This window comes from Oncorhynchus masou, unplaced genomic scaffold (genome assembly GCF_036934945.1).
Source record: "Oncorhynchus masou masou isolate Uvic2021 unplaced genomic scaffold, UVic_Omas_1.1 unplaced_scaffold_2074, whole genome shotgun sequence".
Lineage (NCBI taxonomy): Eukaryota > Metazoa > Chordata > Actinopteri > Salmoniformes > Salmonidae > Oncorhynchus > Oncorhynchus masou.
In genome coordinates, this window is record NW_027008560.1 from 106 (window position 1) to 72,194 (window position 72,089).

Sequence of the window (72,089 nt, forward strand, 5' to 3'; positions counted from 1 at the left end):
ACGTCACCCGGAATCGACAAGAGCACACAGAACACTAGGGCAGGGTGCTAACATACAAACACAGAGCACAGAACTGAGGGAAACAAAGGGTTTAAATACAATCAGGGGAAACGAGACACAGGTGCAAACAATAATGGGGATCAAGGGAAAAACACAGGGACAAAAAGCACAATGGGGACATCTACTGACAAAAACCCGGAACAACCCTGGCCAAATCCTGACAGAATCCCCCCTAGGAACGGCTCCTGACGTTCCTACCAGCTCTCTCAGGGTGGAGGACCCTGAACTGACGAATGAGGTCAGGGTCCAGGATGTCTTTGGCAGGAACCCAGGAGCGCTCCTCAGGACCGTAGCCTTCCCAGTCCACCAGATACTGCCAGGACCGCTGCACCCGGCGGGAATCCAGTATCCGGTGGACGGTATAAGCGGCTGGCCTCCAATGACATGAGGCGGAGGGGGAGGTCTGTCTGCCGGGACAAGGGGAGAAAAAACAACAGGTTTTAACAATGACACATGAAATGTGGGATTAATCTTAAGGGATCTGGGTAAGTGTAGGCGATAAGAAACTGGGTTAACTCTCCTGGCAACCTTGAAGGGACCGATGTATTTTTGGGACAGCTTGCGAGACTCCACCCGTAGAGGTAAGTCTCTTGTGGAAAGCCAGACTCTGGCCGGGGCGCAGGGTAGGCCCGGGACGGCGACGTCTGTTGGCTTGTTGTTGATACCTCTGTGAGGAACGCATCAGATTAAGACGGGTCTTCCTCCACATAAGCCGACAGCGTCTGACGAACCTCAAGGCTGAAGGCACTCTGACTTCTGCCTCCTGGTCCGGGAACAATGGAGGAGCATAGCCAAACTGACACTCGTGCGGGGACATACCAGTGGAGGAGGAGCGCAAGGTGTTGTGCGCGTATTCGGCCCAAACAATAAAGGATGACCATGTGGACGGGTTGTCACGAGTCATACATCGGAGGGTGGTTTCCAGCTCTTGATTCATCCTCTCTGTTTGGCCGTTGGACTCCCGGATGATAGACTGGCAGAAGCCCCCATGAGTTGGCAGAAGGCCTTCCAAAACCTTGAGGCGAACTGGGGACCTCTGTCAGAAACCACATCTTGAGGAATGCCGAAGACTCGGAACACATGATTAATTACCAACTCAGCCGTTTCCTTGGCAGAAGGTAACTTAGTCAGAGGGACGAACCTGGCCGCCTTTGAAAACCTGTCGATTATGACTAGGATAGTAGTATTGCCATGGGATGGAGGAAGTCCAGTAATAAAGTCCAATGAGATATGGGACCAGGGTCTGTGGGGAACAGGTAAAGGATGAAGGAGTCCTTGAGGGCGGAGGTGAGAAGATTTGCCCTGGCAGCACACGGGGCAGGCATTGACGAAAGTGGCAACGTCTTCTCTTATGGTAGGCCACCAGAACTTACGCTGGATGAACTCCAAGGTGCGACCTACGCCCGGAAGACAGGTGAGGCGAGAGGAGTGCCCCCACAGAAGGACCTGAGTCCTCACTGCCTTGGGGACAAACAACCGATTGGCAGGGCCTCCTTTAGGGTCCGGTTCGCTAGCTTGAGCACGTCTCACGGTATCCTCAACTTGCCACGAGATCGGAGCCACAATCTTAGCAGCAGGAAGGACAGGCATGTCCGTGTCATCTCGAATGGCAGGAGCGTAGACTCGGGACAGGGCATCCGGTTTGAGATTCTTCGACCCGGGCCGATAGGTGAGGATAAACTGGAATCGATTGAAGAAAAGAGACCATCTAGCTTGTCTAGAGTTCAATCGCTTCGCCTGCTGGATATACTCCAGATTTTTGTGGTCCGTAAGCACTTGAAACGGGTGAGAAGCCCCCTCGAGCCAGTGTCTCCATTCCTTCAATGCCATCTTAACCGCTAGGAGTTCACGATCCCCACATCGTAGTTCCTCTCAGTCGGGGTAAGCCGGTGTGAGAAGAAAGCGCACGGATGAAGCTTCTTGTCTTCACCCCTCTGAGACAGGACAGCTCCAACACCAACCTCTGATGCGTCTACCTCCACCACAAATGGTTCATCCGTAGTCGGTAGTATCAGGATGGGAGCAGAGAGGATGCGCTGCTTGAGTCCTTGGAAGGCCGTCTCAGCTTCTCTTCCCAAAAAACCTTGCATTGCCACCTTTGGTTAAAGCTGAGAGAGGAGCTGCCACCAAACTGAAGTTCTTGATGAACTTGCGGTAAAAGTTTGTGAAGCCCAGGAAACGCTGAACATCCTTAACGGATTTGGGGGTGGGCCAATCCGCTACCGCCCCTACCTTCCTAGGGTCCATTTGGATTCGACCGGGTTCCACTACAAATCCCAGGAATTGTACTCGGGATGAATGGAATTCACATTTTTCCGGCTTAACGTACAGATGGCTGTCCAGGAGGCGTTTGAGTACTTGTCTGACATGCTTAGTGTGTTCTTGAAGGGAGCTCAAAAGATGAGGATGTCATCCAAGTAAACGAACACAAATATGTTAAGCATATCCCTAAGCACATCGTTTATGAGCGCTTGGAACACCGCTGGGGCGTTGGTCAGGCCGAAGGGCATCACCAAGTATTCATAGTGACCAGTAGGCGTGTTGAAAGCGGTCTTCCACTCGTCACCAGGTCTGATCCGCACAAGATGGTATGCGTTCCGCAGGTCAAGCTTAGTGAAAACAACTGCTTCCTGGAGCAGCTCGAAGGCTGTGGCCATAAGGGGTAGCGGGTAACGGTTACGGACGGTTATGTCATTGAGTCCCCGGTAGTCGATGCAAGGACGTAACCCACCATCTTTCTTGGCCACAAAGAAAAACCCTGCTCCCGCCGGGGAGGTGGATGGACGCATGAGGCCTGCTTCCAGAGAGTCCTTGATGTAGGTATCCATAGCAGCTCGTTCGGGTGGAGATAGGGAAAAGATCCGACCCCTGGGGGGGCAAGTGCCCGGAAACAGGTCGATGGGGCAATCGTAAGATCTATGGGGTGGTAGCATGGTGGCCCTCTGTTTGCTAAACACCAGTTTGAGGTCATGGTAACACTCGGGAACTCGGGTCAGGTCGATGGATTCTAAAGACTCGGGAGTAGAACTCGGGGAATTCTGGAAAATACAAGGAGCTTGGCACGTAGGACCCCACTGCTTGATAGTGCCCACAGACCAGTCGATGTGAGGGTTATGGCTGTGAAGCCAGGGGTATCCAAGGACGAGAGGGAACTCGGAACAGGAGATCAAATGAAAGTTCATCAATTCCTGGTGTTGTGAAACTGAAAGTCTCAAGGAGGTAGTGACATGAGTGACAAGTCCAGATCCCAAAGGGCTTCCATCCAATGTAGTAACCCTCATGGGGTCACTTAGAAGTTCAGAGGGAACGCCATTCTCCTTCGCCCAGACACCATCCATGAAGTTACCTGCGGCTCCAGAGTCTACCAAGGCTTGAAGGTGAAGCTTGTGGTTGTCCCAGGAGAGGGTGACTGGAATGAGCAGACGGGAGTTGGACGGATGGGAGGAGGTTATGTTTCCCGTTACAGTTCCCCCGGTCTGTACGGGACAGAGCGTTTCCCTGGAGCCCGGGACACGTGGAACGGAAATGGCCCGGTTTGCCGCAATATAGACAGCGTCGCTCCTCATCCGGCGGTCTCTCTCAGCCTGGGAGATGCGTCCAATCTGCATGGGTTCCGGTGGAGCCAGTGATGATAAAGGTGGGGACTCGGAGCTGGGACTGATAGGAGCTAGAGGTCTACGGTTGAGTTCTCTCTCTCTCAGACGCTGGTCAATGCGTGAGGCCAACTTGATCAGGGACTCGAGATTGTCCGGTGGTTCCCGAGTGGCCAGTTCATCTTGGATAGTGTCGGAAAGGCCTTTCAGAAAGCACACCGTGAGCGCCTCGTTGTTCCAGCCACTCGCTGCTGCCACCGTGCGGAACTGGATGGCATAGTCCGTCACGCTGCGCCAACCTTGATGGAGAGTCAGGAGCTGTTTGGCTGAGTCAGAACCACTGCTTGGGCCTTGAAACACTCGTTTGAATTCCTCAGCAAAGGCAGAGTAGCTGGCACAGCAGGAACTATGGGCATCCCACACAGCAGTAGCCCAGGCCAGGGCTTTTTCCGACAGCAGGGTGATGATATATGCGATCTTAGACCGGTCGGTGGGAAACGACGAGGGTTGCAGCTCAAAGGAGAGAGAACATTGAGTGAGAAACCCTTTACAAGCACTTGGATCACCTGAGAACCGTTGGGGAGGTGGAAGACGAGGTTCAGCCAGGGGGTTAACTGCCATGGGTACGTGAACTTGAGGTACTGGGACGGGAACTGTTGCCGGGGTAAGTCGATCAGATATTTGCTTAATGGAAGTCAGCATCTCCGACAGAAGATGAGAATGTCTAGCCATTAAGGCCTCTTGCTGAACCAGGGCGGCTTCGTGGCGTTGGACAGTCTCCTGGTGGTGGGACAGCGTGGCAAAAGGTCCTGGGAACTGGCTGCCTCTGGGTTCATTTTTGGCTCTGTGTTTCTGTCAGGACCCGGTTTCGAACCTGGGTCTCCGGAGTGAGAAACAGTCACTTAACCAACTGAGCCACGAATAGACAGCAGAACCCAGAAGATGAGGCAGACACAGCAGTACTTAAGACGGTGAATTTAATAAAGAAAAAATCCTAAAATACAAAAATGGCAAATCCAAAAGGTGGTAGGTAAAACACAAAAGAACTCAAAAGAAACTCACCAAAAATAAACAAAAACAAAAAACAGAATACCACAAGAACGTCACCCGGAATCGACAAGAGCACACAGAACACTAGGGCAGGGTGCTAACATACAAACACAGAGCACAGAACTGAGGGAAACAAAGGGTTTAAATACAATCAGGGGAAACGAGACACAGGTGCAAACAATAATGGGGATCAAGGGAAAAACACAGGGACAAAAAGCACAATGGGGACATCTACTGACAAAAACCCGGAACAACCCTGGCCAAATCCTGACAAGTACTACGTGGTGTCGTAAAATAAATGTGCTTGTTAATAAGATTAATTACATATTTACATACAAGACCAGGGTCATGTTCATTAGGCCACGCAACAGAAAAGGAAAATAAGCGTTTCTTATTGGACACATCCAGGGTAGTCCCTCCCTACATCAGTCAATTTTCTTTAACTTGGTGCTGAAAACAGCTCAAAGAAAGGACATTGTCAGGATTGCTGGGCCCTTCCTGCCAAGGTAGAGGATTTGGAGCATTTGGGTGTCCTTGGTCCTAATACGGGGGACGATCTAGAGTGGTGGTGCATTGCGCTGGTGGTCCGGCGTAGCGTACGGACAGAGGTGGCAGGGGAAAGACTCGCCTTTGAGGTGGCTCCGTGCGTGGACGTCCAAGCTCTTTTTCTGGATGCTACAGAAAGAGAGAGAGAGAGTGAGAGAGATGGAGAGAGAGATATGGAGAGGGAGAGGGAGAGAGAGATGGAGAGAGAGAGAGATGGAGAGGGGAAGAGAGAGAGAGATGGAGAGGGGAAGAGAGAGAGAGATTGAGAGGGAGAGAGAGATGGAGAGGGAGAGAGAGAGAGATGGAGAGGGAGAGAGAGCTGGAGGGAGAGAGAGAGAGCTTTCTTACAGTGAGCTAGTGTGTGAGAGACTGGTGAGGTAGACAGAGGCTACCATTGAGGAGTAGAGAGACTTTGCAAACGATTAACATGAACTCTAAAGAGCTATTTGTGTGTGTGTGTGTGTGTGTGTGTGTGTGTGTGTGTGTGTGTGTGTGTGTGTGTGTGTGTGTGTGTGTTTACCTATGTGTAGTTTACCTGTTGTAGTACATGGCCAAGATGTTGAAAAGTTCATAAATGACCAACAGGGTCAAATAATAATAATCACTGTGGTTGTCGAGGGTGCAACAGAGGGTGCAACAGGGGGTGCAACAGGTCAGCACCTCAAGAGTAAATGTCAGTTGGCTTTTCATAGCCGAGCATTCAGAGTTCGAGACAACAGGTCCGGTAGAGAGAGAGAGAGAGAGAGGGAGAGATTCAAAAAACAGCAAGTCCGGGACGAGGTACAGCAGCACGTCCGGTGAACAGGTCAGGTTTCCATAGCCGCAAGCAGAACAGTTGAACGTATTTGTTTTTTTTACTAAGTCTCTACCCAAAGCTAACCCAAAGCTAACCAAAAAATCACTTTTTTATTTGGCCAGAGTAGGTAGCTACTTAATAATGGGGTTTCAATGGCAGACTTGGTTGCTCCCGAGTGGTGCAGCAGTCTAAAGCACTGCATATCAGTGCTTGAGACATCACTACAGACACCCTGGTTTGAATCCAGGCTGTATCACAACTAGCTGTGATTGGGAGTCCCATAGGGTGGCACACAAAAGCATCTATTATGGGGTTCAGTAGCTTTCCAACAATCAACGACAAACATTTTTGTTCAGAAACAAAACCGCGTATCTCATATTACTTGCTCTGTTGCCCATTGCATCCCAATTCCTAAAAGAAATGTCAACAATATATTGTAAACATTGGTGTCTGCTTTCCTGCAAGTTTCTCGAAGGGGTCTGGCCCCACTTGAGGGAAAATATCTAGGAAAAACAATGCATTCTACTAAATATAGTGACTTTTGATGTTCATATCATGTCAGTGGAAAGGAACATTGGCCTATATGGGATAAACATTCCAGTCTTCAACCCCATGGCATATTATGTAACCTCACTACTGTTACCATGGCCACACAGCCCTCAAAGCACTTGCTGAGACAGAATGTGTGGGAAAGGTTCTGTAATAAAATTGGGCCACAGTGACATCCCCCCCCCCCTGGTAGGAACCAGCGAACAACAGGAAAGTGAGGGTCCAGTCACCCCTCTGACCGTGTTCACTGGCTTTTGCATCTCCAGCTTTTCTGTAAAAAAAAATAAAAAGTAAAATAAAACTACATTAAACGTCTAACACATCATTTCTTAAACAGACACGTCTGATATCTACAAGTGCCTTACTACTACACATGTCATGAATAACACTAGTACGAGTGTGTGTGTGCGTGCGTGCGTGTGTGTGTGTGCGTGCGTGTGTATCACTCAGGATAAGAGCATCTGCTAAATGACACAACATGTATTAAAATGTGTATGTGTACGTGTATGTCTCCTTGTACTGCCTACAGTACCCGTTACTGTAGGACGATTGGCCATGGTATAAAAACATGATCTGTGTGAACACGGAGGTGCTGTACCAGTGAGGCCTGGGGCCGGGTGCTTGAAGTGGCAATGGGGACACTCAACATGGCTTGTCGCCTGCTGCATGTCGGGGAGGCAGGGTAGCCTAGTGGTTAGAGTGTTGGATTAGTAACCGGAAGGTTGCAAGTTCATATCCCCGAGCTGACAAGGTACAAATCTGTTGTTTTGCCCCTGAACAGGCAGTTAACCCACTGTTCCTAGGCCGTCATTGAAAATAAGAAGTTGTTCTTAACTGACTTGCCTAGTTAAATAAAATGCCCATGTGGTGGTGAACTTTCTGTCATGGAGATGAATTCATAACATGGTCATACTTTAAAATGAACTCCAAACTATGAAGTTTAAAAAAAAAAAATTAAGCACTACTGTATACATCAATGTTTCATCAATTGTGTATAGATTAGGCCTAAAGGGTTGTAGTTTGTATACCATGGGCTTTTCTCTATTGTATGCCTCTCTCAACACACACTGTGGCATTTAATTGTTATGTGCTCCCATTATAATCACCAGATGGTCCTACAGTGTGTTACGCGTCATTCCGGTTGAGTTGTACAGGATTTTTTGTGACAAGTTTTATTGTTGAAAGTGTATACTGTATGGTCTGGAAAAAAAATGAAAAAACGAGTCAACAGTCAAAGCATCTGTAATAGGCTTGAGGTTAAAGGTCATAAAAGTCCTGTGTGTCTCAGTTGGTAGAGCATGGCACTTGCAATTCCAGGGTTGTGGGTTTGATTCCCACAGGGGACCAGTACAAATGAAAAACACAAAATGTATGCACTCATTACTGTAAGTTTCTTTTGTAATGATCTTCCACTGAACTCTGACCCCTTGTGGTAAAAGGGGTTACTGACACCTCTGAGTGACTTCCTGTTGCAAAGGGAACAGCAGAACTCTTTTCTGACCCTCCTCTACGTTCCTTCTTCTTGTCTGCTTCAGCCCCTTGTTCTTAACTGACTTGCCTAGTTAAATAAAGGTCAAATTAAAAAAATAAAATAAAAAGGTCTTGTGTGTAATTGCTTTCGTGGGTGAACTTCCTTGAAGCGCGCATGTGAGTTGGAGAGGAGAATGTTAAATTGGCAATCTGCAGATCAAACAACAAATCGGATACCATGCCATTGTTTTGGTAAACAGCTGAGGGATGAATGGGTGAAATATAACCAATCTCAAATTCATGAGCAGAGCCGTTAATGCAAGGTATATAGTCATTATATTAAATATATGGTTGAAAAATAATTTGGCTATAAAATATTTGTTTACAATTACATTGTCTACAAATAAAATGGGGGAAAAATGGTGCAGGGAGGGGCTATGATGCAGGGAGGGGCTATGATGCAGGGAGGGTCTATGGTGCAGGGAGGGAACAGGTAAGCCACCTAGACAACATCGGTACTCAGTCCACCCGCATCTGTCAGTCAGTCTGTCCCCAAAGGCTTTAAGTTCTGAAAGAATATGTTTGTGCAGCAGATCTGGAAGAGAGACATGGGAACAAGGGAGTAAAACTTAAACATTTATAGAATCTATATTAGTGTAAATGTCACGACTTCTGCCGAAGTCGTTGCCCTCCTTGTTTGGGGCGGTGCTCGGCGTTCGACGTCACCGGTCTTCTAGCCATCATTGATCCATTTTTCATTGATCCATTTTTGTCTTGTCTTCCCACACACCTGTTTTCAATCCCATTCATTACCTGTTGTGTATTTAACCCTCGGTTTCCCCTCATGTCTTTGTCAGAGATTGTTCAAATGTCAGTGTTGTTATTTTGTTGTGTTGGTGCGCGACGGGTCCTCGTACCCATGTTTTTTCATGTCTGTACGTTTTAGTGTTATGGAGCATGTTCTGTTGACATTTATTAAAAGACTCCATTTACACTTCATTTTGACTCTCCTGTGCCTGACTTCCCTGCCACCTATACACACGACGCTGACAGTAAATGTATATGTGTTCCTCTGAACAATGTCAGGTGGAATATAGACAGTGGGGTAAAATTGTGATAAAACTGGTGCAGGCTCTCAGCAATGTAGTGACAGTTGAACTGATCCAAAATGGCTCCCCAGGCTAAAACCTGGAGGATGACCTCCATTCTGGCTCAAAGGATTCTGATGATGACCAGATAGATCATATGGGCTTGGAGCACATGTCCTTCCTGCTGTCCATGTATGGCATACTGCCCAATATCAATCCCGGGTCATGTGACATGGCTCTGAGCTCCAACGCGGATGTGAGCCTACACGTTGCATAGACCTGTGAGGTAAGATAAAAAAAAATAGGGGGGGGGACTCGTGTTTCAGATACAGTGAAAATTAAGGTCAAGAGGATAGAATGGTGGACTAGTAAGGAGAGCGTGTTCCTATTGGACGCTGCCGGCTCCATCAACCTGTCCTGTCAGGTATGTATGCCATACATGGACAGCAGGAAGGACATGTGCTCCAAGCCCATATGATCTATCTGGTCATCATCAGAATCCTTTGAGCCAGAATGGAGGTCATCCTCCAGGTTTTAGCCTGGGGAGCCATTTTGGATCAGTTCAACTCCAACCCCTACATCCACCTCTAGGCCATGGGCCTTCTCAAGACAGGGTCTCCTAAGTCGTGCCTCGCCAGTACGTGTGTGTGGATGCTGGTAAACTGGCACACGCTGCAGCTGTACACTTCGTGATGTGGAACAGGAGACAGGAGCCAGAGTCAGGGCGGCAAAACTGCAGTGAGATGATAAACAGCGTCAAGCAGGGAAACAGGTACAGCAGGGTAACAGGATCTTGAATAATAATAATGGCTAGAAGCATAAACTGACTGAGCAGAGATTACGATCTGGTGGAAGTGGCAGAACTGAGTATTTGTAGAGGCCTTGATAATGGAACTTGTTGCAGCTCACATGTCTCCAACCACACAATCACACACAACAGAAGGGGAGAGGAGAGGAGAGGAGAGGAGAGAGAGTTAATTTTTATTGTTTATTTCACTTTATATATTCACTTTATATATTATCTACCTCACTTGCTTTGGCAATGTTAACACATGTTTCCCATGCCAATAAAGCCCCTTGAATTTAATTGAATTGAGTGAGTGAGTGAGTGAGTACTGGAGGAATGGCTGCAGGTCAAGCAGACACTGGATGACCACTAGGGGGTGTGGCAGGAGCAGATGTGACACTTCAAAATGGAGATTGTCTCGATGACACTGCCCAGGCGCTCACAGACGCCATAATAGGATCTACATAGGGATGCTTTCTCTATCATTCTCTATGGACAGTCTAGACAGCGTTGCCCATGCGGTCACAGATGTCATAATGGTAACTACATAGGGATGCTTTCTCTATCATTCTCTATGGACAGTCTAGACAGCGTTGCCCATGCGGTCACAGATGTCATAATGGTAACTACATAGGGATGCTTTCTCTATCATTCTCTATGGACAGTCTAGACAGCGTTGCCCATGCGGTCACAGATGTCATAATGGTAACGACATAGGGATGCTTTCTCTATCATTCTCTATGGACAGTCTAGACAGCGTTGCCCATGCGGTCACAGATGTCATAATGGTAACTACATAGGGATGCTTTCTCTATCATTCTCTATGGACAGTCGAGACAGCGCAGGTGAGTTCAGGTAGGGTAGACAGAGCAAGTGAGTTCAGGTAGGGTAGACAGTGCAGGTGAGTTCAGGTAGGGTAGACAGAGCAAGTGAGTTCAGGTAGGGTAGACAGTGCAGGTGAGTTCAGGTAGGGTAGACAGTGCAGGTGAGTTCAGGTAGGGTAGACAGTGCAGGTGAGTTCAGGTAGGGTAGACAGTGCAGGTGAGTTCAGGTAGGGTAGACAGAGCAAGTGAGTTCAGGTAGGGTAGACAGTGCAGGTGAATTCAGGTAGGGTAGACAGAGAAAGTGAGTTCAGGTAGGGTAGACAGAGAAAGTGAGTTCAGGTAGGGTAGACAGTGCAGGTGAATTCAGGTGCGGTAGACAGAGCAAGTGTTTGGTGGTTGCAGCCTTGTTCCACTTTATGTTAATATATTAAGGTTTGCAAATACACCCAGTGTATTTATGCAAAAGAGGAGCATATAATTGTCTTTATTTTAACAAAGAAAAAAAGGAAATTCCTGATAAAAGAAGAACATTTATATATTTTTTTGTGCACAAAAAATAGTGACGTTTGACAATAAATGTAATACCTGAATTCACATCAAAATCCATGAACTCATTATTTCTGAAGTTGGAGACTTTTATCTCCCTCACCAACTTTAAACATCTGCCATCTGAGCAGCTAACCGATCGCTGCCCATCGGTATATAGCCCACCCAATTTACCTACCTCATCCCCATACTGTTTTTATTTTATTTACTTTTCTGCTCTTTTGCTCACCAGTATCTCTACTTGCACATGTTCATCTGATCATTTATCACTCCAGTGTTAATCTGCTAAATACCTAGGATAGGATGAAGTAATCCTTCTCACCCCCCCCTTAAATGATTTAGATGCACTATTGTAAAGTGGCTGTTCCACTGATGTCAGAAGGTGAATTCACCAATTTGTAAGTCGCTCTGGATAAGAGCGTCTGCTAAATGACTTAAATGTAAATGTAAATTGTAATTCATTGTAATTGTAATTGTAATTCACTCCTATGGCCTATTTATTGCATACCTCCTCATGCCTTTTGCACACAATGTATATAGACTTTCTTTTTTTTGTACTATGTTATTGACTTGTTTATTGTTTACTCCATGTATAACTCTGTGTTGTTGTCTGTTCACACTGCTATGCTTTATCTTGGCCAGGTCGCAGTTGCAAATGAGAACTTGTTCTCAACTAGCCTACCTGGTTAAATAAAAGTGAAATAAAATACAAATTTGTCTGTGGCAGTAAAATGTTTTATGTGCTATAACTCACACAAACTGGGTGGTTCAAGTCCTTAATGCTGATTGGCTGAAATATTTAAGCAATAAGGCCCGAGGGTGTGTTGTATATGGCCAATATACCACAGCTAAGGGCTGCTCTTAAGCACGACGCAGCACGGAGTGCCTGGATACAGCCCTTAGCTGTGGTATACTGAACAGGCAGTTAACCCACTGTTCCTAGGCCGTCATTGAAAATAAGAATTTGTTCTTAACTGACTTGCCTAGTAAAATAAAGGTTAAAAAAAATATTTATATATATATATATACCACAAACCCCGGAGGTGCCTTATCGCTATTATAAACTGGTTACCAACGTAATTAGAGCTGTAAAAATAATTATTTTGTCATACTCGTGGTATACAGTCTGATATACCACATACTTCAGCCAATCAGCCTTCACGGCTCGAACCACCCAATTTATAACAGATCATATACCAGGGGTATCCTCTAATTATGTTATAACCAGTTTATAATAAGCAATAATGCACCTTTGGGGTTTGTGATATACTGTATGGCCAATATACCACGGCTAAGGGCTGTAAACAATGAATGTGCAACCACTAACTTTACACTTGTTAAAACATCTTGTCAGTCATCACCAGAAGTTTCAGGTAGCTAGCTAGCCAGCAAATGTTAACATAGACCTACAGTCCATAGCTAGTTAGATTATCCGACAATGATGTCCCCGTTATGTCAGCCATGATTATATGCTTACAGTATGAAATGTAAACATTCCCGATTCCGAAACAAACTGGATCCAAGATTGCAAAATAGCCAAACCCATGCTGACCTTTTAGGGACCACTGTCAATGGTATGCTTAGTTTATGTGCAGTAAATTACTTATTGTCTTCTTGAAACATTTGATGTAATAAGTCATTGTATAATAGCTTGTAAAGATCAAAGTATACGCAAAAGGAAGATGAATTATTTCGAAATCTCTCATATAGAGGATACAGACGAAAAATAATTTAAAGACAACGCTTTGGTTTGTCTCGCTTTCCTATCCATTGCGCATGTCCAAAGTAAACGATATGCCTATTCGATTACGCTGAACTCCGGGGCACTGGGTAGGAGCTCCATTTCAACTCGAACAGTAATCTGTGTCGCTCGCTCATTTTGTCAACAAGGTAACATGGTGCATCGTCCAGAAACATCTATTTTCCATACATTTTGGGGGGAATTTCCCATGCAATCACATCTGCATGGGAAATCACAGAGTCCTCCTACTAATTACAACACGTGCTAAATTACAACATATTTGTTTTTAGCCAACTTCGTCACGGGCTTTGAACGGGGCAACTGGCTCACGCCCGGGAGGCAGACTGTCCCACATTGAATGCCATCAACTTTTAGCTAATGCGAAACACGCTGAAACGGGCGCCTGGACGAGATTAATCGAATCCCCTCACTGAAAATGGCTGCCATTGACTTTATAATGTTAACTGGTGACAGCGAGAAAAAACAAGCGTAAGATATTTTTTAAATTGTGTTTTAGGTAGCTAAAATGTATAGTTTTCCATATAGGTTATTCTGCGTGTGGTCATAACCAGTTATTGTTTCGAAAAAAATCGTCTTATATACGCGTTGTTAGGTGCTAGCCAGAGTCTGTTTCGCTTCTAGCTAGCTAGCTTACAAACCTATGTTATGGTAAAGAAACTAGGATAAATACTGGACAAGGTTAGCCGAGACCCCCAGCCGTTTGCTATAATCAATAGCTCGACCATCTGATTCAACTTGCCAATCATCAAGCCCCTGACTAGCTAATTGAATCAGGTGGGCTTGTTCAAACTGCAACAAAATTGTGTAACGACTGGGGGTCCCCAGTGAAAGGTCTGAGAAACACTCAAGTTGCACAACTAGTTGTATATTAAACCAGCAATAGTTGTCAAATGAACCGATTACCATGGAGCATTCTAGTTGATTAATCATTACATTACTCCTTCCCATGTCCTGTCATGTGCAGGGGAGAGAAAGCAGAGAGTGGCAATGAAGAGGAAAACCAGGACCTGTCAGAGGAGGAAGGAGTCGCAGGGAAGGCAGAGGCCAGTTCGTCGACGCTCATGGTCGCCGCGACCTCCGCTAAGACCAAGAAAAAGAAGCACAGGCACCGCAGCAAACACAAGAGACACAAGCAGTCTTCACCTGATGACAAGGCGCGACGCCACAAGCACCGGCACAAGCACAAAAAGCACAAGCGTAAAGACGGCCCCTTGACTGACGGCTTCCCCACCGGTGGCGACGACAACGCTTTCCCATACTCTTCCTCCGCCAAGCCGCATAGACTGGAAGACGATGAGATGGCGCTTCTGGAGGAGCTGGAGAAACAGAGGGCCTTGATCCAAGCCGAGCTCGACAGTGAAATGACTGAGGGTGGCAGGGGGGTACAGTCGGGCATGGCTCTCATACTCCAGGGATACCACTCTGGGGTGGAGGAGGAGATTCAGGGGGAGAGGATGTGCAACGGGCAGCACTTCTGGAAAGGGGCAACGGGGCACGTGGCTGGCTCAGGCTCGCAGACTGCTAAAGACACCGGTGGAGTCCAGCGAGAGTCGACAGACGCCGGCAAAGCTAAGCAGAACAATCCCAATAAAAACGGCAGGAAGAGAAAGATGGACGGCAAGACCAAGGATCAGATGAGAGGACTGAGCACGTCCAGGGATAGAGACAACAGGAGACATTCCAGGAGTGCAGATTGCTTCAAGGAAAGGGCACAGGCGTCCAAGTTTCCTCCTGGCACTAGCAAGCAGCCTACCCTGCCGGCTCAAAGCAGAGAGGCACAAAGCCAGGACAAACACAAGAAGGCGATCAAGTCCCCCACCAAGGACTCTTCCTCTGGGAATGAGAACTGCTCTCCTGGCCTCCAAGGGAGGCCGCCAGGTCCTGCCTCCCAGCTGCAGCGCAGCAAGTCCCCATCACAGTGCCGGGACCTCCGGGCCTCCACCGGAGGCGAGCGAAGGGCCAGGTCACCGCCACCACTCAGAGGGGGCCACCCGAGCCCCCCAGAGAGTCAAAGGAGAGAGGTGGACCGACTGAGACTCTCACCTGGCAGGTCAGGACATTGTTTGGCCTCATGCCTCACACACACACACACGCATCACAAAAAAAAACCATCCAAGTTGATGAGTTAAGAAATCTGGCCTTTTGTGTTTAATACAGATAAACAGGCAACTTTGTTTTCACGGAGGAGATGCATCTTCTCACAATATCTTCTCCACAAATTAATTTACTGTTAACATATTGTGACAAACTATTAGGTTCAGGGTTGTCACTCTCCTGCTGGAATAGACCATGAGCATTGGGGCTGTATTCATTAGTTCACACTGTAGCGAAACAGTTTACAATGAAGAGTAGTGTTTCTTTTGGGGCAAATGTAGCTTAGTCCCTCTCCATTTCAGCTGGTCGCTTCCGTTTGGTTTCTAGTGAATACGATGGTGTTTAGACACCACACCGAGGATGGTTAAGGGGCCGGGCTCACATTTTAAAACTACACCTCATTTAAAATAATAACAAGATGTTATATCGTCACATACACCGGATGGGTGCAGTGAAATGTGTTTTACAGGGTCAGCCGTAGCAGTATGATGGGTGCAGTGAAATGTGTTTTACAGGGTCAGCCGTAGCAGTATGATGGGTGCAGTGAAATGTGTTTTACAGGGTCAGCCGTAGCAGTATGATGGGTGCAGTGAAATGTGTTTTACAGGGTCAGCCGTAGCAGTATGATGGGTGCAGTGAAATGTGTTTTACAGGGTCAGCCGTAGCAGTATGATAGGTGCAGTGAAATGTGTTGTTTTACAGGGTCAGCCGTAGCAGTATGATGGGTGCAGTGAAATGTGTTGTTTTACAGGGTCAGCCGTAGCAGTATGATGGGTGCAGTGAAATGTGTTGTTTTACAGGGTCAGCCGTAGCAGTATGATGGGTGCAGTGAAATGTGTTTTACAGGGTCAGCCGTAGCAGTATGATGGGTGCAGTGAAATGTGTTTTACAGGGTCAGCCGTAGCAGTATGATGGGTGCAGTGAAATGTGTTTTACAGGGTCAGCCGTAGCAGTATGATAGGTGCAGTGAAATGTGTTTTACAGGGTCAGCCGTAGCAGTATGATAGGTGCAGTGAAATGTGTTTTACAGGGTCAGCCGTAGCAGTATGATGGGTGCAGTAAAATTTGTTTTACAGGGTCAGCCGTAGCAGTATGATAGGTGCAGTGAAATGTGTTTTACAGGGTCAGCCGTAGCAGTATGATGGGTGCAGTAAAATGTGTTGTTTTACAAGGTCAGCCGTAGCAGTACAGCGCCCCTGGAGCAAATTAAGGTTAAGTTCTTTGCTCAAGAGCACCTCAACATTGTCTACTCGGGTATTCAAAACTGGTGACATTTCAGTTACTAGCCCAACTCTCTAATTGCAAGTAGACAGCTGCTTTAGCCAGTATTTATTTGATTTATTTAACCTTTATTTAACTAGGCAAGTCAGTTAAGAAGAAATTCTTATTTACAATGACGGCCTACCAAAAGGCAAAAGGCCTCCTGCTGGGATGGGGGCTGGGATAAAATAATCATAAAGAAATATAAATGTAAATATAGGGCAAAGAAAGGAGTGTTGATGTAAAACCAGTACTTAATTGCCATGTGGAAGATGCCGTGATATTCCCATCCAAACATAGTCCAGTTTACGTCATCCACACATTGAATCGTGTCCAAATCAAATCACACACCCTTTTTTTTTTATAGGTAATGCATGGTGAACATTGAATGTGTGACAACCTTGTCCTGTTGCTGTGTGTCTTTCAGGATTCGGAGCCAAGACGAAGCGGGCGGCCGTAGGGATGCCAGCGCAGCTCTAGGTGCCCGGCGAAGGCTCAGCCGCTCACCATTCAGGCGGCGGTGTTGCTCTCCCAGAAGACGCAGCAGGTCTCCATTCAGGAGGAGGTGGGTGGAGGTACTTCTGTCCCAACATGTCTGATAACTGTACTGTCCCCGCCTGTGTTGTGTATATGTCTGTGAGTCTAAAAATACACAAGTCATTCTATCCCGATTCTCTGTCCGATGGTCTACTTGGACCGAAACGTCATTCTTTATTTTAATCCTTACTCACAATAAAATAAAATAAATATATATATATTTTTTTTTTAATTTTTTTTTTATTGTGAGTAAGGATTAAAATAAAGAATGACGTTTCGGTCCAAGTAGACCATATATATATATATATATATATATATAAATAAATGGGGAGTGTTGCAACTTACCTATTTTGAGGTTATCATAGTTCTTCTAATTGTATTGTCACGTAACCGGGTAGGTGCAGTGAAATGTGTTGGTTTACAGGAGCAGTTCAGTGAAATGTGTTGGTTTACAGGAGCAGTTCAGTGAAATGTGGTGGTCATCTCCCTGTCCAAGACCCTTCTCCCCTGAATTCTCAGTTTGGCCGGGAAGCCAGCTCTAGGAAGAGTCTTGGTGGTTCCACAGGCCACTGTGTTCTGAGGGACTTTCAATGTTGCAGAAATAGTTGGGTACCCTTTCCCAGATCTTTGCCTTGACACAATCCTGTCTCGGAGCTCTACAGACAATTACTTCGACCTCATGGCATGGTTTTTGCTCTGACATGAACTATCAACTGTGTACAAGGCAAAAGTTTGGACACCTACTCATTCCAGAGTTTATCTTTATTTGTACAGTTTTCTACATTGTAGAATAATAGTGAAGACATCAAAACTATGAATTAACACACATGGATGTTGTAATCAAAAAGTGTTAAACAAATCAAAAATATTTTATTATTTTACCCTTTTTTCTCCTCAATTTTGTGGTATCTAATTGTCCCATTGCCGCAACTCCCGTATGGACTCGGAGAGGCGAAGGTCGAGGGCCGTGCGTCCTCCGAAACACAACACAGTCAAGCTGCACTTGTTCTTGACACAATGTGTGCTTTGCGCAGGCCCGACACAGGAGTCGCTAGTGGGCGATGGGACAAGAACATCCCAGCCGGCCAAACCCTCCCCTAACCTCAGCCGGCTGCGACAGCCTGGACTCAAACCAGGATCTCTAGTGACACAGCTAGCACTACCTTAAACCACTGCGCCATTTGGGAGGCCCTTCAAAATATGTTTTATATTTACGGTTCTTTAAAGTAGCCACCCTTTGCCTTGATGACAGCTTTGCACACACTTGGCATTCTCTCAAGTAGCTTCATGAGGTAGTCACCCGGAATGCATTTCAATTAACAGTTGTCTTGTTAATTTGTGGAATTTCTTTCCTTCTTAATGTGTTTGTCCCAATCAGTTGTGTTGTGACAAGGTAGGGGTGGTATACAGAAGATAGCCCTATTTGGTAAAAGACCAAGTCCATATTATGGCAAAAACAGCTCAAAAAAGCAAAGAGAGTCCGTCATTACTTTAAGACATGAAGGTTTCTTCAAGTGCAGTCGCAAAAACCATCAAAAATCATCAAGATGAAACTAGCTCTAATGAGGACCGCCACAGGAAAGGAAGACCCAGAGTTACCTCTGCTGCAGAGGACAAGTTAATTTATAGTTACCAGCCTCAGAAATCGGCAATTAACTGCGCCTTAGGTTGCAGCCCAAATAAATGCTTCCCAGAGTTCAAGTAACAGACACATCTCAACATCAACTATTCCGAGGAGACTGCGTGAATCAGGCCTTCATGGTCAAGTTGCTGCAAAGAAACCACTATTAAAGGACACCAACAAGAAGAGACTTGCTTGGGCCAAGAAACATGAGCAATGGAAATTATGCCAGTGGAAATCTGTTTTTTGGTCTGAGTCCAAATTTGAGATTTTTGTTTCCAAACGCCTTGTCCACCACTTAGTCTTTTAGAATTCAAGGCACACTTAACCAGCATGGCTACCATAGCATTAATTCTGCAGCGATACGCCATCCCATCTGGTTTGCGCTTGGTGGGACTATCATTTGTTTTTCAGCCGTACAATGACCCAAAACGCACCTCCAGGCTGTTTAAGGGCTATTTGACCAAGAAGGATTGATGCATCGGATGACCTGGCCTCCCCAATCACCTGACCTCAACCCAATTGAGATGGTTTGGGATGAGTTGGACCCCAGAGTGAAGGAAAAGCAGCCAACAAGTGCTCAACATATGTGGAAACTCCTTCAAAACTGTTGTAAAAGCATTCCAGATGACTTCCTCATGAAGCTGGTTTCAAGAATGCCAAGCGGGCGCAAAGCAATGGTTGGCTACTTTGAAGAGTCTCAAATATAAAATATTTTGATTTAAAAACTTTTTGGGGTTGTTTCTACTTGATTCCATTATGTTATTTCATAGTTTTGATGTTGTCACTATTATTCTACAATGTAGAAAATGGTAAAAATGAGTCGGTATGTCCTTACTTTTGATTGGTTGTGTGTGTGTGTGCCTTTCCAAATCATGTCCAATCAATTGAATTTACCACAGGTGGACTCCAATCAAGTTGTGAAAACAGGATACACCTGAGCTCAATTTCATGTCTCATAGCAAAGGGTCTGAATACTTATGTAAATAAGGTATTTCTGTTGTTTGTTTTTTTTAAATGCACTTGCTAAAATGTGTTTTCACTTTGTCATTATGGGGTATTGTGTGTAGATTGAGGATTTTTTTTATATATATATACATTTTAGAAAAAGGCTGTATCAGAACAAAATTTGGAAAAGGGGAAGGGGTCTGAATACTTTCCGAATGCACTGTGTATCATTAATTGAAATGACCATTGAACATCGGGAAATCTTACATATTGCACCTGGCTTTTGCTTTTCTTTCCTGCGACTCTTCTACATAGGTCATTGGATCGGGACAGGATGGAAAGGAGGCCGCGGTGGGGTTCCAGATCCCAGGAGGGGAGACAGAGACTGAGCCGGGACAGAGAAGACAAGTTCAAGGGCAGCCTCTCGGAGGGAATGAAGGTCGACAAGGAGGACTCTGAAGATGAAGTGTAGGCAGTTCACTTGGGATTTTAATTTTTATTTGCTTACTGTTTACCTCAGACGTGTTGAATGGATGGATCATACACAAATGATACAACATTAATCCATTTCAATGTCATTAATTAAATCACACACCATTTTTTTATTTGCAATATAAGCTTTTGTCAATGGTTGTGGGGTGGACGACCACATTGTATGTGTGTGTTGACGTGTCCTGTAATAGGCTGGAAGATTACGATGTGGATGAGGACGACGAGGAGGCTCTCATCGAACAGCGGAGGCTACAGCGTCTGGCCATCGTCCAGGTGGGTAAAAAGACTAATGACACTAATCATCATCCCCTCTGCGCCGACCTAATTTAACCAGAGCCACACAGCCATGTTGCTACAATATGTATTTTAACCTTTCTTTATTGGCTATTGTCATGCACGGCATGCAAACATGACACGCACAGCTGTTTTATTGTTAGTTCAACAATGCGAATGGCGTTGGACACTGTGTGCAGTGCCAATACTCTGGCCACACCCCTAATCCCAGGTTTTGTGTTGCTAAGTGCCAAGGGAGTCAATCAAAATGCTTAATGGCACGCCCACCTTTTTGATTGGCTGATCGGGTCCTGGTGTGTTGATCACATTAGTTTCTGATTGTTGTGTAAGATGACCACATCGGTAGGCAGGAAGAAGGCTGGGCTGAGCGACAGAGAGGGAGGGAGGGCAGTGTGTTCTGTATTCCTGGAAAATGTAACCCCCCCCTCCCCTCTCTCACTCTCCCTGTCCACCAACCCTGCTCTCCCTGTCCCCCAACCTCTCTCTCTCGCTCTCTGCCTATCCACAAACCTCCCTCCCTCTCTCGCTCTCTCTCTCCCTGTCCACCAACAACCAGAATTCCTGTAGGCCCTCCCAGCATACCAATAATTGTGACCATATAGAGATGATTTTGTATGCACAATTTTAATGTTTTATTATTTAGGAAAGGGTGCGCATTTTAAAATGTATCATGTTTATAATCACTAGAGAATAAACTGGATGAGCTCCGATTGTGACTATCCTATCAAAGTGATCTGTGGCACTGTAATATCCTATGTGGTGTGTCTCTTTGTTAAATATTATATTATATCAGGTTAACAGCTCGTGCGCAATCTGTCTTATTAAGGAAGTTTTGGGATTCTGCTCGACTTTTATACATATTGTCTGTTTTTATACATATTCTCGTGCCTGTGCTTGCATATTTTTGCTTGACATGTGTGTGTTATTTTTCTGTGAACAGAAGTACAAGGGAGGGAACGAGGACAGTAACATGTCGGAGCCCGGCAGCCCGCAGAGCAGCCAGCGTAGCCGCTCGCCCTCGCCGGACGACATCCTGGAGCGTGTGACGGCCGACGTCAAAGAGTACGAGCGGGAAAACGTGGACACCTTTGAAGAAAACATCAAGGCTAAGCACAACCTCATTGAACAGGAGAAAGATGGTAAACATATGTGCTGTATATAAGTGTGTGTGTACATCAGACCTGTCAACTAAGACATAGACCTATGTTAAATACTTTCAACTAATTGATCTTCGCTTGGTACATTATGGAAACCATAGATTACTCTGTTGTTAATACCAGGAAGTGTCTGACCCAGGTGGGTGTTTGTCTGATACAGTAGTAGTAGTAACAGCAACACTCCGCATGTTTGTTTGTCTGATGCAGTAGTAGCAGAAACAGCAGCACTCGGGATGTTTGTCTGATGCAGTAGTAGCAGAAACAGCAGCACTCGGGATGTTTTGTTTGTCTGATGCAGTAGTAGCAGAAACAGCAGCACTCGGGATGTTTTGTTTGTCTGATGCAGTAGTAGTAGTCAGCTTAGTAGTAGTAGTAATCAGCCCAGCAGTAGCAGCAATTGCAGGCTCAGTAGTAGTCGTCAGACTAGTAGTAGTGATTCAGAAGTGGAAAGGGGATACCTAGTCAGTTGTACAACTGAATGCCTTCAACTGAAATGTGTCTTGAGCATTTAACCCAATCCCTCTGAATCAGAGAGGTGGGGGGGGGGGGGCTGCCTTAATCAACATCCACGTCTTCAGCACCCGGGGAACAGTGGGTTAACTGCATTACTTAGGGACAGAACGACAGATTTTTTTTTACCTTGTCAGCTCGGGGATTTGATCCAGCAATCTTTCGGTTACTGGCCCAACGCTCCTACCCACCGAACTTCCTGGACATTTTATTTATTTTACCTTTATTTAACCAGGCAAGTCAGTTAAGAACAAATTCTTATTTTCAATGACAGCCTAGGAACAGTGGGTTAACTGCCTGTTCAGGGGCAGAATGACAGATTCGTACCTTCCGGTTACTAGTCCAACGCTCTAACCACTAGGCTACCCTTTTTCAAATATAGTTCAACTCAATTACATAGTTTACTCAATTACTTATTATTTTGATGTTAATTTCTCATGTACTCTTGACTTCTTAATCTATGAAATATATATATATATTTTCAAAGTAATATTGACAGCAGCAGTTGTCAAGTTGCTTTTACAGATTAACAGTGCTTGATCTTAAACTCCAGCCCATTTCTTTCCTAGAAGGAACCAACCCCAAAAAACCTTCCGCCCCGACATGTTTACTGAATCGGATGACATGTTCGCCGCCTACTTTGACGTGAGTACTCCTCCCGTTGCTTTGATTCCATTGCGTTGTTTGGAATCTGACCACCACGACTTGTGCCAATGTGTCTTCAACTTTTTTTTTTTTTTAATTAAGTTGTCTATGGAAAAGGATCCTGTCAGATAGGGTTGCTAAGAGTGGTGTCCGTGTCTCGGGTCGCCCTTGTGTTATTACTGTCCAAACAAGCTTCTGTCAGCGGGTAACTTTAGACCGGGCCACAGCGTTTTCTCTGGTGACCTTTCTGTGAGGCGACTGAGAACTGCTTGTCCAATTTTGAGTCGGGATGAGAACGCAAGTTGGCACTTTAAGAGTAAAATAATTTGTTCGTGTCAGTGCGGGACCAAAAGTTTGGCGTGTCAATCTCAAGTCAGAATACCGCCTCAACTGTGGTTTTGTATTGTAGCCTGACAGTCAGACCTTGGTTCAAATGAGTGTTTAAATGGGCCTGCATGAGATGCCAGATGGACAGCATTTGCACTTTTGGAACTGTACCTTTGGTTCCATTGCGTACCTTTGGTTCCATTGCGCACCTTTGGTTCCATTGCGCACCTTTGGTTCCATTGCGCACCTTTGGTTCCATTGCGCACCTTTGGTTCCATTGCGCACCTTTGGTTCCATTGCGCACCTTTGGTTCCATTGCGCACCTTTGGTTCCATTGCGCACCTTTGGTTCCATTGCGTACCTTTGGTTCCATTGCGTACCCGTTGGTTCCATTGCGTACCTTTGGTTCCATTGCGTACCTTTGGTTCCATTGCGTACCCGTTGGTTCCATTGCGTACCTTTGGTTCCATTGCGCCAGGCAAGCTCAATCAAGCACATATTCCCATCAGAATAAGAACTGATTTCTTGAAAGGAAGAAAAAAAAACTAACATTGGGAAAAACCATTGGTTTCCCGTCATACTAACACTAAGTGATTTGTGGCCACTGCAGAGTGCAAGGTTTCGAGCAGCAGGTATCGGGAAGGACTTCAAGGAGAACCCCAACCTCCGAGACAACTGGACAGACGCAGAGGGATACTACCGTAAGTCCCATTTGGAATTAAAGCTCCTTCCTTATTTTGTTCCTTCATTTGTTTGTTAGCTTATTCACTCATTAATCACTACTGAACAAAAAATATAAAACGCAACATGCAACAATTTCTAAAGATTTTACTGAGTTACAGTTCATATAAGGAAATCAGTCAATTAAAATGAATTCCTTAGTCCCTAATCTATGGATTTCACATGACTGGGCAGGGGTGCAGCCGTGGGTGGGCCTTGGAGGGCGTAGGCCCACCCACTGAGGGGCCAGGCTCAGCCAATCAGAATGAGTTTTTCCCTACAAAAGGGCTTTATTACAGACAGAAATATTCCTCAGCACCTTACCCAAATAAGATTTTTGTTCAGATAGAATATTTCTGGGATCTTTTATTTCAGCTCATGAACTGACCCTTTACATGTTGCGTTTTAATATTTTATGTTTATTTATATTCCAGTCTCTGACATGGCGTGTTTTGATATTTCTTAATGTCCGTGTGTTTTTATTTTATATTTTTTACTGCTAGATATTACTTTTAGAGCTAGAGGAACAAGCATTTCGCTGCAGCTGCTTTCACATCTGTGTACGTGACCAATAAACTTTGATTTGCCCGAAAATGTGAAGATGGTTGTTTACCTGCAAAATTGCCATTTCTTGTTGGTCACTAATTCAAACATCAAGGGGGATCAGACAATCTGTTTTACTCGCCTGCTACATCGGACGCGTAACTTTTGCTTAGCGTGAGACGCTCCTGTTCAGTTCAACAAGCGTAACCGTGCCGGCTCTGTTTTGAGCATAATATTCAGTTCTGGTTCTATTTTCAAGATTTGGACACCCAGCTCACACCTGAGAGCAAATGGATATTGTGGCTAGCATTCTGCTCGCATTGACCAAAAGTTACTCTTCCAGTGTAGCAAAAAATAGTGTGTGTTAGGCTTTATTCTTCCTAATGGCGCAACCATAGAGCAAGCTCACTTGCCCGGCTGCCATGAATCCCATAAATTGTCTTTCACCTAAACAATGGGAATGAACCATAAAGATCTGTTTTAGGCCTACTGGAATTCTTTGCCGTTTTTTGTTTACTTGCCTCAGGCAACAGGGAAACGCTTAAGGTCAATCCCTACTTATTCATAACCAATTAGCTAATACATTCAATGTCTTTTGCTATTTGACAGGACTCAATATCGGGGAGAAACTGGACAAGCGGTACAGTGTGTACGGCTACACGGGGCAGGGCGTGTTCAGCAACGTCATCCGAGCCCGTGACGTGGCCCGCGCCAGCCAGGAGGTTGCTATTAAGATCATTCGGAACAACGAGCTCATGTGAGTGTCGTTTACCAATAGCTAGTCTTGGACCCGGTTCTGTAGGCAGAAAACATTTTGAAACTGGGGAGATACTACCTGCTGTTCATTGACTACAGCTCAGCGTTAAACACCAAGCTCATCACTAAGCTAAGGACCCTGGGATTAAAACACCTCCCTCTGCAACTGGATTCTGGACTTCCTGACGGGCCGCCCCCAGGTTGTTTATTTTATTTAGGATCCCCATTAGCTGATGCCAATGGCGACAGCTAGTCTTCCTGGAGTCTGACACATTACGAAAAATACATTAGAGAAAGTGGTGAGGGTAGGCGACAACACATCCGCCACGGGGGCCCCTCAGGGGTCCGTGCTTATTCCCCTCCTGTACTCCCTGTTCAGCCACTACTGCGTGGCCACGCAAAACACCCAACACCATTAAGTTTGCCGATGACACGATAGTGGTAGGCCTGGTTACAGATGATGAGCTGGAATATTGGGAGGAGGTCAGAGACCTGACAGTGTGGTGCCTGGACAACAACCTCTCCCTCAACGTCAGCAAGACAAAGGAGCTGATTGTGGACTACAGGAAACCGAGCACGCTCCCATTCACATCGACGTGGCTGTATTGGAGCGGGTCGAGAGCTTCAAGTTACCGTGTCCACATCACAAAGGATCTATCATGGTCCACATACGCCAACAGTCGTGAAGAGGGCATGACAATGCCCCCCCCCCCCCCCCTCAGGAGGATGAGTAGATTTTGCTTTGGCCCTCAGATCCTCAAAAGGTTCTACAGCTGCGCCATTGAGAGCATCTTGACTGGCTGCATCACCGCCTGGTATGGCAACTGCTTGGCATCCGACCACAAGGCGCCACCGAGGGTAGAGTGTACAGCCCAGTACAGTGCTCCTTGCCATCCAGGACCTCCTATACCAGGAGAAGGCCCTAAAAATTGTCAGACTCCAGCCACCCATGTCCTATTGTCTCTGCTACCACACGGCAAGCAGTACCGATGCACCAAGTCTGGAACCAACTGTTCCCTGAACAGCTTCTTCTACCACCAAGCCATAAGACTGGTTAATAATTAGTTTGGTTTGGTTAACTATTTAACTATCTGCGTTGACCATTTTTTATTTTGCACTCTTTTTTTGACTCATCACTTACACTGCTGTTACTGTATCTGTCACTGTGTTCCTAGTTACATATCTACCTCAGCTACTATTGTGGGTAGATATTGTACAGGCTTTTTGTTATAGCCCTGCTCAAACACACCATATTCCACTAACCTGTACTTATTAATATCTGAGTCAGGTGTGTCAGAGCAGGGCTGGAACCAAAACCCTGTCCACCCAATAGCTCTCCAGGGGGACCTGTACTACTGGCACACCAGTGTGTCCATGACTTTAGACTCATCGAAGTGGTCTCTTTGTCCCAAAAGGCAGAAGACTGGGCTCAAGGAGCTGGAGTTCCTGAAGAAACTCAATGATGCCGACCCTGACGACAAGTTCCACTGCCTGCGCCTCTTCCGACACTTCTACCACAAGCAGCACCTCTGCCTGGTCTTCGAGCCTCTCAGGTACCACCCTCCCGGTTACTGGCACCCCTAGATTGAGAACAGTGTTTCCCTTCTCATTGTATAGGCAGGGTGGGCCTAGGGCTGTTACGGTCACGAAAGGTTGTCAGCCGGTGATTGTCAAGCAGATAACTGTCGGTTTCACGGTAATTGACTTAATTAATGAACACATTTAGCATCTCCTGGTTTCAAGTCATTGATGCAGATCTTTTGAACATCTACATTTTAAAAAGTATAATCAATTAATTTAATATAGCCTACACCTTCACAATAAAGCCATTTTTTATTTATTTTAGACCGGTTTTATGAAGCATGATTTGAAGAACTTGTAGTCTATTTCAGAACAGAATAGCGTACTCTGAGTTGTCCTGATGTGGCTATGCCAAAAGGCTGTGGGCTTCGCTAGTTCATTTAGCAGACAAGATTTGCTTAGAATTCCGTAGTTAAGAATAAAATTGAACAAAGCTGAATAAAATAAAGGATATTTTCTCCAAACGATTGGAGGGAATGCTGAGTTGTGTTGAGCGGTTAACAAAGAAATAGGTATTCTTATACATTAATAACTCTAAATTAAGCATAATTTTAGTTGTTCTACAAATGTCGGGCTATATGTTTTGATTTTTAATAAATTTTAATGCTGCATGATCATCTTTTTAGTAGAGGCCATCACTCTGTTTTCTTGCACAATTGCATAGCCTGTAGAGATGTTGCGCAACATAAGCTCATGGGCTCTTATTAAGTGTTTAATTAGATGTTCTATTACATTTACATTGATGTCAGGGTGATTTAGAGGGACAATAGAGTGCTGGGTACCAGGCAGTTCGAAAGTTTGGTAGGCTACTAATGACCAGCAGCGGCATCAGAGCTTGGAGAAACCTTGACTCAACGAGGTAATTACCGCCGGTGTGGCGGCAATACGGTCACCGCAACACCCCAAGGTGGGCCCCTTGCGCATAGGTTTGCTCTCCCTGTGTTAAAGAATGTGGTTTCAATTGATCATTTTTTGTTGTAAAAGCCTTAGCTGCTGGAGATGGAGTCTGAAGAGAGGTGGTCTTATTGACGCAAAAAGGCTGTTTTGAAGTCTGAGGGAGTCTGCTGCTCTCTGTCCTGGGGATGGGGGAAATCGATATGGAATGGTGGTATTATTTTTGCCCATTTTATATCAATACTGTGACTCCCAAGTATCGATTTCTTTTCTTTTTGCTGGGCAGTTAACGTTAGCTAGCACTAGTCGGCTGTACTTGCAAAATACTTCCAGTATTTCTCATCCTATAGCTTGTTCTTTTTAAACACTAGAACCGCCTGGCCTTTCGTCCTACAGGTACCCGCTAGAGAACGTTGCCGGTCATCTCCTTTAGCATCAGATGCATATCAACCCACAAGGTGCTGAAACATAAGCACCAACGCGTGATAAATAGTGCATCAACTATTGTGAAGGATTAGTTGCATGAAGAGATATTTGTGGAACTATATCAATTTTAAACCAAAAATAACAACAATAGTTATTTGTTTTTTTTATAGTCATGGATATGTTTTGTCCTAGAAAAAAAAAGCATAGGCCTATAGCCTATTTTAGTTTCCCTTAAAATGGATTACAGTAATGTTTTTAATTGTAATAGCATATTCATAAGTTTAATGTTATTTGTTTTTGCCTTGTAGCCAAAGCAATGCTGCTGTGTGGGGGGGGTCATGTGCTGAATGCAGGGGCCGCATGTATATTCTTTGAAAATGTGACATTAGAGCTGCACCTCTTGAATTATGAGAGTTATTTGACAGAGGTAAATGTCATAGAAACGGCAGAATATGCTCTTTCTGATACTGTATAGAAATCAAAATGTGTTTGTTTTTTCTGCATGTGACTCTGAAGAAGGATTTGTCATTCTCCATTCTATGCATTTGTAAATGACAAGATTGGGCCATTTTCTTCATGTACAATTTGACAACTGATAGGCCTAATATTGTCACTCGTCAGATTGTCTGTCATGTGTGAAATTAGTTTCGGTATCGTTTATTGTGTAGTTTCGATGGGCCAGCTGTGCCGTCTGACTGGCATCGTTTTTACTTCCTGTTCATCAACTTAGAGTCCAGGATATGTTTTGCATTATTCTAAAGGCCTACTGCAACAAACAGCATTTCATGCAATTAATTTGATTAGTAATAGAGTTATAGTAAATAAAAATGTATTGTAAAAGGTTTTTATTTTTTTAATTGTTTACATAAAATAGAATGGTAGCAAGCCTCAAGGTGCGCGTTCAAATTATTATCATGAGTGCTAACGCTGATCAATAGGCATAACACACACACTCATTATTACACTATAGTTGTTCTAAATCAAATCAACCTCTTCACCCTCATCATCCAGTTAGGCCGAATTTAAATTCAATTGTGTGAAGTAAAGTGCACAATTATCGCCCATTGAGAGAGAGAGAGAGAGAGAGTAAAATAAAAATATAGTCTTGGGTAAAATTAGGTAAATAGGATCAATACTTTTCTGTTTGTGGTTTTTTATTTTTTATTTCGACAATAGAGTAATGTAAAATACAAAAGTATCGTGAGGTTGCTGGCAATTTCCAGTCTAACTCTGTCCCGTGTTTTACCTCTGAGTAGATATTGTTTTCGTTGTAACCAGCATCTCAAATCTTTTTAGCGCAGACTGATTACTAAACTGTCTGAAATGGCTCCATATTCCCTACATAGTGAACTTCTTCTTCTTCTGTGGTTAGAAGTAGTGCGCTAAAATCGATCATATTTTATTGGTCACCTACACGTGTTTTAGCAGACGTTATTGCGGGTGGAACGAAATGCTTGTGTTTCTAGCTCCAACAGTGCAGTAATATCTAACAATTTCACAACAACACACACATCTAAAAGAATGGATATATAAATATTTGGACGAGCAATGTCGGCAGTATTTAGTGAATAGGGTGCCATTTTGGGACTCACCCCTAATATTGTATGTGGTGTCTCTCTACTCTCTCTCCTCCTCAGTATGAACCTGCGCGAGGTGCTGAAGAAGTATGGCAAAGACGTGGGCCTCCACATCAAGGCGGTGCGCTCCTACAGCCAGCAGCTCTTCCTGGCCCTGAAGCTGCTCAAACGCTGCAACATCCTTCACGCCGACATCAAACCTGACAATATCCTGGTACGTCACCTCTAACCCACCGTAGCCCCCAGAGAGACAGTCACCTCTAACCCACCGTAGCCCCCAGAGAGACAGTCACCTGTAACCCACCATAGCCCCCAGAGAGAGACGGTCACCTCTAACCCACCGTAGCCCCCAGAGAGACAGTCACCTGTAACCCACCATAGCCCCCAGAGAGAGACGGTCACCTCTAACCCACCATAGCCCCCAGAGAGAGACAGTCACCTCTAACCCACCGTAGCTCCAGAGAGAGAGACAGTCACCTCTAACCCACCGTAGCCCCAGAGAGAGACAGTCACCTCTAACCCACCGTAGCTCCAGAGAGAGAGACAGTCACCTCTAACCCACCGTAGCCCCAGAGAGAGACAGTCACCTGTAACCCACCGTAGCCCCCAGAGAGAGACAGTCACCTGTAACCCACCGTAGCCCCCAGAGAGAGACAGTCACCTGTAACCCACCGTAGCTCCAGAGAGAGAGACAGTCACCTCTAACCCACCGTAGCCCCAGAGAGAGACGGTCACCTCTAACCCACCGTAGCCCCCAGAGAGAAGATTTTAACAAACATTTAATGGAGAATAAATGTTTTTATAGCAGGTTGTATATTTCCAAACAATCCATCATGATATGATGCCTTGTTGGTATTATGACCCGCTTGCGGAGATAACTGTCAGTTTTGATCAGGGCACTCTACCCTTACCAGTTTCTCCCGGTCACATTACGGGAGTGGAACTCAGTTCAGTCTAATTGAACCCACCCAGTGTGAACAATGTGCTGTTTGACAGAGCTAATTGAACCCACCCAGTGTGAACAATGTGCTGTTTGACAGAGCTAATTGAACCCACCCGGTGTGAACAATGTGCTGTTTGACAGAGCTAATTGAACCCACCCGGTGTGAACAATGTGCTGTTTGACAGAGCTAATTGAACCCACCCAGTGTGAACAATGTGCTGTTTGACAGAGCTAATTGAACCCACCCAGTGTGAACAATGTGCTGTTTGACAGAGCTAATTGAACCCACCCAGTGTGAACAATGTGCTGTTTGACAGAGCTAATTGAACCCACCCGGTGTGAACAATGTGCTGTTTGACAGAGCTAATTGAACCCACCCGGTGTGAACAATGTGCTGTTTGACAGAGCTAATTGAACCCACCCAGTGTGAACAATGTGCTGTTTGACAGAGCTAATTGAACCCACCCAGTGTGAACAATGTGCTGTTTGACAGAGCTAATTGAACCCACCCAGTGTGAACAATGTGCTGTTTGACAGAGCTAATTGAACCCACCCAGTGTGAACAATGTGCTGTTTGACAGAGCTAATTGAACCCACCCAGTGTGAACAATGTGCTGTTTGACAGAGCTAATTGAACCCACCCAGTGTGAACAATGTGCTGTTCGCTGTTTTAAACCTGTTGGTTGGAGTTTTTATATAGGTCAAGTGGCATATATATATATTTTTTTTTTAATTGATTTGTTTTCAACAGGTGAACGAGTCGAAAACCATCCTCAAGCTCTGCGACTTTGGTTCAGCGTCGCACGTGGCAGAGAATGACATCACTCCCTACCTGGTTAGCCGGTTCTACAGGGCGCCGGAGATTAGTGAGACTCCTCTCTTCTTGTCTTTTCCTACTCTTCTCTTTTTGTGTTCTTCTCCTCCTGTTCTTTTGTTTTTTCTTATCCTGTCACGAGCCTTGACCCGGAGAGCTACTAGGTTCAGGCTTTTTCTCCAGCCCAGTTATATTAAACTGATCACCTGCTCATCAAGTCCTTGATTGGTTGAATTAGTGCAGCAGCTCTCCGCGACCAGTTGGAGAACACTGCTGTAGGTCTTAACTAGAAGGGAAAATATTCAACTGTCGTGTTTAGTACTCGCCAAACGGAATGAAAAACTGTGTAAAATAGGGGCCATCCCCATTATAAAACATTTTGAATCTTTTTGAAAACGGTGTGCCCTTATGAACACAACGCTCATCAAACATACTAATTTTCCATAGTTTGACCCAAGTCTCCTAAAGCCTTTATCTGTCCTTGCAGTCATCGGGAAGCTTTACGACCACGCCATTGACATGTGGTCCGTTGGCTGCACTCTGTATGAGCTGTACACGGGCAAGATCCTTTTCCCGGGGAAAACCAACAACCACATGATTAAGCTCGCCATGGACCTCAAGGGCAAGATGCCCAACAAGGTCAGACCAAAATCCACCAATCACAGAAACTCTCCCTTCACCCTGCTACGGGACATTGTACAGCAGAAAAACCATTTATTCAGAAGTGTTATTGAAATTCCAAACTTTTTTTAAAATCTGAAGAATCTAAATTCTGAGTTTCTGGTTTGTTCCTGAATGGAATCATTTGAAATGGAATTGACCCCTAACTATTTTCTTTCTATCCTGCACAGATGATCAGGAAAGGCGTGTTCAAGGACCAGCACTTTGACCAGAACCTCAACTTCCTGTACACCGAAGTAGACAGAGTTACTGAAAGGGTAGGAGGTTGTTGTTTTCTCTCATATTGTCTCAGTGGGAATGTTAATGGAGGATAGTAAGCTAAGCCATGTGTCTATTTTTAAGGACCCTACTTTTCTGAGGATGACTCGAAAACCTTGTGATCTGCAAAAAAAGTCAAACGAACCCCAAATGATGTGATGTATCGGTATATGTCCATCTCATCTCTATGGTGTCATTGCTCTTGCCTTCTGCCCTTACTCCTTTTCCACCCCACCCCCCCTCTTTCTCCCTCTCTTTTTCTCCCTCTTTCTCTCCCCCTCTTTTCATTCTCCATTTCCTCCTATTCCAACCCCCCCTTCCATATCTCTGCTAATTTCCTCTCTACCATCTTTGTTTTCTTCACTCATTTCTTCTTTTAAAACTGTTTTTGTTTTCCTCTCTTTTTCTCTCCTTTTAAAACCGTTTTGTTTTCCTCTCTGGGTCTTTTTCGAACTCTGATCTCTTGCTCCGCCCCATCCAACTCCACGCCACTTATCTGTTCTGCTTCTCATCCCAACTCTTTCTCTCTCTCACTCTACCTCCTGCCCTCCCTCCATCGCTCTCCCCCCTCCCCCACTTGTTCTTCTTCTGTCCCACCCATTCACAGGAGAAGGTGACAGTGATGAGCACCATCAACCCCACCAAGGAGCTGCTGGCTGACATGGTGGGCTGCCAGCGTCTGCCCGAGGACCAACGCAAAAGGTGGCCCAGCTCAAGGACCTGCTGGACCAGACACTTATGCTGGACCCGGCCAAGAGGATCAGCATCAACCAGGCCCTGCAGCACCCCTACATCCAGGAGAAGATCTTCTGACCACTTCGTACTGTATCCACTCAGTCATGCATTGATTGCTGCAACCAGTACTGAGTCCTTAGTTTGACTATGGTTGGACCCCCATCCCATCTGGCACTGCTGATGGAGAGGAAGTAGTATTATCTATCTTCCCCTGTTTGACACACACACACACACACACACTCCCGTTTTTCATCGATCTTCTGGATTGTGTAAATAACCGTAGTAGGGCTCCAAGCAGAATGCCTGCTGCATAGCATATGTTCAGTTTCAGCCTACCTGCAAGTCAGATAGTTCTGTCTCATTATAAGCCCTGGACAGTAAGCCACTCGAGTTGGACTTTCATCCAATCAGATCTTCCGTTTTTGATTGGCCCCTTGCAGGTGACTGAAGGTGGATGATATTTTTTGCTGTAAAAAAAAACAATGTGAATTCTGATTGGGTTAAGTAAAATGTAAATTCTGATTATTGGGGAGGGTTAGTCAAATGTGAATTCTGATTGGGTTAGTCAAATGTGAATTCTGATTGGGTTAGTCAAATGTGAATTCTGATTGGGTTAGTCAAATGTGAATTCTGATTGGGTTAGTCAAATGTGAATTCTGATTGGGTTAGTCAAATGTGAATTCAGATTGTTGGGAAGGGTTTTTGAGTTAACGGTCATTCATGAGTTGCCAAGGCAATGACAAGCAGGGAGGGTAACCCAGTACCCTTACCCTTTTGAGTGGGATGTTTGTACAGTGGGTTGACTAAACTCCTGCAACCTTGTCAGCTCCTTTGACTTACTGTTACCTGTGATGTGGTGCAGGGCCAGCATAAATGATGTCTATATCCGCGTCTCCCCAGGTATTGAAAGCCCCCATCCACCCTGTCCCCACATCCTGGTGTCTGTGCAGGCCCTGGTCCGCATGCCCGTTCTGCTGCTGCCTGTAGGTCTGTCAGTGCCGAAAACCCAAACGGTTGGGGGGGTCCTTGGGTTCTACTTGAGCACACCTGCAGGGATGGCCCCTCATGTTTAAAGCAGGTTGTATACCACTTACAGTACATTGAAGGTAAGCTATCTCCCCCCCCTCCTAAAAAACTAAACTCATCAACTCCAACTGGTTATTACCTCATGTTTTATTTTATTTTTATATTACACATGGTTTTAGCCAGATGTCCCTGTAGACATGGTTATGTCAAGAAATATGGTTTCTATAAGACAACTATATATTCCTTAAGCATAATTCAAATCACTATGGCAAAGCTGGATTTAAAAAAAATCCAAATCGGTCATGCATCTAAATTGTAGAGAGAAAATTGAGGAGGGGGGGGGGGGGGGCTTTATCCAACAAGCTGTCACCTTCAGTGTACTTCTCTTAATGCAAAAGCTACATTTTATTTGCTCTACTGTGTAATGAATACCTTTCTTTTCCTGCGCTCCCTTTACGGTGTTACGATGTTAGAAACTGTGAGGATAGCAGTCTTGCTATGTACACAAAAGCATGTGTTAATTGTTTCTAGGTGTGTTCTCTAAAAAATAATAATAATAATAAGGCTATGTAGGTGTTTTGTTTCCCTCTGTTATCTGTCATTGGTTTTCATGTTTTGTATGACCATGGTGTCTTTTGATACAGGGATATTCCTGCACTGAGCTTTGAGTCTGCTTGTTATGATCGGTAATTGCCTCTACTTTATTTGGTGTTATACATATATAATGATGATCTTATAGGACCAAAACAGAAATAAAACAGCCTAAATGAGTAGCTAATGCAGTATGTATGCCTTTTCCATAAAATGTCTTCCCTACATACAAATGCCAATGTTCAGGCCCCATAAAGTGTCAACAATGAACTGAAATGCGTTCTTTTTAAAGCTAATTCACCAAACCTAAGCTAAGAATACTTTGGTGTTCAGCGACTTTTAGGCTGGAATCCAAACTTGAGATCTGTGCGCCAAAACTTGACACGTACAGATCGAAAGTTAGAATTCGGCCCTCACGTGCTAGATTTAGTTCAAACCAAAGGAGCAGAAGAAGACAACATTTTGTGTGCTGTTTCACTGACTCTGATGTTTGTGCTGTTTTCCCCCACAATGATGTTTCCTGTGGTGGCTGAGAGCGAGACAAGAGTCCAGCACTTCCTTCTCCAGCCCGGGCTCCCCTTTCAGAGAGACAAGACCTCCACAAGGCCACTTATCAAGGTCATTTCTGATGGCATGTGTAGATACTAAAAGCCGTAAAGCTATAGAAATAAATAGTCGCAAACTCGTATAACTCCCAGCGACTCTATTTAGTTGTATAGCTTCCAGTTAATTTGCCGATAGTCAGCACACGAGTGTTCTCTGGGGATGCTCCAGCTTGTTATTAGATACTAGAAGCCAACAACACTGGGGTTGATGTAAAATACAATATGGCGAATTCATTTTGCTTACTGTTTTCCTGGGAAGGCATTTGTCATAGACGCTCACCCACACTCAACCATTAAAAAGTTGTGGTTCCAAATGTTTCCTCTCACAAGATGTTAAGGATTTATCGTTGTATTCGTCTACACGTGACAGACACTTTTTGGTTAACAAAGAGTCATTACAAGCTGCACATGTACCTGAGTGTGTTTTGATTACGCATATGGCTCTAAACTGGTTCCAGATTACCACCAGGCATCCGGTAGCTTGACTTGTAACTGTCAAAGTTGAACCACCAGGCGTCCGGTAGCTTGACTTGTAACTGTCAAAGTTGAACCACCAGGCGTCCGGTAGCTTGACTTGTAACTGTCAAAGTTTAACCACCAGGCGTCCGGTAGCTTGACTTGTAACTGTCAAAGTTGAACCACCAGGCGTCCGGTAGCTTGACTTGTAACTGTCAAAGTTGAACCATCAGGCGTCCGGTAGCTTGACTTGTAACTGTCAAAGTTGAACCAAGATACTTGTTCATTTGTTCTCTATATGTTCTAGGTGCCGCCCTTTTAGAGAAGAGTCTCGCAAGGAACCTCCTCTGGACAAAGGTTTCTGTTCTGAAGAGAGTTACAGTATTTGTAAAGGTGGACTCGTCAATATGACAACATCATACAAAGCGGGGGAAATTCCTGCATACAGAAATCAACAACAGCATTCAAATCTTCTGAGACTGACGCTTGTGGCTTTTCTCCATGTGGGCAAAGCTCAAGGGAGGGTGCAAATTAGGAAGAGGCAAATGTCGCAGTCTTGGCAGATTTTTATTCCATCGTTGATGTCTAAGCAGGAAGACGGGGGGGGGGGGGGGCATTGTATGATGATCCCATTTTGCTCAGTCAATTATTAGTCGACATGACATTTTTCAAATATGTTATCAGTAACTACTTCAGTTATTGTAACGAGTCGGTGTTAGACACGTTATCGTAACGAGTCGGTGTTAGACACGTTATCGTAACGAGTCGGTGTTAGACACGTTATCGTAACGAGTCGGTGTTAGACACGTTATCGTAACGAGTCGGTGTTAGACACGTTATCGTAACGAGTCGGTGTTAGACACGTTATCGTAGCGAGTCGGTGTTAGACACGTTATCGCAGTCGGTGTTAGACACGTTATCGTAACGAAGTCGGTGTTAGACACGTTATCGTAACGAGTCGGTGTTAGACACGTTATCGTAACGAAGTCGGTGTTAGACGCGTTATCGTAACGCAGTCGGTGTTAGACACGTTATCGTAACGAAGTCGGTGTTAGACACGTTATCGTAACGAAGTCGGTGTTAGACACGTTATCGTGAACGAAGTCGGTGTTAGACACGTTATCGCAACGAGTCTGTGTTAGACACGTTATCGTAACGCAGTCGGTGTTAGACACGCATCGCAACGAAGTCGGTGTTAGACACGTTATCGAAGTCGGTGTTAGACACGTTATCGTAACGAGTCGGTGTTAGACACGTTATCGTAACGAAGTCGGTGTTAGACACGCTATAACGAACGTCGGTGTTAGACACGTTATCGTAACGAAAGTCGGGTGTTAGACACGCATCGAACGAGTCGGTGTTAGACACGTTATCGTGAACAGTCGGTGTTAGACACGTTATCGCAACGAGTCGGGTGTTAGACACGTTATCGCAACGAAGTCGGTGTTAGACACGTTATCGTAACGAAGTCGGGTGTTAGACACGTTATCGTAACGAGTCGGTGTTAGACACGTTATCGTAACGAGTCGGTGTTAGACACGTTATCGTAACGAGTCGGTGTTAGACACGTTGTTACCGTAACGAGTCGGTGTTAGACACGTTGTTACCGTAACGAGTCACTATTACACGTTGTCATCGTAACGAGTCACTTACACGTTGTCATCGTAACAAGTCACTTACACGTTGTCATCGTAACAAGTCACTTACACGTTGTCATCGTAACGAGTCACTATTACACGTTGTCATCGTAACGAGTCACTATTACACGTTGTCATCGTAACGAGTCACTATTACACGTTGTCATCGTAACGAGTCACTATTACACGTTGTCATCGTAACGAGTCACTATTACACGTTGTCATCGTAACGAGTCACTATTACACGTTGTCATCGTAAAGAGTCGGTGTTAGACACGTAACGAGTCACTTACACGTTGTCATCGTAACAAGTCACTTACACGTTGTCATCGTAACAAGTCACTTACACGTCATCGTAACGAGTCACTATTACACGTTGTCATCGTAACGAGTCACTATTACACGTTGTCATCGTAACGAGTCACTATTACACGTTGTCATCGTAACGAGTCACTATTACACGTTGTCATCGTAACGAGTCACTATTACACGTTGTCATCGTAACGAGTCACTATTACACGTTGTCATCGTAACGAGTCACTATTACACGTTGTCATCGTAACGAGTCACTATTACACGTTGTCATCGTAACGAGTCACTATTACACGTTGTCATCGTAACGAGTCACTATTACACGTTGTCATCGTAACGAGTCACTATTACACGTTGTCATCGTAACGAGTCACTATTACACGTTGTCATCGTAACGAGTCGGCGTTAGACACGTTGTCATCGTAACGAGTCGGCGTTAGACTGAGATTTGTTCATGAACTCGGATGTTTTGCTTATGGATTCTGAGAAAGTATATGGAAATCATGATAAATTGTATTTAGTTCGATTGAACTTTGGTTATAATGTGGCTAAATCTATGCCAAAGTGATCAACAATAAAGGTAATACTTTTTCTTGTTATTGATAAATATGGCCAGATTCATGTTATCACCTGGTAACATTGCAATTTTGTGTTTTGTTTTTCAGGGTAAGTCAGAACTTCTCTTCCCTGCCTTGGTTCCTTCAGTCTCCTCTTTCCGCTTTGGTGCCCATGTAAGACTTGAGACCAGGGAAGATGTTCCATGAATGAGCCCCTGTGGATATTTCTCAAATAGAAAATGTTAAAACAGAAATGTTTTATTTTTTTAATGTTATGTAACACATTTGTCTACATCCTTCACTTTATTCAATGTAATCTTGTACACTACTGTTTCCTTATGATATAACATCAATGTGCATGCTCTGTCCTTAATTGAGAACATAACCAACATGTGTTCATTTTTCATTTGGCATATTAATACAATAAACATAGGCACAGACTATCTGAAGATTTTGAGTTTCTTTGGTAACAGTTTACTTGGAGGCTGCCATAGCCTACATTAATCGTGTTGCCATAATGACAAGATGTCACAAAAACAATCATGACTTAGCCCGTCTGCTTAATGACAACTGACTAAAAACAAACATGACTCAACCATGGTTTGAATTTAAGGGGTGCTAGAATATGAACTTAAACAGTCAGTGAGGACACCCTCAAAATAGTCAAGATTTTGACACCCCAAAGAGTTCGTATAATTTGAACCCTGAACAGAGTGTTATTTAGACATGCTAACTCCCACTAGTCAACTAGCATCCAGTACCTACGTAGATAACAGTGCCTGAACTTTGACATGTTATATCGTTATGACACCAAAGGGTTCAGGTAAGGTCTAACGAGATATGTTGTACATTCATTGACTGGCACACTAGTTCACTTAGCTGTCATGTTCTACTTTGAGAACTTTGGGCAGCGATCAGGAACCCCCTGGCAAAGGAAAAGGCTTTCTAAATGCACAGTCTGTGTAATCCCCAATGTGTTAAGCTTTTCTCAAGTCCCTGGCTTTAGTTGTCTTTGCAGAGCTTGGTGGTGACCCTCTGTGGGATGTCAATGTACCTTTCTTGCTCGCTTTGGCTTTTCTGATTTTGGTGCAACCTGTAGGTTTTGGTGTTGATCCCTCACCCCAAGACTGGACCCGGACAAGGGTCTCTGTCCTGTTTAGTTTGGCTGAGCTGGAACAAGGCCTCTTAAAGACTGTATGTGGCCTTGCACCCACCCTGATGCGATTCTGTTTGTAAGGAGCACAAGTCGGCCTAGTGCGTGAGTCTCGAGACAGGCTCAGTTCCGTAACACTGGACACAACTGAATCTGCTTTCCTCAAGCGAGAAGTGCTCCTGGTCAAGCTGACGGCCGTAGCCGGCCGACAACGGCCCGTTTTGGTCAGCTCTCGCTGTACTGTCGCCGCCTGCAGATCCTCCATCTCAGATAGTCTGCTTACGATGGCAACCAATGAAGGCTCTCGCATGTACAGGCTCTGGCGACTTTCCCAATCGGCCGTGCTGGGCAGACTCCGGGTCAGATCCAGCACTTTCAGAGATGCTGGGAGCACCTCCGCAAATGGCGACTGGGCCTCCGACTCCGAGAAGTGCAAGTTGGAGTCCAGGTCTAAGTCGAAAGGTTCAGGCCTCAACTGGAGCTCTACTTCGGGCGTAGCCCACTCGTGGGCCTGGGCGCCCCCTTTCTCTTGGTCGGATAGATCGCTGGCGTCAGAGTGGATGTCCGCCGGTGTGCTGCTACCGTTTCGCTTTGACCCATCGGTACTGGTTCCTGACACAAGCCCTGCTCTGTCATTCATTGGGCCCCAACAGTAGAATGTCTTTACCCTCCTCTCCCCATTGCCCCTTCTCCTGTCCCTCGAATTGATAGTGTAAGCCGCCTGGACAGGTGTGATTTTCAACAGAGACTCACTGGAGCTTGTGTCCCGGCCCTCCCCTTGGTTATGTTTGGTGAAACTCGGGTGCCGTAGCCTGCTGTTGAGATGATGGATGTTGATTGTTGGACGTCTGTGGATCATCCTGCACTGGGCTCTCTGTGATTGGCTCTGGCTAAAGATAAAGAGGGAATAAAAATAAGTAGTATGGCGATCTTAATAAATAATGACATAAAACACGTATTTTAATTTCATCAAACTCCATAAACCTGAAAGGTGTTTTAATTTACACCTTTGGAAATACTGACAACCACGTGGTGTTTTTAAGTAATTTATCGAAGCAAACGGATACCTAAAAACTGTCTTAGTGAATTGACTATAGCCAAGGTAAATCATGTTTGGTTATATTTTGAGTGGAATATTCCCTTTTGATTATCAAGAAATGGGGGTGAAGTAACCTAATATTTGAGTTTGGATACACAACATTTAAAAAAAATTTTTTTTTTATTGATTCCAATGAAAAGCTAGTCAATTTAAAGTTTGGTATTTTGGCGACGGCAGAACAAACAAGACACCAAATTCTGTCAGACGGGCTGGCATACATTTCTGATTGATTTTCCCTCCATCAAGGTAATGGCCGGCCCATTGTTTAATATCCCATTGTCCTCTATACAGGTGACTGGTATACAGAGGGTAATATTCCCACACTGAAGATCTCATTCAGCCCGTGAATAGCCCAGCTGTCACCAAGTTAGGGTAGTAAAGCAGGCATTTTAAAATATTTATCTACTTACACTGATGCAGACTCTGATGGGCTATGGCAGGTGGTCAGGTAGATACTTGAATTGAGTGTTGATGGAAATATCTAAGAAATTAAAAAGATGATTGTATTAAATGCATTTTAAAGTAATTTGTATTATTGAAGGCATTAAAAACAACAGTACGCAAAAGCAAAGTAATTTGTTGAAATGGTCACACACAACCGGTAACAATTCCTTGTCTGGAAACATCCAGAACCGTTAAAATGGATTAGACTTGCTCATACATGCTGTACATCTAATTGCTCTAAACTATAGTAAGTACTTTTACAGTTATCACCTTCTGTGCTCTGACGCCACTTGACATGTCCAAGTCCTCAAGTTGACGAATCAGATGAGAGATATAGAAGTCCTGTGGGCAATAAACAGTTCATTCATTATTTTCTAAATTAAAGCTGACAGTTGGTTAGACTTTGTCCATTTGAATTCGAGAGCAAGATCTGAGAAATAATAACTATTCATTCTTATTATTTTATAAAGCCCTACTTTAAATATGAGATTAGCATTAGATAAGTTTGGACAGCTGTTGTGCAATATAAAAAAAGCATGTTAAGTAAAGACTGACATATTGCACAAGTTTTAATTAAGGTCCCCAATGAGTTTTTCTCTAATTAATTAAACCATGTGATCTTTTTTCCCATTTAGCTGAATATGCAATGGGGGAAGTTTCTCAAGGCAATGTACCTATCTATATAGGTTATGGAAAGCTACAATCACACTTTAGTAGCACTTCATTAACCTAGAAGGTAGGTATAATGACATAGTCCAATTGCAATTACACACAAAGTATGCCATCATTTGTTTTTCTTTTGGTAGCCTTTAGTATACATAGGCTACAAACAGCTCTTGTGTTTACAGGTGCATGGAGAGAGAACAAATATATAAATAAAATGGAAAGTCCATCACACTGATGTTGGATGCTTCACAAACTAAGATAGCACACCACCGTTTCAGTCAATAGACCTTTATTGGTCTTTGGATCTAAACATTTGTGAGATCCCTTTAATTGTTTGTGGAGCATCCCATATCTTTTTTTATATATATATTACTGGCAACATTTTGACTACCAGTTTGCATCCTAATTGTTAGCACACTGAGAAAATGTTTATCAGAATGAAGATTTAATTGTTTAAGATTAACGTTACACTGCCTTTAATTTGCTTTTATTGAAAAAGCGGAATGATGAGCCTGTTTTTTTGTCACTCACCTGGTGTATTTGGCCAGATATAGCTCCTAGAAAAATGAAAGCGCAACATTTCAGTTAAGACGGGCATAAGTCGGGTGAAAATAATTATTTCATAAAAATAAAGATAGGTTTAACCTACCTGGCGTCGAGAGATGCGTCTCCGCTAAACCGTGCCTACGAGCTGTTGACATGTACCGGTTTGACATGTTGAGGTTTGTCGTTTTGTCGGACTCTTGCCGTTTGATAATTGCAGTGAAACTGTTGGATTCCAGACTTCGTTAATATTTATTTGGACATGCACTTGACACGGACATGATCAGATATCTCTCTTTCTCTCCGTTATCATTTTACAACACAGTATATCAATTCATATATCTCTCTACCTGTAACAATAGGAGCTCGTTTTCTCTACTACACTCTCTGTCCTCGTAGCGTCATAGGTATAGCCTATTGACTTGTATTTCCCGAAAGATTTAGCCAGATACAATGTTACAACGCGTGCCCAAAAGTTATCTTAAATGATCTAAGATGTGTGTTTTGTCTTTCTGTCATATGCGACACAGATGGGCTCCATTAGCTTGCTTCATGTCTCAAAAACGAAAATGGTGACTGAAACCATGGTAACACATGAACTATGGTAACTTCCCAGTCCTGGGAATGTAGCCTGTTTACTCCAGCTTCAAATAGATTAAAATCCCATTGGTGGTGTTGGAGGGCAAGTAGGAGCCACCTTTTCCTCTGCTCTAAAAATATATATATATCCCAAATGCCCCATGGCAATGATTGGGGACATTGCCCTGTGTAGGGTTCTGTCTTTCGGATTGAGACGTTAAACTGGTGTCCTGACTCTGTGGTCACCTAAAGATCCCATGGCACTTATAGTAAGAGTTGGGGTGTTAACCCCGGTGTCCTGGCTAAATTCCCAAATATGGCCCTCATACCATCACGGTCAGCTAGTCATCCCCAGTTTACAATTGGCTCATTCACCCCTCCTCTCCCCTGTAAATATTCTCCAGGTCATTGCTGTAAATGAGAATGTGTTCTCAGTCAATTTACCTGGTAAAATAAGGATACAATTAAAAAATAAAGATAGTTGTGTGGCTAAACGGAATAGCCTATCTATACATTTTTCACATTTTGTGTTTTTCTTCAGAAATGAATGAGTAGAATCCTTAATGAAATTATATTAAAGCGGACTGTGTTTTGATGAAAAGCTTGGGGATGAGCCTGGAGATTTTTTGTATTATTATCATTAAAAAAAATGTTAGTAATTTTGCAGACAGTCTTATCCAGAGCAATTTACAGGAGCAATTAGGGCTAAGTGCCTCGCGCAAGGGCACGTTGACAGTACAAGGGCATGTTGACAGTACAAGGGCACGTTGACAGTAAAAGGGCACATTGACAGTACAAGGGCACGTTGACAGTACAAGGACACGTTGACAGTACAAGGGCACTTTGACAGTACAAGGGCACTTTGACAGTACAAGGGCACTTTGACAGTACAAGGGCACATTGACAGTACAAGGGCACATTGACAGTACAAGGGCACATTGACAGTACAAGGGCACTTTGACAGTACAAGGGCACTTTGACAAAACAAGGGCACTTTGACAAAACAAGGGCACATTGACAGTACAAGGGCACATTGACAGTACAAGGGCACTTTGACAGTACAAGGGCACATTGACAGTACAAGGGCACATTGACAGTACAAGGGCACATTGACAGTACAAGGGCACATTGACAGTACTTGGGCACATTGACAGTACTTGGGCACATTAACAGTACAAGGGCACATTGACAGATTTTTCACCTAGTCGACCAAGGGGATTTGTTACATTCCCCAGTTTCTGTGTTGTTTTGGGTTTGTATGTGTTTATTTCAGGAAATGGCTTTCTGGATTCTAAGCAGGTGATTTGTCCGCCCCTCGATGATTGGAGCTCTGAACCCTCCGTCTTGTCAGAGGAAACAGCAGTTTTCAATTACAGACTCCTTCTGCAGCTTGAAAAGCCAGTGTTCCATTGTTAGGAGAGATAGCTTCTTTGTGTGTCCTGTGTTTGGTTGTGGGTCTGTATATTTTGTTGTAAAGTGTTTTGTAGCCGGTCCTGCAGAGGTATGCTAATGTCAAAAGGACTGTTTTTGATTATTGAAATTACTCACTTTACGTTAGTAATTATTCTGTTTTTGTTCCCGGGGGGAAGGGGAATGCACCTTAAGAGTGCTTAGGCAAGAGGCCTGCGGGCATACAGATAGCAGAGTACTATGTAGGTATATGCTGGGTGGACCACCCCCTGTATTTTGGTTAGCGCACCAGGTGGCATTAAGAATAGGTAAGATAAGAGAGGGGGCTCTCTTACTTTCTTTGCTTTGGTTCCATCCAGCCCATTTCCCCCAAATTGCTGTGTGAAGGAAGAATAAATTCCCTGTTAAAGGTAATATTGTCATCCTCTGTCATCTTTACCCGCACCTACAGTCACAAACCTCTTTCACTCCATTGGGAGTTGAGTGTAGCGGGGTGTTGCGTTCCCTCCAAGAGGCATACGTAACATGATTAAAATAATCAACCTTTCAGTTATTGGCCCAATGCTCTTAACTGCTAGGATACCTGCCACTCAAATTCATAGACTGCTATGGATGTAGAACTGACCATCCATGATATCAAAATTATAGTTTTACCCATGTGTTGAGGCTATAGCCTACAGTGTTTGTTGACATTTATATTGTTTACAAACATTTGTTGTAAAACAAAGCTTGTATTTTCGGTTCTGATGGGATACTACAGTTGAACTAAGCTCATGAAACATTTCTTCAAGAATCAATTTATTTATTTTGGGTAACAGACACAAAATGTACAATGTCTACGCCAGAGGATATCACTTGAAAGTATTAATTAAAAGCTTGTTTCCAAAGTGGTCCTCGATGGTAAAAACAATAACACATAGGCAAAACAAAATAGCAAACAACCATAAATACATTAGTTTATGTTGACATTCTAATAAGTGGCACTATTCACTGTACTTCTCCCTAACCTTAAAAATCAACCATTAATTTCAAGTTAAAACTATCTAATCATTGCACATCGTACCGATCCTTCAAATAAATACACCAGACCAGCAGTAGGGGCGCAAGAGGTAGTAGAGTGGTTTCTCTTACTGAGACAACATTTTCCAAATGAAAAACTTTTCCTGCTTTATAAAAGCTATTTCTACTTTTTTATTTGCTTGATCTCCAAAGGTAGGCTATTCCACAGACAAATACATGTTTACTCTTGGGATTTTCCTTGACATAACACTAGCTCTGGTATTGTAACTGGGTTGGTTATAGACAATATCAATGTAGTTTTTCATATAACCTGGGGCACAATCATTTAAGGGACATTCAGCATAAACCTGATAACATTACGTGGGTCCTAGGGGGGACATTAAGCTTATACCTGATAACATTATTTTGCATGACCTGCATTCTCTTTTTCAGCTTTTTTGATAGCCCAATATACCAAGCAGAGCAGGCATAATCAAAATGACACTGAATCAAGGTTGAGACGAGCAGTTTCTTAACTTTGATGTTAAAATATCCAGTGTTACGATTTGTTCGCCATTTTAGAATGAATTTTAGCAGCAATCAGGTCTCCAGAAAGGGATTGATCTTGGGACAAACACCATGATAAATTACACTTGTTTTAGATTCAATATCCTTCCCTGCACAGTTTTGTCTTGTCAGCCCTAAGCAAGCAATCTACATTTTGTTCCAAACAAAATCAGTTTTTCCCAAATGTAGCGACAATTTGTTGTCAGTCAATCAATCTCTAACAAAATGCAATTCCGTACTCAGGATCTCTTCTGTTATCTGTATCCTTCCCTGACACCAGTATGACTGAGTCATCAACATAAAGCACGAGTTTGCACTGTATTATTTATTGACTGTATGTTTGTTTTGTTTGCGTCGCACTGTTTTTCTTTATCTTGGCCAGGTCGCAGTTGTAAATGAGAACTTGTTCTCAACTAGCCTACCTGGTTAAATAAAAGTAAAATTTAAAAAACTATCTGGCATATCATTAACCTCTTTGAACTCTAGGGGCGCAATTTCATTTTTAGATGAAAAACGTTCCCGTTTTAAACAAGATATTTTGTCACAAAAAGATGCTCGACTATGCATATAATTGCTACTGTTCGAAAGAAAACACTCTGACGTGTCCAGAAATACAAATATCTTCTCTGTGCGTGCCTTTTAACGTGAGCTTCAGGCAAAACCAAGATGACATGGCATCCAGGAAATGACAAGGATTTTTGAGGCTCTGTTTGTCATGATCTCCTTATATGGCTGTGAACGCAAGAGGAATGAGTCTGCCCTTTCTGTCGTTTCCCCAAGGTGTCTGCAGCATTGTGACGTATTTGTAGGTAGATCATTGGAAGATTGACCATAAGAGACCACATTTACCACGTGTCCGCCGGTGTCCTGCGCCGAAATTGGTGCGCAAAAGTCACCTGCCAGTATTTTTCCAAACAATACACAGAGTAAAGCAAGCTTCCACGAACTGCATGTCAATGAAGAGATATGTGAAAAAACACCTTGAGGACTGATTCCAAACAACGTTTGCCATGTTTCGGTCGATATTATGTAGTTAATCCGGAAAAAGTTTTATGTTGTAGGTGACTGCATTTTCGGTTCGTTTCAGTAGCCAGGCGCAATGTAGAAAACGGAACGATTTCTCCTACACACAGAAGCTTTCAGGAAACACTGCATTTGGTGTGTAACTGAGAGTCTCCTCATTGAAAACATCAGAAGCTCTTCAAAGGTAAATTATTTTATTTATTTGGTTATCTGGTTTTTGTGAAAATGTTGCGTGCTACATGTTATTCAAAATGCATTGCTAGCTTTGCATACTCTTACACAAATTAATCCATTTCTATGGTTCAAAAGCATATTTTGAAAATCTGAGATGACAGTGTTGTTAAGAAAAGGCTAAGCTTGAGAGCAGATGCATTATTTTCATTTTATTTGCGATTTTCAGAAATCGTTAACGTTACATTATGCTAATGAGCTTCAGGCTATAACTGTATACAGGGTTTTTTCATAGCCAAACGTGAACAAAACGGAGTGATTTGTCCTACACAAATAATATTTTTTTGAAAAACTGCACATTTGCTATGTAACTGAGAGTCTCCTCATTGAAAACATCCGAAGCTCTTCAAAGTTAATGATTTTATTTATTTGGTTATCTGGCTTTTGTGAAAATGTTGCGTGCTACATGCTACACAAAATGCTATGCTAGCTTTGCATACTCTTACACAAATTAGTCAATTTCTATGGTTCAAAAGCATATTTTGAAAATCTGAGATGACAGTGTTGTTAAGAAAAGGCTAAGCTTGAGAGCAAATGCATTATTTTAATTTTATTTGCGATTTTCAGAAATCGTTAACGTTGCGTTATGCTAATGAGCCTGAGGCTTTAGTCACAATCCCGGATCCGGGATGGGGAGTTTCAAGAAGTTAACATATATATGAAATTAGAGTGGCCCTAAAATGGATCCCTGCGGTACTCCACAGGATATTTATTTGGCCTCTGACAGAACATCACCAACATTACATACTTGTGTTCTGTTGATCAGATAAGACCTAAACCAATTCACTGCTAAATGTTGACCATATTATCTCCCAAGAGAATTCTGCTCCATCATCGCCACGGCCATTTACATCCCACCTCAAGCCGAAACCTCGACGGCCCTCAAAGAACTTCACTGGACACCACATATCCTGAGGCTGCATTTATTGTATCTGTGGATTTTAACAAAGCAAATCTGAGGACTAGGCTGCCAAAGTTCTATCAATATATTGACTGTCCTCCTTGTGCTATGAACTCTCAACTATTGCTATTCAAACTTCCAGAATGCTTACAAGGCCCCTCCCCTGCCCTCCTTTCGGCAAATCTGACCACGATTCCATCTTGCTCCTCCCGTCTTATAGGCAGAAACTCAACAGGAAGTGCCCATGCTTTGTACGATTCAACGCTGGTCTGACCAATAGGAATCCACGTTTCATGATTGTTTTGATCACGTGGACTGAGATGTGTTCCGGGTAGCTAGTGAAATTAATCAAGACGCATACACGGATACTGTGACAGAGTTTATTAGGAAGTGTGTAGGAGATGTAGTACCCACTGTGACTATTAAAACCTACCGTAACCAGAAACCGTGGAGAGCCTCTTTAGCCTCAGGAAGCTAAATAACTTTGGCTTGTCACCTAAAACACTCACATACTTTTACAGATGCACAATTGAAAGCATCCTGTCAGGCTGTATCACCGCCTGGTTTGGCAACTGCACCGCCTGCAACTGCAAGGCTCTCCAGAAGGTGGTGCGGTCTGCCCAACGCGTTACCGGGGGCAAACTACCTGCCCTCCAGGACACCTACAGCACCCGATGTCACAGGAAGGCCAAAAGGATCATCATGGACATCAACCACCTGAGCCACTGCCTATTCACCCCGCTATCATCCAGAAGGCGAGGTCAGTACAGGTGCATCAAAGCTGGCAAAGAGAGACTGAAAAACAGCTTCTATCTCAAGGCTAACACTTGCGCATTAGAGGTTGCTGCCTATAGGCATAAACTAGAAATCACTGACAATTTTAAGGAATGGAACACTAGTCACTTAGCCAAATATACGTTAGCCAAATACATTTAAACTCAGTGTTTCACAATTCCTGACATTTCATCCTAGTAAAAATTCCCTGTCTTAGGTCAGTTAGGATCACCACTTTGTTTTAAGAATGTGAAATGTCAGAATAGTAGAGAGAATGATTTATTTCAGCTTTTATTTATTTCATTACATTCCCAGTGGGTCAGAAGTTTAGATACACTCAACTAGTATTTGGTAGCTTTGCCTTTAAATTGTTTAACTTGGGTCAAACGTTTCGGGTAGTCTTCCGCAAGCTTCCCACAATAAATTGGGTCAGTTTTGGCCCATTCCTCCTGACAGAGCTGGTGTAACTGAGTCAGGTTTGTAGGCCTCCTTACTCGCACATGCTTTTTCCAGATCTGCCCACAAATTTTCTAAAGGTTTGAAGTTAGGGCTTTGTGATGGCCACTCCAATACCTTGACTTTGTTGTCCTTTAAGCCATTTTACCACAACTGTGGACGTATGCTTGGGGTCATTGTCCATTTGGAAGACCCATTTGCGACTCACTTTGTTTCATCAGACCAGAGGACATTTCTCTAAAAGTACGATCTTTGTACTCATGTGCAGTTGCAAACCATAGTCTGGCTTTTTTTATGGCAGTTTTGGAGCAGTGGCTTCTTCCTTGCTGAGCGGCCTTTCACGTTATGTCGATATAGAACTCGATTTACTGTGGATATAGATACTTTTGTACCTGTTTCCTCCAGCATCTTCACAAGATCCTTTGCTGTTGTTCTGGGATTGATTTGCACAGAACACGTCTCCTTTCTGAGATGTATGGCTGTGTGGTCCCAAGGTGTTTATTCTCAGGTACTAGTGTTTGTACAGATGAACGTGGTACCTTCAGGCGTTTGGAATTTGCCCCCAAGGATGAACCAGACTTGTGGAGGTCTACATTTTTCTTCTGAGGTCTTGGCTGATTTATTTTGATTTTCCCATGATGTCAAGCAAAGAGGCACTGAGTTTGAAGGTAGGCCTTGAAATACATCCACAGGTACACTACACTACACGATCATTTTCTGTAATTTTCCAAGCTGTTTAAAGGCACAGTCAACTTAGTGTATGTAAACTTCTAACCCACTGGAATTGTGATACAGTTCATTATTAGTGAAATAATCTCTCTGTACACAAATGTTGGAAGAATTACTTGTGTCGTGCACAAAGTAGATGTCCTTATCGACTTGCCAAAACTATAGTTTGTTCACAAGAAATTTGTGGAGTGATTGAAAAACGAGTTTTAATGACTCCAACCTAAGTGTTTGTAAACTTCCGACTTCAACTGTATCTGGCATTATTCATCTCATATGTATATACTGTATTGTATACTATTCTACAGTATCTTAGTCACTTAATACTGTTAACATATCTTTCATTACTCATCTCATTTTTTTATTTCACCTTTATTTAACCAGGTAGGCTAGTTGAGAACAAGTTCTCATTTGCAACTGCGACCTGGCCAAGATAAAGCATAGCAGTGTGAACAGACAACAACACTGTAAGGGTTTCCCTCCTCTTCGTCTGAAGAGGAGGTGTAGCAGGGATCGGACCAAAACACAGCGTGGTAAGTGTCCATATCGTTTTCAATAACAAAAACACTGAACACTATGAAATACAAAAACAATAAACAAATACGTGAAATTACAAAACGAAACAGTACCGTGTGATGTAAAAAACACAGACACGGAAACAAACACCCACAAACAAACAGTGAAACCCAGGATACCTACGTATGATTCTCAATCAGAGACAACTAATGACACCTGCCTCCGATTGAGAACCAAACTAGGCCGAAACATAGAAATCGCAAAATCATAGAAAAACAAACATAGACTGCACTCCCCAACTCACGCCCTGACCATACTAAATAATGACAAAACAAAGGAAATAAAGGTCAGAACGTGACAAACACAGAGTTACATATGGAGTAAACAATTAACAAGTCAATAACATAGTAGAAAAAAAATAATCTGTTTGTATGGAAGCAACCAAGTCAAGAAGTATTATGTAGAATTAGGGGTTCAGCCAAACTCTTTATCTTTTGCAAAGATAGCAGCAGCCAAAATAGTCAGTATGCTGGCAGAGCTTAAATGCTCAAAAGCCACAGGCCTGGATAATATTCCTGCAAGGTTTCTAATAGATTCTACTGAGCAAATTGGCCCTTGTATTACGCATATTGTTAACGTGTAACGGCTCTCGTTTGTAGAATGAAGAGTGGACCAAGGTGCAGCGTGGTAGGCGTACATCGTAACTTTTGTGATGACACCAAACAAATTAATAAAGTCAAAAAAACGAAAGCGCAAAGTTCTGTCAGGCTACAAAAACTAGACAGAAAACAAGATCCCACAAACTCAGTTGGAAAACAGGCTGCCTAAGTATGATTCCCAATCAGAGACAACGATAGACAGCTGCCTCTAATTGGGAACCATACCCGGCCAACAAAGAAATCGAAAACTAGAATGCCCACCCAAATCACGCCCTGACCTAACCAAGGAGAGAAATAAACAGTCTCTCTAAGGTCAGGGTGTGACATGGAGATAATAAGCTATCTCTGCACTTTGGGAAAACTGAAGCAATTATTTTGGGATCCAGACCTAAATTGTGTTGGTCGTCTGAAATCAGGGTGGAGTTAGGGGGTGAGGTGCAGACTACTAAAACCTCTGTTAGCTACTTGGGACGTATCCTTGATGGAAGCTTGGGAGGTGTGAGCATGGCAAATAAGGTGCTAGGGAAGGTTAATTACAGGATGAAGTTTTTGGCTAGAAAGTCCAAGCTGCTTGATAAGGACTCCATGAAAGTGCTAGCTACTGCCCTCATTCAATGCCATTTTGACTATGCTAGTATTTCCTGGTTTGGGGGCTTATCTAAACTTATGAAGGGGAAGCTCCAGATAGCCCAGAATAAGCTGATCAGGGTAGTATTGAAGGTGAGTCCACGTACTCACATAGGCAGGAGCTGCTTTCAGGAATTAAACTGGCTGCCTGTTGAGGCTAGGGTGTCCCAGATTAGACTAGGTCTGGTTTACAGCAGTATTTATGGTCTTGTTCCAGAAATCTAAGTGATTACTTTCCTCGTGTTAGGGATGCACACAATCACAGCACCAGATCAGGTGTTGCTGAGGTCGATGGCCCAATAACAGGCAATTATGTATGCTCAGTTGAGAGCCTGTGAAGGTCTGTGAGGCACAATCTTTATGTCTTTTTACATAAAACTGTATGTTAACAGGAAGGGATAAACCAATATCACGATATGCCTTGGTCATATTGATACATCAAGCGATATCGATATCATGGATTTTGGTGCCCAACGCTAGTTATTATGATTATTAACACCTGTGAAGGGTCATTTACTGCATGACCACCGAGCCAGATGCGAGGGTTATGTCGGCTGCTCCACTGACTGAATTCATCCACAGCATTGTTGTCCTCAGCACTGTGGATTGATACCAGATGAGCACCAGACTTTACAGATCTTAATCTTAGATATCAAATGTACACGTTATAAATAAATAATCTGTTCTCCACAACGCATATCTATCTGAACATTGTGAAATGTTACGTCCTCTGATTTCAGCCTTTCATAAAATACTGCAATCATTAACTTCACCCTCCTGGTCAGCTACTCCTCCCACACATTACACCATTACACCAATAGACATTAGGTTGTATTGGTACTTGTAGACCCCCTTGTCCACATCGGCCTGCTAAATATTGGTATGAGGCCAGGTCCGTAAAAGTCAGGCAACGATTATTGATGAATGAAGATATTTGTAGCAATGCATGATGTCTCAAATTAAAATAAATGAAGCAATATCAACATCATTCATAATGAAAATAGATCACAAAGAGCAAGACATCTCAAGTACACTGTGGTTAGCCTTTTTAAACACAGTCATTTTTGTAAAATCTTGACTGTGATGTAAATCTTGAACTGACAAAGGCTTTGACTTTGAACCATGGGCTTTCTCTAACATTTTGCAGAGTTTTTGTGATGTCTGAGACTAAGCTATAAGGCAAAATGTCTTAATTTTCATAGCACCTTGGCACAAACCAAAACGATTATCGAAATCCAGTCTGAAATCTCAAATTAATGGTGGAGATCTTATAATAACTCTGCCTTCTCTTATCGGGTGATATCCATCAATGCCCTGGACCTCACTTTATCACGAACCCCATTAAACGGCCTATGCACCCATGCTCAGTTTACGAACGGTGGATAAAGAGCAACAGCAAAGCTTTGGTATGTTTGGAGTGCACAGTGGATTCATCTAAAATGCAGCAATTCGAGCTTTGGGCAAAGGTTCAATGAAGCTTATCGTTGCTGTCGGTGTGCTGTACCCGCGGGGTGTGTGAGCATTGAAGGTGGAGTGGGACCAGAGGACTTACCGAGGGTGGATAGTGCACCGGAGGAGGGGTCCACAGCGGAGAGGAGGCAACCAGAGGTGAGTGACGGGGGACACGGTGGTGAGGACGATGGAGTAGCACCTGGGGAGGGGTGCTCCATGGTGGCAGAGGCCACCAGAGGAAGGGCAGTGGGAAGATGGCAACGCAGTGGGAGGCGAGTTACAAGTGTATCGGGAATTCAATGAGGCCTTTGGGAAGAAGGGCTTACATTTTGTGCACTTAAACGTCCGGAGCCTACTACCGAAAATTGATGAGATACGCCTGTTGGTTTGCAAATCAGAGGTGTCTTACATTTTACTGAGACATGGTTGGATTCATCTGTTTGTGACTCAGAAATTGAGATAGGTAATTACTGTGTTGTCAGGAAGGATCAGAATCGGAACGGTGGGGGGACATTTGCGTTTGTAAGATCAGACATTACTTTTAACAGATCAGATTTAAACACTGATCTGGAGATTGTCTGGCTGGATATTGTCGTGGAAAATCGGATCAAATACAACGCATTACAGAACTTGTGAAATCAATTCGGCTTTAATACAAGAATATAGCAAGCCGGGATGGTCCGCGGAACACACTCCACTTTCCAGAGCCCCGGCTCCAGTATTTATCCACCTATCGCATATGGGTCCACCCCATATGCAGATATAGATATTTCCCTGATTCGTTGTCCACTATTATCTTTTTAGTTCAGGCTTCCTACTTGTTTCCGCCCACTAACACCCACATCTGATTTCCGTTAGATTATAATGATGGCAAGACCCTTGCTTTGACCTAAAAATAATATACGTCCCTCTAACCTATTGCCTATGCTTTAACCCTGTAATTAGCTCCATGTGTTCCTTTGTATGTGTGTCTTTATCTCGGATCAGCAGACTGTGTTTCCTCTAGTTTTTGGTGTGTCCAGCTGTCCTGGCCCCTATATGTCCGCTTCTCTTCATGTGGTTGTCTAGAATCTGCAGACTATGTGTCTCCATCTTTAGTGTTTCCAGCTGTCCTGGCGTCTATATGTCTCCTTCTCTTCATGTGGTTGTCTGTTTTTAGTGTTCAGCTATTCTATTCATCTATGGCCTCCTCTGGTCTCCTCTCCTATACAATAGACAATGTATTTTACCAGAATGGCAAATGCCCTCTATAAGTGTATCTCTCCCTTGTGTTACAGTATTTATGTTCCTCCATATATGTAAATCTCCCAAAATATCTACCTTCCCAAAACCAAGCCGATTTTGTTGGTGGTGTTTTATAGGCCGCCCAAGCAGAATGCATTCTATGAAGGTCTTGAAATTGTGTTGTCAAACTGTAATGATTCCCTGTTGAAGGAAATCATTTTGTTTGCGGATTTCAATACTGATGTCTGCAAAAATAATAGCCCAACCCACAATGTATTTCTGCACTTTTGTAGATCACTTGCTCTGACCCAAATGATAAAAGATCCCACCAGGATATGTGAAACAGTGCAAAGTACAATTGACTTAATATTAGTGTCTGATAAATCTAAAATCTCGCAGAGTGGAGTAATAGTCTATGGAATCAGTAATCATTTTACTAGATTTTGCACAAGTAGGATTTTTAAAGATACATTTAAGTGTCACAAAACCATTCTACTGTGTAGAAAAGTTTAGGGAGGAAGTGGGTCAAATTGACTGGTCACCTGTGTGAGATAGCGTAGGGGTAGACAGTGCCTGGGAAGTATTTCAATGTAGATTCCTTGATGTGGTGAATGTGATGGCTCCCATTAGACGGGTCAGGGTAAAGCAGAGATATAGTCCTTGGTTTAATCATGAGATTCTAGAATCTATCTAAGCAAGGAATAAGGCCTTTAAAAAATGTAAGAACTCTCAAGAGCAGCATGATTTTGTCCCATATAAACATCACAGGAGTGAAGCACAGAGCAGGATGGATGAAGCTAAGAGGGGTTACTTTGCTGAGAAAATAATTGAAAACAAAAATGACCCTAAAAAGATGTAGAAATCATTTAAGGAACTAGGCTTATTATAGTACTACCAAATATAAACAAAACGGTATTGGACTGAACATCAAAGGGGAGATGGTATATGAAAAAGCAGAGGTTGCCAAGAATTCAACTCTTTTTTACTCCTGTTGCCAGCAAGCTGGTTAGCAAGCTGCCCACCAGTTCTGGTTTGTATGGAAGCAACCAAGTCAAGAAGTATTATGTAGAATTAGGGGTTCAGCCAAACTCTTTATCTGTTGCAAAGATAGCAGCAGCCAAAATAGTCAGTATGCTGGCAGAGCTTAAATGCTCAAAAGCCACAGGCCTGGATAATATTCCTGCAAGGTTTCTAATAGATTCTACTGAGCAAATTGGCCCTTGTATTACGCATATTGTTAATCTCTCTCACTTGAACAAGGCACCTTTCCCAGGGACATGAAACAAGCTAAAGTTATACCTCTGTTTAAGAAGGGGACAAAGTCTGACCCTGGGAGTTATAGGCCTGTATCTGTCCTCTGTATAAGAAGGGGATAAAGTCTGACCCTGGGAATTATAGGCCTGTATCTATCCTCTGTATAAGAAGGGGATAAAGTCTGACCCTGGGAGTTATAGGCCTGTATCTATCCTCTGTATAAGAAGGGGATAAAGTCTGACCCTGGGAGTTATAGGCCTGTATCTATCCTCTGTATAAGAAGGGGATAAAGTCTGACCCTGGGAGTTATAGGCCTGTATCTATCCTCTGTATAAGAAGGGGATAAAGTCTGACCCTGGGAGTTATAGGCCTGTATCTATCCTCTGTATAAGAAGGGGATAAAGTCTGACCCTGGGAGTTATAGGCCTGTATCTATCCTCTGTATAAGAAGGGGATAAAGTCTGACCCTGGGAGTTATAAATAAGAAGGGGATGTCTGACCCTGGGAGTTATAGGCCTGTATCTATCCTCTGTATAAGAAGGGGATAACAGTCTGACCCTGGGACTGATTAATTAGGCCTGTATCTATCCTCTGTATAAGAAGGGGATAAAGTCTGACCCTGGGAGTTATAGGCCTTTGATACAGTTATCAGTATCTTTCCTGTATCTATCCTCTTATGTAAGAAGGGGATAAAGTCTGACCCTGGGAGTTATAGGCCTGTATCTACCCTCTGTATAAGAAGGGGATAAAGTCTGACCCTGGGAGTTATAGGCCTGTATCTATCCTCTGTGTAACATCAAAGATCCTGGAGAGAATTGTACATGAGCAAATGTATGAGTATGTTAACAAACAGGGTCTAATGTATGATTTTCAGTCTGGTTTTAGAAAAACATACTCCACTGATTAATTCATGTCTACTTTACTTGACTGACTTCACCAGGAAAGAGATTGATGAGGGAAATCTCTGTGGAATGGTACTGCTTGACCTACAGAAGGCCTTTGATACAGTTAACCACTGTCTCTTAATCTCCAAACTGGAGGCGCTGGGGTTAAGCAGTATCTTTCCAGGCTGGGTAAAGTCCTATTTATCAGGAAGGGAGCAAGTAGTAGAGGTTAATCGTTCACTGTCTCAGGCAAAACCAATGAGTTGTGGCGTTCCACAGGGGAACGTGCTTGGGCCTCTGCTGTTTTTATTGTATATTAACGATATGAAAGATGCTTGTTCTTGCCATCTTTTTCTTTATGAGGATGACTCTACACTTCTGGTGTCTCACAAAAGTAAAACTATGTTGGAGAGAATACCTAGCACAGAGCTAACTAACATTAACAAATGGCTTGGAGTGTAACTGCTCTTGTTTGTAGAATGAAGAGTGGACCAAGGTGCAGCGTGGTAGGCGTGCATCGTAACTTTTGTGATGACACCAAACAAATTAATAAAGTCAAAAAAACGAAAGCGCACAGTTCTGTCAGGCTACAGAAACTAGACAGAAAACAAGATCTCACAAACTCAGTTGGAAAACAGGCTGCCTAAGTATGATTCCCAATCAGAGACAACGATAGACAGCTGCCTCTAATTGGGAACCATACCCGGCCAACAAAGAAATCGAAAACTAGAATGCCCACCCAAATCACGCCCTGACCTAACCAAGGAGAGAAATAAACAGTCTCTCTAAGGTCAGGGTGTGACATGGAGATAATAAGCTATCTCTGCACTTTGGGAAAACTGAAGCAATTATTTTGGGATCCAGACCTAAATTGTGTTGGTCGTCTGAAATCAGGGTGGAGTTAGGGGGTGAGGTGCAGACTACTAAAACCTCTGTTAGCTACTTGGGACGTATCCTTGATGGAAGCTTGGGAGGTGTGAGCATGGCAAATAAGGTGCTAGGGAAGGTTAATTACAGGATGAAGTTTTTGGCTAGAAAGTCCAAGCTGCTTGATAAGGACTCCATGAATGTGCTAGCTACTGCCCTCATTCAATGCCATTTTGACTATGCTTGTACTTCCTGATTTGGGGGCTTATCTAAACTTATGAAGGGGAAGCTCCAGATAGCCCAGAATAAGCTGATCAGGGTAGTATTGAAGGTGAGTCCACGTACTCACATAGGCAGGAGCTGCTTTCAGGAATTAAACTGGCTGCCTGTTGAGGCTAGGGTGTCCCAGATTAGACTAGGTCTGGTTTACAGCAGTATTTATGGTCTTGTTCCAGAAATCTAAGTGATTACTTTCCTCATGTTAGGGATGCACACAATCACAGCACCAGATCAGGTGTTGCTGAGGTGTGCTTATACAGGTTCAGGAGTAATGCTGGGAAAGGTACGGTCTTGTATACTGGAGCCTCAGAATGGAATGAGTTGCCTCTGACTATAAAAACAACATCCTGCATGTCTCAGTGGCTGTTCCACTGGATGTCAGAAGGTGAATTCACCAATTTGCAGTCGCTCTGCATGTCTGGCAAATGACTTAAATGTAAATGTAAAATGTATAAAGTAAAAACATGTTTGATGTCTTCTGTGCCCATAGGAATACCTAGGATAGGATAAGTAATCCTTCTCACCCCCCCCCTTAAATGATTTCACTATTGTAAAGTGGCTGTTCCACTGGATGTGCTAAATGACTTAAATGTAAATGTAAAATGTATAAAGTAAAAACATGTTTGATGTCTTCTGTGCCCATATGAATAACCCTTATGATGTAACTGGAATGATGAGATAGATGTTCTTCTTCTATGTTTTTATTTTATTATTTCACTGCCATACCGTGTTCGATCTTGTCGAGCCATTCGACCATTTTAAAAAACAAGCGCACATAACACTTAAAAGCCATACATGCACATGAATAAAATCATGGAGGATAACACACAATAAAGTCCCAGACTTATTTCCATTGACACATCAAGAGGACCACAATGGAAATAAGACCCAGACTTTATTGTGTGTTATCCCCTCATAATACTAGAATGTGCCATGGCCTTCTCTGTTTTGGTGCACTACTCCAACAGGGCAATGAATGGGAAGGTATGGGATCCATTCTAAATATATGGGTTCCACCTATTGTCCATCTCTAAACTGTCAAGGCTGCTTCAGCCCCTCACTCTGATGCAGCATCCTTACATCTTATAGTGGATGTTAACTAAAATATCATCTATTCGTGGCATGTTGTCCCAACCTGCACATATCATTTAGGGATTGAATTGGGTTTAACTCATTTGAAGTGCATTACTTACTGTCTGTCTACATAGTAATTGAATAGTTGAGGTAAATGTATAGGCCTATAGCTGCATGAGGAATCACAATAAGAGAGACACTTGTTGAATCACCAGTTTAGAAACAGAGCCAGGTCGTGGACAAAATGGATGACAAAATTCATTTTTTATTTGCTAACCAAGCAATGCGTAATGTCTCATCTTTCAAACAACTGAAGCAATATCAACACCATTCATCCAGAAAATGGATAGGGTTATGTTATTTTCTGACAAAATATAGCATTCTCAAATGCAATGTGTTTAGAATATTCAAATACAACCATTATCAGAAATTCATACATTGGGTGGATTGAAACTGACTGTGATGTGGAAATCTTTAAACCAACAAAGGCTTTGTCTTTGAGCCATGGGTTTTCTCTAACATTTTACAGGGTCCTGGTGTCGTTGTGAAGTCTGAGACTAAAGCTATATAAGGCAAAGCGTATCTGACAGGTATATACTACTCATCTGTCAACGGCTTTAACTGAGACACCTCATGCTCCAATCTATCGGTAGCTTCCACTCTTGGATGGCCTCCGTCAGGTTTAAAGGCACACACAAAGAAGTTATTCTGGCTACATGGTTTATCATTCCATTTGCCGGTTTCTGAGAAGATGAATAGAGATGGAGACATTAAATGAATAGTATTCTTAGAATATGTCATCATATGTCAGAAACAAAAATTAAAATGAAGCATTTTCTTGCCTCCCAACCCCACAACACCTTTTGGAATCAAATAAAAGGTCCCAGAATATTCTAGAAGTGCCAGCACTCAAGCATTAGAAATGTAAGGGTTTCACCAGCACAATTCCAACCACAATTCAAACCACAATTCCAACCACCATTCCAACCACAGACAGTTATCCCTTGCTTACCAAGCCAGTTCATCTCCATGCAACGTCCGTCACCGGATGGTTGCTTGGGGTCCTGAATCCAGGCAGAGAAATTCATATCAGACCCATCGACCCAGAGGAAGTTGCTAGCCTGTGGGAGAGAGAGAGCAGGACATATAACTGACCAAGCGAGGGGGTATAACTGCTGTTGCTCACCTGCTTTTGCTAATGATGGCCAATTTGAACAGTGAACACTACTTGTTTTGAGATTCATTTTAGTCAGTTCATATTAGTGATGGGCACCGATATGAAAAAGTAGATGTCAATACAGTTGCATTTTTCCCCCAAACAATATTGATATACAATGAGTGTACAAAACATTAGGAATACCTGCTCTTTCCATGACATAGACTGACCAGGTGAATCCAGGTTAAAGCTATGACCCCTTATCGATGTCAGTAGTTAAATATTCTTAAATCTGTATAGATGAAGGAAGGGAGACAGGCTAAAGAAGGATTTTTAAGCCTTGAGACAATTGATTCATGGATTGTGTATATGTGCCATTCAGAGGGTGAATGGGCAAGACAAAATATTTAGGTGCCTTTGAAAAAGGTATGGTCGTAGGTGGCAGGTGCACCGGTTAGAGATTGTGAAGAAAAGTAACACTGCTTGGTTTTTCATGCTCAACAGTTTCCCGTGTGTATCAAGAATGGTCCATCTCCCAAAGGACATCCAGCCAACTTGACACAACTGTGGGAAGCATTGGAGTCAACATTTCCCTTGCCAGCATCCCTGTAGAATGCTTTCAGAACCAATATTAGGAAGGTGTTCCTAATGTTTTGTACGCTCAGTGTATTTCCTGGCTTTATGACAACCTTGCAACCACATGAATGTTCACTTTTCTGTTGACTTCCAGGGTTCTATGAAGTCTAGACAACGGCTTGCTGATTGCCCATTGGGCCAGGTGTGAATGTTCTAGAAGCTTAAACCCACTCAACCAGTTTCCATCCATTGTCGATGGCCCAATAACAGGCAATTATGTATGCTCAGTTGAGAGCCTGTGAAGATCTGTGAAGCACAATCTTTATGTCTTTTTACATAAAACTGTATGTTAACAGGAAGGGATAAACCAATATCACGATATGCCTTGCTCATATTGATACATCAAGCGATATCGATATCATGGATTTTGGTGCCCAACGCTAGTTATTATGATTATTAACACCTGTGAAGGGTCATTTACTGCATGACCACCGAGCCAGATGCGAGGGTTATGTCGGCTGCTCCACTGACTGAATTCATCCACAGCATTGTTGTCCTCAGCACTGTGGATTGATACCAGATGAGCACCAGACTTCACAGATTTGCAGTGATTCTATGTGATGTAGACATTAAGGAAACAAAGACAACACATTTAGAGTTGGATTAATTTGGATGACGCTTTGAGAGTTACTTATGGAGGTAAAATCACACAGCATACAGTAGATATAGACCCAGTGGGCACACACTTGTTAAATCAAATCAAAGTTGTTACCATGTCATTTCGATCAAACAAATCTATGTTTTTCCTTCTGATGACATTGAATCAATGTGGAAAACTGGTTGGATTATGAAAAAGTCATCAACGTACAGTATAGGAATTTAGGATTTTTATCACCCAAAGTTTAACCTAATTCCAATGACATGGTTCAAAATGTTGATTATTTCACTTTGAATTCACGTTAGTTGACAACTCAATCAATCACAGCTAGATGTGACGTCTGTGCCCAGTGGTGAGTTACACTACTGTATGTCTACCTTTAACTGAGACATCATGGATATGTGGGATAAAACCTGAGAGAAGTCTGAATTTACCTCAGCTGACGTAAAGTCCAACATCTGGTTGATGTGCTTAACACAGTAGGAGCCCAATTTGTACCAAGCAACATGACCAGTGCATGGCTCAATAGCATAATTCCTTCGTAGTTGAACTGTTGAATTATCTAGGAGAGAGAAAACAAGTGATACAAGCAGACAGAGCTCATAATACAGCAAGTAAAACAGGTAAGGCTGTAGGGGAGAGTGGGGTATGTTGTGCCAACGGGTTAGTTGAGCAACACCTTGTTTCTAGGAAACCATACACAACATTAATTAAATGAATGTGATCACACATTTAGGAAGTGGTCATCATTTCATGAAGGAAGAAACATGGAGAAAGTGTTGCTCGCTCCAAAAACGGATTTCCACAAAGTCAGATAAATGTATTGTGTTATAGGTTTCATGGTGCTTGTATCTAAAACAAAATAGGTTATTTTAAGAATCTTTCATATATCAGTTGGGGTCTCTATAAGCTACAATATGAGGTCCTCAACCTAGCATGAAAGTGCATCCCTGTAGCTGTGTGAGCTAATACAGTGAAAATGGATGCTTTGGGGTAAATTGTGTCATTTGGCCAGGGTTCAAGTTGAGCCAATAGCTCAACACACCCCATACAAATGCTAATTACATTTAGTCAGTTTTATACATAATATGCATAGTATTTTTCCATATTAACTCAAGATAGTGTCTGCTCTGTATCAATAAAAATGCACTATAATGCGTCGTGTACACAAATGTAAAACAACCAGGGGTCCAGCCTCCCTTGAGGTTCTTGAAAGAGCAGCCAAGGAAGTGAGAGAAGGGAAAAAGTCCATTCAAGTAACAGTTAGGAAGGAAAAATAGACAGAGTGACACTGAAGAGGAACATTGACAAACAAGAAAATAAACATGATCCTGTGAGAAGGAGAGGCGTTGATACCAGAGGAACACAGGGTGTTTGTGATGACATGGAGTCTGAGCTTGCTAAACATATCAAGAATCTGGCAGACATTTTCATGGGCTTAGTAGACTCAAATGTAAAGAACTTACCTATGAATTGGAACAACATCCTTGTTCAAGACAACTGGCGGCTCAATTTACCCCATACCCTGAGACCACTTTTTTTGGACAAGCTGTTTTCAAAACTGTTACGTTTACATGAATTCTGAATATTTCCAGGGATACACAACATCTTGAAATATATGTAGATATATTTGTTAGAAAGAATACTATATTTCCCCTGATGTAGTGATGCCGATGCTGAATGTAAAAAATGACTCAACAGACCGCAATGCCCCCTACCACTTCTGAGTAGTTTTCATTTTTAAAATGATAAACTTGGGTTAGCTAACACAGGAGTGATTGTTGCTGATAATGGGCCTCTGTACGCCTATGTCGATATTCCATAAAAAATCTGCCGTTTCCAGCTACAACAGTCATTTACAACATTAACAATGTCTACACTGTATTTCTGATCGAATTCATGTTATTTTAATGGACAAAAAACGGTGCTTTTCTTTCAAAGTGATCCCAAACTTTTGAACGGTAGTGTATTTGCTTGATGTTAGGTTGTTGACCTACAGTAGAAGACAGGTTCACAGGGATCATGTCAACATTTATCTATTTTTTATGTAACCATTTAATCAGGCAACTGAGTTGTGCAATGACGACCTTGGGAGAGACAAAAGGCCTCCTGTGCGGACAAGGGCTGAAATTACTTTAATGTTGAGTTTAATGTTGAGCTATTTTATGTAGAGCAACAATTCTTATTTTCAGATCCTCAGAGAGTTCTTTACAATGTTGAACTTCCAGTGACCAGTCAGTATGAGGGAGTGTGAGAGCGATGACACCAAATTTAACACACATGCTCCCCATTCACACCTGTGACCTTGTAACACTAACGAGTCACATGACACCAGGGAGGGAAAATGGCTAATTGGGCCCAATTTGGACATTTTCACTTAGGGGTGTACTCACTTTTGTTGCCAGCGGTTTAGACATTAATGGATGTGTGTTGAGTTATTTTGAGGGGACAGCTAATTTACACTGTTATACAAGCTGTACACTCACAACTTGACATTGTAGCAAAGTGTCATTTCTTCAGTGTTGTCACATGAAAAGATATACTCAAATATTTACAAAAATGTGAGAGGTGTACTCACTTTTGTGATATACTGTACATATGAGATGAGTAATGCAAGATATGTAAACATTAGACTAATATGTGCCATTTAGCAGCCACTTTTATCCAAAACAACTTAGTCATGCGTGAATACATTTTACGTATGGGTGGTCCCAGGGATCAAACCCACTACCCTTGCATTACAAGCACCCTGCTCTACCAACCGAGCAATTTTGAAAGACGTGCACCCTTAGGCTGTGCCATGCCCGTCTCTGTTTTGGTGCACTACTCCAACAGGGCAATGAATGGGAAGGTATGGGATCCATTCTAAATATATGGGTTCCACCTATTGTCCATCTCTAAACTGTCAAGGCTGCTTCAGCCCCTCACTCTGATGCAGCATCCTTAAATCTTATAGTGGATGTTAACTAAAGTATCATCTATTCGTGGCATGTTGTCCCAACCTGCACATATCCATTTAGGGATTGAATTGGGTTTAACTCATTTGAAGTGCATTACTTACTGTCTGTCTACATAGTAAGTGAATAGTTGAGGTAAATGTATAGGCCTATAGCTGCATGAGGAATCACAATAAGAGAGACACTTGTTGAATCACCAGTTTAGAAACAGAGCCAGGTCGTGGACAAAATGGATGACAAAATTCAGTTTTTATTTGCTAACCAAGCAATGCGTAATGTCTCATCTTTCAAACAACTGAAGCAATATCAACACCATTCATCCAGAAAATGGAAAGGGTTATGTTATTTTCTGACAAAATATAGCATTCTCAAATGCAATGTGTTTAGAATATTCAAATACAACCATTATCAGAAATTCATACATTGGGTGGATTGAAACTGACTGTGATGTGGAAATCTTTAATCCAACAAAGGCTTTGTCTTTGAGCCATGGGTTTTCTCTAACATTTTACAGGGTCCTGGTGTCGTTGTGAAGTCTGAGACTAAAGCTATATAAGGCAAAGCGTATCTGACAGGTATATACTACTCATCTGTCAACGGCTTCAACTGAGACACCTCATGCTCCAATCTATCGGTAGCTTCCACTCTTGGATGGCCTCCGTCAGGTTTAAAGGCACACACAAAGAAGTTATTCTGGCTACATGGTTTATCATTCCATTTGCCGGTTTCTGAGAAGATGAATAGAGATGGAGACATTAAATTAATAGTATTCTTAGAATATGTCATCATATGTCAGAAACAAAAATTAAAATGAAGCATTTTCTTGCCTCCCAACCCCACAACACCTTTTGGAATCAAATAAAAGGTCCCAGAATATTCTAGAAGTGCCAGCACTCAAGCATTAGAAATGTAAGGGTTTCACCAGCACAATTCCAACCACAATTCAAACCACAATTCCAACCACCATTCCAACCACAGACAGTTATCCCTTGCTTACCAAGCCAGTTCATCTCCATGCAACGTCCGTCACCAGATGGTTGCTTGGGGTCCTGAATCCAGGCAGAGAAATTCATATCAGACCCATCGACCCAGAGGAAGTTGCTAGCCTGTGGGAGAGAGAGAGCAGGACATATAACTGACCAAGCGAGGGGGTATAACTGCTGTTGCTCACCTGCTTTTGCTAATGATTGCCAATTTGAACAGTGAACACTACTTGTTTTGAGATTCATTTTAGTCAGTTCATATTAGTGATGGGCACCGATATGAAAAAGTAGATGTCAATACAGTTGCATTTTTCCCCCAAACAATATTGATATACAATGAGTGTACAAAACATTAGGAATACCTGCTCTTTCCATGACATAGACTGACCAGGTGAATCCAGGTTAAAGCTATGACCCATTATCGATGTCACTAGTTAAATATTCTTAAATCTGTATAGATGAAGGAAGGGAGACAGGCTAAAGAAGGATTTTTAAGCCTTGAGACAATTGATTCATGGATTGTGTATATATGCCATTCAGAGGGTGAATGGGCAAGACAAAATATTTAGGTGCCTTTGAACAAGGTATGGTCGTAGGTGGCAGGTGCACCGGTTAGAGATTGTGAAGAAAAGTAACACTGCTTGGTTTTTCATGCTCAACAGTTTCCCGTGTGTATCAAGAATGGTCCATCTCCCAAAGGACATCCAGCCAACTTGACACAACTGTGGGAAGCATTGGAGTCAACATTTCCCTTGCCAGCATCCCTGTAGAATGCTTTCAAAACCAATTTTAGGAAGGTGTTCCTAATGTTTTGTACGCTCAGTGTATTTCCTGGCTTTATGACAACCTTGCAACCACATGAATGTTCACTTTTCTGTTGACTTCCAGGGTTCTATGAAGTCTAGACAACGGCTTGCTGATTGCCCATTGGGCCAGGTGTGAATGTTCTAGAAGCTTAAACCCACTCAACCAGTTTCCATCCATTGTCGATGGCCCAATAACAGGCAATTATGTATGCTCAGTTGAGAGCCTGTGAAGATCTGTGAAGCACAATCTTTATGTCTTTTTACAAAGAACTGTATGTTAACAGGAAGGGATAAACCAATATCACGATATGCCTTGCTCATATTGATACATCAAGCGATATCGATATCATGGATTTTGGTGCCCAACGCTAGTTATTATGATTATTAACACCTGTGAAGGGTCATTTACTGCATGACCACCGAGCCAGATGCGAGGGTTATGTCGGCTGCTCCACTGACTGAATTCATCCACGGCATTGTTGTCCTCAGCACTGTGGATTGATACCAGATGAGCACCAGACTTCACAGATTTGCAGTGATTCTATGTGATGTAGACATTAAGGAAACAAAGACAACACATTTAGAGTTGGATTAATTTGGATGACGCTTTGAGAGTTACTTATGGATGTAAAATCACACAGCATACAGTAGATATAGACCCAGTGGGCACACACTTGTTAAATCAAATCAAAGTTGTTACCATGTCATTTCGATCAAACAAATCTATGTTTTTCCTTCTGATGACATTGAATCAATGTGGAAAACTTGTTGGATTATGAAAAAGTCATCAACGTACAGTATAGGAATTTAGGATTTTTATCACCCAAAGTTTAACCTAATTCCAATGGCATGGTTCAAAATGTTGATTATTTCACTTTGAATTCACGTTAGTTGACAACTCAATCAATCACAGCTAGATGTGACGTCTGTGCCCAGTGGTGAGGTACACTACTGTATGTCTACCTTTAACTGAGACATCATGGATATGTGGGATAAAACCTGAGAGAAGTCTGAATTTACCTCAGCTGACGTATAGTCCAACATCTGGTTGATGTGCTTAACACAGTAGGAGCCCAATTTGTACCAAGCAACATGACCAGTGCATGGCTCAATAGCATAATTCCTTCGTAGTTGAACTGTTGAATTATCTAGGAGAGAGAAAACAAGTGATACAAGCAGACAGAGCTCATAATACAGCAAGTAAAACAGGTAAGGCTGTAGGGGAGAGTGGGGTATGTTGTGCCAACGGGTTAGTTGAGCAACACCTTGTTTCTAGGAAACCATACACAACATTAATTAAATGAATGTGATCACACATTTAGGAAGTGGTCATCATTTCATGAAGGAAGAAACATGGAGAAAGTGTTGCTCGCTCCAAAAACGGATTTCCACAAAGTCAGATAAATGTATTGTGTTATAGGTTTCATGGTGCTTGTATCTAAAACAAAATAGGTTATTTTAAGAATCTTTCATATATCAGTTGGGGTCTCTATAAGCTACAATATGAGGTCCTCAACCTTGCATGAAAGTGCATCCCTGTAGCTGTGTGAGCTAATACAGTGAAAATGGATGCTTTGGCGTAAATTGTGTCATTTGGCCAGGGTTCAAGTTGAGCCAATAGCTCAACACACCCCATACAAATGCTAATTACATTTAGTCAGTTTTATACATAATATGCATAGTATTTTTTCCATATGAACTCAAGATAGTGTCTGCTCTGTATCAATAAAAATGCACTATAATGCGCCGTGTACACAAATGTAAAACAACCAGGGGTCCAGCCTCCCTTGAGGTTCTTGAAAGAGCAGCCAAGGAAGTGAGAGAAGGGAAAAAGTCCATTCAAGTAACAGTTAGGAAGGAAAAATAGACAGAGTGACACTGAAGAGGAACATTGACAAACAAGAAAATAAACATGATCCTGTGAGAAGGAGAGGCGTTGATACCAGAGGAACACAGGGTGTTTGTGATGACATGGAGTCTGAGCTTGCTAAACATATCAAGAATCTGGCAGACATTTTCATGGGCTTAGTAGACTCAAATGTAAAGAACTTACCTAGGCACAACATCCCTGTTCAAGACAACTGGCGGCTCAATTTACCCCATACCCTGAGACCACTTTTTTTGGACAAGCTGTGTTTTCAAAACTGTTACGTTTACATGAATTCTGATTATTTCCAGGGATACACAATATCTTGAAATCTATGTAGATATATTTGTTAGAAAGAATACTATATTTCCCCTGATGTAGTGATGCTGATGCTGAATGTAAAAAATGACTCAACAGACCGCAATGCCCCCTACCACTTCTGAGTAGTTTTCATTAGAAATATGTTACTCTGTGACTTTATTCAAATCCTTATAAACAAACTAACTGTAAATGTTTAACCAACATCTTTCATAATTTGGTTATTTTACCCCTAAAGACAATTAAATCTGAAAACAACACCACTTCCAAACTCAAAGTCTAGAGTAGCCACTCTGGGTTTGACATGATCATGATTGTATTGATGCTCACCTGCACAGGTTTTCGGGCAGAGGTGGGCAGAGGCCCCGAGGAACATCACCACCAGAACGAGTAGGGCCTTCATCTTGTCTTCTGTCTGTCTCTCTATCTGTTTGTTTGTATTGATTAACACAGGTAAAAGAGCATAAGTTAGCTAAAGGAGAAAAATAAAAGATTGATGTAAACAATGGATACAAGAAGTAAAACAATTGTCTTACCAAAGTGTGAACTCTTTCTTTTCTATTCTTTTGACTTTCTAATTATCTCGCTCACCGCTCTCTGCTTTTATAGTGTATCTGTCTCATACCCCTCCTCTACCTCCTCTTCACCTCTGCATGCCTCCTTGTTTGTCTCTATCCTTATAAGGTCTGTTGATTTGGTTGGTTATTAATTCAGTACCTTATGAGTACAATTTAACCATTTCAAAGCATTTCAGAAGATATGACAAAATGTCATAACAAGGAGGAAAGTTCATCATATTTTATCATCTTAAAATGTAGTAGCCTATTGTGCATATTTGAAGTTAGGCTTATCATGAAGTGCATTCCAACACAACATTGGCCCGCTAGAGAGAAGAGATGTGTCAATTATAATTTTATGTTGGTATATTTATTTGACGTTAGATTGCTGACATAGAAGACAGGTTCACTGCCAGTTACTGGGTTCATGTCAACATTTACCTATTTTTTATGTAACCTTCATTTAACTAGGCAACTGAATTGTGCAATGACGACCTTGGAAGAGACAAAAGGCCTCCTGTGCGGACAAGGGCTGGAATTAAAAATGTAAAAACACAATATAAGACAAAACGGACAACACAGACAGACGACACTGGCAACAGTGCAAAAACAACAACATAATCAAATCATAGTCAAATTACATACAAGTGTTTGAATTGACACGTTCCCATTTTTAAACCTAAGATTAAAGGGATAGTTCACCCAAATTACAACATTATATATTGGTTTCCTAATGCAAAGCTCTCAATGTGCGAGCTTGGAATGATAATGATAGCCATTCACGTGTCACAATTTAATGCACTTGCGAGCTCCGGACAACACAAAATCGTCCCGAACAAAAGACTAACATGTCAGAATTTTCTGTCATAGCTCTGCACTTTTCGTGCTGCGTGAATACCTCTACAAGGGAGATTCTACACAATTGTTGTCTGGGGCCAATAGAAACATGACATGTGGAACAGATTAATCAATTAGTTCATCTATTTACAGCACAATAAGTTTATCCTACATTCAGGCTGTTTATGTGTATATTTCACACTGTTTTGTGAAAACAGCCAAATATATCCACATCGGATTTTATTAACCACATTGTAGGCCAAATAGAACACATAGATTCTGAAGGATATGACAAATAAGCAAATTGTTTTGCATTGTATTTTGAATGACATTTTCAAATCAAACTTTATTTACACAACGTTAGCATTTGGAGACAGTGGGCAGGCCAAAAAAAGCATGGATTGCAGTCTTAGACTGCTAACAGGGTAAGGAAACCAATATTACATTATGTAATTTGAGTGAACTATCAAATCAAATCAAATTTATTTATATAGCCCTTCGTACATCAGCTGATATCTCAAAGTGCTGTACAGAAACCCAGCCTAAAACCCCAAACAGCAAGCAATGCAGGTGTAGAAGGACGGTGACTAGGAAAAACTCCCAAGAAAGGCCAAAACCTAGGATGAAACCTAGAGAGGAACCAGGCTATGTGGGGTGGCCAGTCCGCTTCTGGCTGTGCCGGGTGGAGATTATAACAGAACATGGCCAAGATGTTCAAATGTTCATAAATGACCAGCATGGTCAAATAATAATAAGGCAGAACAGTTGAAACTGGAGCAGCAGCACGGCCAGGTGGACTGGGGACAGCAAGGAGTCATCATGTCAGGTAGTCCTGAGGCATGGTCCTAGGGCTCAGGTCCTCCGTGAGAGAGAAAGAAAGAGAGAAAGAGAGAATTAGAGAGAGCACACTTAAATTCACACAGGACACCGAATAGGACAGGAGAAGTACTCCAGATATAACAAACTGACTCTCGCCCCCGACACATAAACTACTGCAGCATAAATACTGGAGGCTGAGACAGGAGGGGTCAGGAGACACTGTGGCCCCATCCGAGGACACTCCCGGACAGGGCCAAACAGGAAGGATATAACCCCACCCACCTTGCCAAAGCACAGCGCCCACACCACTAGAGGGATATCTTCAACCACCAACTTACCATCCTGAGACAAGGCTGAGTACAGCCCACAAATATCTCTGCCACGGCACAACCCAAGGGGGGGGGGGGCGCCAACCCAGACAGAATGATCACATCAGTGACTCAACCCACTCAGGTGACGCAACCCTCCCAGGGACGGTATGAGAGAGCCCCAGTAAGCCAGTGACTCAGCCCCTGTAATAGGGTTAGAGGCAGAGAATCCCAGTGGAAAGAGGGGAACCGGCCAGGCAGAGACAGCAAGGGCGGTTCGTTGCTCCAGAGCCTTTCCATTCACCTTCACACTCCTGGGCCAGACTAAACTCAATCATATGACCCACTGAAGAGATGAGTCTTCAGTAAAGACTTAAAGGTTGAGACCGAGTTTGCGTCTCTGACATGGGTAGACAGACGGTTCCATAAAAATGGAGCTCTATAGGAGAAAGCCCTGCCTCCAGCTGTTTGCTTAGAAATTCTAGGGACAATTAGGAGGCCTGCGTCTTGTGACCGTAGCATACAAGTAGGTATGTACGGCAGGACCAAATCAGAGAGATAGGTAGGAGCAAGCCCATGTAATGCTTTGTAGGTTAGCAGTAAAACCTCGAAATCAGCCCTTGCTTTGACAGGAAGCCAGTGTAGGGAGGCTAGCACTGGAGTAATATGATCACATTTTTTGGTTCTAGTCAGGATTCTAGCAACCGTATTTAGCACTAACTGAAGTTTATTTGGTGCTTTATCCGGGTAGCCGGAAAGTAGAGCATTGCAGTAGTCTAACCTAGAAGTGACAAAAGCATGGATTAATTTTTCTGCATCATTTTTGGACAGAAAATTTCTGATTTTTACAATGTTACATAGATGGAAAAAAGCTGTCATTGAAATGGTTTTGATATGTTCTTCAAATGAGAGATCAGGGTCCAGAGTAACACCGAGGTCCTTCACAGTTTTATTTGAGACGACTGTACAACCATTAAGATTAATTGTCAGATTCAACAGAAGATCTCTTTGTTTCTTGGGACCTAGAACAAGCATCTCTGTTTTGTCTGAGTTTAAAAGTAGAAAGTTTGCAGCCATCCACTTTCTTATGTCTGAAACACATGCTTCAAGCGAGGGCAATTTTGGGGCTTCACCATGTTTGAAATGTACAGCTGTGTGTCATCCGCATAGCAGTGAAAGTTAACATTATATTTTCGAATGACATCCCCAAGAGGTAAAATATATAGTGAAAACAATAGTGGTCCTAAAACGGAACCTTATGGAACACCAAAATTTACAGTTGATTTGTCAGAGGACAAACCATTCACAGAGACAAACTGATATCTTTCCGACAGATAAGATCTAAACCAGGCCAGAACTTGTCCGTGTAGACCAATTTGGGTGTCCAATCTCTCCAAAAGAATGTGGTGATCGATGTTATCAAAAGCAGCACTAAGGTCTAGGAGCACGAGGACAGATGCAGAGCCTCGGTCTGATGCCATTAAAAGGTAATTTACCACCTTCACTGCCTTGCTTGTCTTCAGGAAGGCAGTGAGTTGCTGCACAACAGCCTTTTCTAACATTTTTGAGAGGAATAGCAGATTCGATATAGGCCGATAGTTTTTTATAATTTCTGGGTCAAGGTATGGCTTTTTCAAGAGAGGCTTTATTACTGCCACTTTTAGTGAGTTTGGTACACATCCGGTGGATAGAGAGCCGTTTATTATGTTCAACATAGGGGGGCCAAGCACAGGAAGCAGCTCTTTCAGTAGTTTAGTTGGAATAGGGTCCAG

The 72,089-nt window shown here is 43.0% G+C and overlaps 1 protein-coding gene, 2 long non-coding RNA genes and 1 pseudogene across 3 annotated transcripts; 2 read left to right on the forward strand and 2 right to left on the reverse strand.

Moving 5' to 3' along the window:
- Positions 1-13,462: 13,462 nt before the first annotated feature.
- LOC135532866 (serine/threonine-protein kinase PRP4 homolog) lies at positions 13,463-33,302 on the forward strand (annotated as a pseudogene).
- A 7-nt stretch (positions 33,303-33,309) lies between these two features.
- On the forward strand, positions 33,310-38,511 carry LOC135532867 (uncharacterized). The gene is made up of 2 exons (XR_010454411.1): positions 33,310-35,955; positions 38,177-38,511. It is a non-coding gene; the product is annotated as an uncharacterized LOC135532867 (long non-coding RNA).
- A 20,319-nt stretch (positions 38,512-58,830) lies between these two features.
- On the reverse strand, positions 58,831-61,311 carry LOC135532868 (uncharacterized). The gene is made up of 4 exons (XR_010454412.1): positions 61,300-61,311; positions 60,671-60,820; positions 59,488-59,596; positions 58,831-59,218 (listed from the first exon to the last, which is right to left on the reverse strand). It is a non-coding gene; the product is annotated as an uncharacterized LOC135532868 (long non-coding RNA).
- Positions 61,312-64,052: 2,741 nt separating this feature from the next.
- LOC135532869 (lectin-like) lies at positions 64,053-68,413 on the reverse strand. Its single transcript, XM_064960295.1, has 6 exons — positions 68,333-68,413; positions 68,127-68,223; positions 66,632-66,759; positions 66,003-66,152; positions 64,820-64,928; positions 64,053-64,550 (listed from the first exon to the last, which is right to left on the reverse strand). Exons 2-6 carry the CDS (start codon positions 68,197-68,199, stop codon positions 64,405-64,407), a joined length of 606 nt encoding a protein of 201 aa, XP_064816367.1. The 5' UTR covers positions 68,200-68,223; positions 68,333-68,413; the 3' UTR covers positions 64,053-64,404.
- Positions 68,414-72,089: the final 3,676 nt, after the last annotated feature.

What these genes read in the sequence shown, in the direction of transcription:
- LOC135532869 (XM_064960295.1), bottom strand. Translation starts at nt 68,199, where the DNA reads ATGAAGGCCCTACTCGTTCTGGTGGTGATGTTCCTCGGGGCCTCTGCC. An exon ending in TGGACTATACGTCAGCTGAG is followed by an intron (nt 66,153 to 66,631) that starts GTAAATTCAGAC and finishes TACATCACATAG; the next exon opens with AATCACTGCAAATCTGTGAA. An exon ending in CATGGAGATGAACTGGCTTG is followed by an intron (nt 64,551 to 64,819) that starts GTAAGCAAGGGA and finishes TCATCTTCTCAG; the next exon opens with AAACCGGCAAATGGAATGAT.